This window comes from Bactrocera dorsalis, unplaced genomic scaffold, assembly GCF_023373825.1.
Source record: "Bactrocera dorsalis isolate Fly_Bdor unplaced genomic scaffold, ASM2337382v1 BdCtg028, whole genome shotgun sequence".
Classification (NCBI taxonomy): Eukaryota; Metazoa; Arthropoda; class Insecta; order Diptera; family Tephritidae; genus Bactrocera; species Bactrocera dorsalis.
In genome coordinates, this window is record NW_026038079.1 from 23,905 (window position 1) to 95,993 (window position 72,089).

At 36.7% G+C, this 72,089-nt stretch overlaps 1 long non-coding RNA gene across 1 annotated transcript; it reads right to left on the reverse strand.

Annotated features, from left to right (window-relative positions):
• Positions 1-16,969: 16,969 nt before the first annotated feature.
• LOC125779989 (uncharacterized) lies at positions 16,970-50,346 on the reverse strand. Its single transcript, XR_007423491.1, has 2 exons — positions 49,505-50,346; positions 16,970-17,168 (listed from the first exon to the last, which is right to left on the reverse strand). It is a non-coding gene; the product is annotated as an uncharacterized LOC125779989 (long non-coding RNA).
• Positions 50,347-72,089: the final 21,743 nt, after the last annotated feature.

Consider the following 72,089-nt stretch of genomic DNA (forward strand, 5'->3'; position numbering starts at 1 on the left):
CAAATTTTTCAGTAATAAATTAAATTAAAAGATCTTTAAAAATTTAATTGTGACATACTTAAATATTTAAACCAAAAAGCTTATAAATATTCAAACATATTAAACGCGCTGTGCTAACGAGCTTGTTGCTAATTGCCAAGAATTACAGAACGACAACAACAGCAAAAATAATCAACCATAGAAAGAAAAGTTCAATGTGACACGAAGGTAGTGCGATGAATTCTAAGCAAAACAAATGGCAGACGCCGCCACAAAATGCAAATCACATGAACAAAAAAAGTTAAGCTTTAAGGAGCAAAAAAGCCGTGTGGCACTGGCGGTGGATTTGGCCGTAAAATCTGCGACGAATGTCAATAATGGCCGCATTGAATTCGAGTGTCAGCAGAGTAGAAACAACAACAATAATGGCGGCGGCATTAGAGCTCATCGAAATACATTAACAAATGGAACATAGACAATCACACACACACAGACACACATTTATTGAATACTTTTGAGAAAATCACGATCAACTCGAGCAAAGGACCAGCGAATGTCACAATGCCGAGTTGAAGGCGAGCATTTTGTTAAAGCAGACGAGCAGTTGGATTTAAGGTTTGTACAAGAGCACGGCAAGGATGCGCTGCGACAACATTGAAGCGCATTGGTTTGTATGTATGTATCTGTAATGATGAATGTGTGGCACAATATAATGAGAATATTGACAATGACACTGACAATGACCATCGCAAATTATTACTGAATTCAAATATAGACACATATGTGCATCTGTATGTGTGTAGAAATATACTTTGTATAAAGAAGTGAACAAAGCGCCAAGATGTATGCTAAGATTGTGCGCTGCAGTCGCACGGAAGAAGAAGAAGATGAAAAAGCGCCGCCTTTCACTCAAACTCAACTATTGTAGCATTGTCGCTGACGTTAATGACTATATGCATGCGGATGCACATGGGCGGCAACAACAACAACAATGCCATGTGCATATGCAAACAGGCGACAGTTGACGTGGCTTATGTGTTGGCGACTGCAGACGTTCTAGATAAACGCATTGCTGCTGCCGCTGCTGTGGCTGTGGCTGACGCAGGGCATTCATGTTGACAGCGCAAACTGCTGCTGATGCAGAGTCACTCAGACGTGCATTTCATCATATCCACTTATAAATGTAATCAAGAGCTCACTGAGTTCACTGAATGCGCATCGAGTTATATGTTGTATGTATGTATAATATCCGCTAGTGAAATATTTCATAAGAAGTATTGTGTAAGTTTAAGTCAACTCCTTGCAAGTCTCAGATTTGCATTTTCATTTTTTTCGTCTACATGCATTCGAATTTTTGTGTTGACTTGTAGGAATTGCAATTTCATTATTTAAAATGTCTTAAGAACTGAAAAATATTTGTTTGTTGTTTGAAATTGAAAGTGAAAATTTAACGAAAAGTACTTAAAAAGTTAAAAGTTTCCAAGAAAATATTTTTTGCGACTGTTAAAACAGAAGGTTTATGCATGTAAATCTAAACAACTATGCCCAAGAGACTATGGGTCTAAAACCGATTTCGAGCCAGCGAATTTTAATGCGAAGTTTAAAAAATCTGAATAATCAGTTGTATGAGAGATATGTGATATATTTGTCTGATGTGGCCAATTCCGACAAATGATCAATAGAATATCAAAAAGCACCTACATATTAAATTTCATTTGGATATCTCAAAAACTGACGAAAAAATTTTTATGCTCCTTAAAAAAATTCTCCTTAAAAATCGCTGGCTCGAAACCGGCTTTAGACCCATAGTCTCTGAGGCAAAGTTGCTCCGAATGATGCGTAGAACATTTCTCGCATATGTGTTGTATCCGTTTTATTTGCCCACTGCAAATTAACCCGCTCTAATGTATACATATTCATATATAAATATGTATGTACATAACTTTTCATAATTTTTTTTCGAAACTTAAAATTCTCTGTAAAATTATTTTCAGCGTAATTTACACCCATGCTTCGTAATTTAAATTCTCTTGAAACTGTGAATTTCCAATAACAAGCGCTCTCCCTTTCACTGTAAGAGTGCAACCCATGGCGTATACGTAACCTGCACATATCACCATAAATGGGTGTGTTTGTCTATTGTCACATTTATGAAGAACGCATTTCCCGTTTGCTGCTTATCGAAATTGACAAATATCACATGAAAGGATATTACGAATTTCACTGACACAGCTGTCACTTGTACTTCACCGTAAGCGTACCCATTGGTTGTACTCCCTTATTGTTATTGACATTTGCTATGGATGCAAACCATCTGCAGCTGCTGCTGTTATGCAGTCCCTTCATGCATTGCTGCCACTTTGCTGCAGTATATCGCATTGTTTTCGAATTATATAATTCAAGAAAATTACAGACATCATAAATTCTCATTTCGGTCTGCTTCTTCAGCGGCGAAATGCGTCTGCAATGCATAGCAAGCTGTTGCTCGCAAGTATGTCTTTTTCGACGTAATTTTTTTGCCAAATTTCTATATTTTTCTTTAAAATAGAATACTATGAATATGCATATGAAATTGGACAGACTTTTCAAATGTGCGTTACAGAGAAATAGATTTTTGAGTATTAGTATTGATTTCAATTCAAAGAGATATCAGAAATTCTGTTGAAAAATGCAAAATCCACTTTGAATATTCATATTTTTCAAGCTTTATTATGTTTGGCATCAAATTTTTAAGAAACCCTCTTTCGGAAATCAATATACCCAGTTTTGTCAGTATACCTGTAGTCAGCAGGATGTCAGTAAGTACACATTCCATATCTCTAAAAATATTCGACCAATTTGAGCAGAATTATTCTCCGATCGCTCCTTGGTGCAGCCGAAAAGTTAGCGAACTTGGAACACCACCATCTCAATATTACAGGTACATATAAAAATATTTTTATATCCCATCAGTTTCAAGTAACTAATTTTAGCTGTATCTTTAAATTTTTATTGAAATAGGCTGTTTTTAAGGAATTAAATAATTTTAGTCAATAAAAATGGGTAAGCGCAAATTTTGTGATGAGGTCTCAAGGGCTGTTATCGTACAGATGTACAATGATTAGAAACCGTACGGAGACATTGCAAAGACCATAAATATCTCTAAACGTATGGCTTTTCATACAGTTAGGTATTTCAAGAAGAATAAAATGACAAAATAAGTTCCAAGAAAGAAGAAAGGTAGGACATCAACTCTTCGGGAGGACGAGTTAATTATACGCGAGACAAAAAAACAATCCTCACAGGTCGCCGAATATAATTCGAGTTTCGATTTTTGGAGTGAATCCAAATGCATCATTTGTAGATACCGAAAAAAGACGATTATGCGAAGCAGGATTCTTTGAATGAGTTTTAAGGAAGGAGCCATTATTCTCTGAAGACAATTGGACGACTCGTTTAGAGTTTGCAATGAAATAGCCCCATTGGACAGCAAAAGAGCGGAAAAGAGTATTATTTCCCTATTAAGCAAGATAAATAGGGTTTCTTTAGATGGAAAAACTTATGTCCGCAGACCTCTATGTAAATAGTTGGACCCCACTAGACCAACTTTAAAATATGGGGGCGGCTGTATAATGATTTAAGGTGCCATGTCGTGGCGAGGTGTTGCGACTATTTTTAAAATCGGAGGGCGTAGGAACCGATTCAAATACGACGAACTGAAACACACTGCGCGTGGTACAAAGCAAAGCTCGGAATTAAACCCAATCGAAAGTCTTTGGACACATTTAAAGAAGAGTTCGTTCCCATAAAGTGGGAAATTTACAGGAACTATACGAAAAGATTAAACAAGAATATAATCATATTCCAAAGAACATCTGCAAAAATGTAGTGGAGTCAATGCCTCGTAGAAGAAAATTGTGGAGGCAGCATTCACCACTAAAGCAAGGAGAAGGTCGTGATCAAGATGGATTGATCGAGCTTGGCATAAGCAGACCAAAGCTCAAAAGGAGCTGGAGCGTCAAAAGATGATAGTGTTTGGAGATATCTCAGTAAATTGACGAAAATATTTCTTTTCATATCTTATATGCTTTGTAAGCTCGACATGATTAAAATACACATTCACGCCCAAAAACAAACTGTAACACACAAAAAGAGCATTTCGGTGGCATTCTAGATTATACACATACATATGAATAGGAAGTAAAAAGACACTGCAATTAATGGAGTAAAGCAAAACTAAGAGAAAGTGAAGCTGATATTTTTATTTTCAGTTAAAAAAATACATTTTCGGGCAAAATAACACATTCTGAACACTAACCAAAAAACTTCTGGTTCAAGAGATAAGACTTTATGGCTGTATGTTATGCCACTACAACACACTTAAGCACTTAGTTAAATAACCAGAGCTAGCAACTAAAGTAAGTAAGTAATAATTTTTTGCACAAAATATTTTTCAATTAAAAGCAGACGCTCGAGGCGACGCAAATGAAATTTATATGCATGAATATACTTTCACTCGTGAACATAAAAGGCGACCATCTGCACTTTTGCCAACAAAGTGGGTCAAGCTGCATGAAACTAAATATGCAAAACGATTCACTTATGTGCACCTACATACAAACATGCAGCCACACTTACCCAATTACATATATACGCACGTACATACATACACATATTTCCATGCACACATACATATATAAATATTTATAAGGCGAATGGGTGCAATTCAGCAAAGTATGCGCGTGTTAGTGTGTTAACAGCAGAGATATTTTCAGTGTACGCAATTGTTGTAGCATTTGCATACTTTAAGGCGCACTACCTCAATTACCACGCCCATAATAGATTTAAAGCACAAAATAAATTGTATTCCGGCTGATTCAATGAAAACTGACAACACGCAGCGTTTGAGCGCCTGTGTGCATGCTTTTGTAGTGGTGTGTGTGTGTTATAACAACAATGGCGACAATAAAAGCAACAATGGTTGGGGCATATCGAGAGTTTTTCAAAACATTTGACACTTACAAGGGCGCTTCACCTCAGCTCGCCGCAGCGTACGCTCTGCTCCCCTTCCAGCGCTTTGGCGCTTGCCACCCGGCGGCGGCGCTTGAAAGTGGAGCACAGAAACGCTCGGTAGACGGCGCTTTTATGTGTTTTATTGCTCCATTCTTTGTTGTTTTGTTGTGTTGGTTTTTTGTCGTGTCACGGCGCTGTTGTTGTTGGTTTTTATTGTTGTCGTTCAAGTTGTCGTTTGTGCGTTGTGTGTTTGTTATTCTCGCCATCGGCATTTTACTTGCTTTACTTTGGACGAGTTTGCGATGGCGCGATACAAATTACGGTGAAAAACATTAAACGCAATTTGCAGCCGACAGTTTGGAAGGGAAAACATGAAACATTGAAAGTCTTGTTTCACTGCGTAATTCGGCAAAAAGGTAAGTGGAAAAGTTGTGAATGCGAAAAGCGGTCGTGTGTGTGTATGTGAAGTGGATTTTTTGCTCGGCAAGGATGCTGACAGCAAAATCCACTCTTTTTCAAATCAGTGATGAAATGCTCAAACAAATATTAAAATGCGGAAAGATTTTTCTTGAATATTTTGCTGAAAGATAGTGAGGGCCGTGTGGCTCGGATAAATTGGATTGGGATTTGAAGTTGAACGAGAGAGGCTTTTCAAATGTTTTGATTACAGTTTTTTCAACTATATTGTAAAAAATCATTTAAAAAGAAAGTTTTATTATAAAGTTGGAAATTTGGTTTTTTTTTAATACGGAGGGGAGAAAGAAAACTAAATTCGTAAACAGTGAGAAAAGGATGGCTAATTGTATGATTAATGTATTCATTCTATAAAAACAGTTGTTAAAACAAGTTTTATAGTCATTAGACAGGCAATATTGCATAAAATTAGTTTGAAACATGTTACAGTGTCGGGAAGTTCCCAAATATTTGTCGTACTATATATATCATATACAGTAATAATGCAGTTATCGCAACAGAATTCAAGTAATGGTGGAATACGAGGTGACTGCGATAAAAATAAATAGTTACAACATATTCTTTAACCAACTAATGAAGAAGTTCATCCAACGAAATTTTACGAGAAAGTCCCATACGAATCACCTATTGGATCCAGCTGTTAGAATCGAAAGCGTTTATTAACTACGGAATGTCGGACTATTCTACGGAGTTGCCAAGTTTTTTACAAGATTTTTTCATATAAACCGCGAAATATTTTAATTTAAGATATTATTATCATCAATTTCGCTAAAAGACTGTACAGAATTTGGACATATATTAATAAAAAAGTAGAGCAAAAGGAACAGCACAAAATAGCGAGTGTTTTTAATTGTTAATGAACTGAACATATAGTTACATTGTGACAAAAAGGTAATTGTAAAGAAATCGCAAAATATTTAGTTATTCATCAACATTTATAATATTGTGTCGCCTTCAAAGTAGTCGCCACCAAATATGCCAACGATTTCTTCACTCCTCGAAACACTTCTAATAAACACTTTTTGAAAGGCCTTTAGCTCCTTCAGCGAATTTTGTTGTATCTCTTCGATCCACTGAGCGGCAGTTTCAGTTTGGGGAACAAGAAAAAAATACAGGGAGCTAAATCTAGTGAATACGGTGGTTGATCGATGGTACTCATTGCATTATGGCTTTGAATTCGGTCTTATCGAGGCGAGTCGAGAAAGACCGCGTTTCATACCAAAAATATTCACCAAAATCACGCACGGACTGGCGAGAGATGTCGAGCTCTATTGCCATCTCTACAACACTTACCTGACAATTTTCAAGCACCATATACATCACTTTTTTAATATTTTCATTAGTTGAAGAGGTCGGTTTCTAGATGAAATTGATTTTTTTCTAGAAACCAAAGGTTTCAATTCTGTAGAACGCGGTAAAGTTGTGTTTTTCAGTTTTAATACTTTTCTTTACTAATTTATGCTGTTGTTGTGTTCCCAACTGTCTAGGAAGGAACTATTTTTTATTTGTTTAATAGATTTAGATTAGAGCCAAGTGGTCTGTAAACTACAGTTAATGGAGCGCCCTTGACAGAACACTTTATCTCCAACCTTCTTCCGCACCACAACGTTATAAGTTTTTCGTTTTTAAACTACATTTAATTATGTGCATACGGTTTTCAGAACAAGACAGTTAACTTCGACATCACTTAAAATTATTCGGTTTTTGGAACAGGCAAATTAGATTTTCAAACCAAATCACTTCATTTTTATGTAAATGAAATTCAAAACAAAGCTGAATATTTTTCGAACTTTTGAAAGCCGACAAAGCCCGCTAAGAAATATGTATCTTTGAAGCCTGAAAACTGTTGATAAGCTAACGCATTTACATTCTCAAATCAACCCACTGTGCGTTGCATCATAGAACAGTAAACGAAAAAATACAAAAAAAAGTGCGAGCTATCAAAGGATAAGCGCAAAAAGAAGTCAGAATATTGCTGATTATGCAATAATTTTTTCGCCTTTGTGGGTACAACGGGTTAAAAATGTTGCAAAGTGAATTAATTTTTGTGTAATATTTTAAAAATGTTGTTTGACAATGTTGCGAACATTGAGACTCTCAATTGCTGTGCGGTAATCCTCATTTAAGTTCAAACACCTCATTTTATATTCTTATCTATGTGCAGCTAAAAACAGTAATTACCTAGCCAAACATTAAAATTGCAATTTCAACATTAATTTGAATTAATTTTATCTGCTAACTCATCTCAAACGCTACCGTTCACTTCATTTCGTGGGCGGCGCAAAGGCTGTGCGGAATTGCATTTTCATACATTATATAATAATCGCATTAGTTAAAATGCAAATTTATTATTCATGAGTTTGCTTGCGCCCTTTATATGATTGAATTTGTAAATTGTGGTTATCCACATTAATTTCAATATAAAATGTGAGCGAATTAAATATGCCAACAGGAAAGCATATGGACAACTTATATACTTATGTGTAAGTGAAAGTATATATCGTCACCTAAAATGCAAAATAACGTAACATCACTTTTCATAAGTTTACAGACGGTGGGAAAAACGATATAAGAGAAACCACTCATATTGAAACAAAATTTGAGTTTTGGTTATAAAGTGGTTATTTATTGGTTACGTAGTGGTTATACATGGGTTATATATTGGTTATATATGAAAGCGGAAGCTACATAAACATATGTAATATGCGGCAGTAATGAAAAACTCAATTTCGATGCTTTTGATGATAAGTGGTTTTGCATTTTAGGTGACGATATACAGTTTGGTGTATTTGTAGCGGTATTCACAAGCCATAATTCAGTGTTGCATAGAAGCAATATTATTTATGTAAAATAATGCGTTTACGCTTATTAGCATAAATTACTTTTTTATGTATTCTGGTTCCTGTGGGTATGTAACTGATATGCGAACATGTAAAATTGACAGTTCGAGGCCATAAGTCTGACATTTGTTAATTTTGAACGTTAGTTAATCCCTGATAAAAGAAATTTGTCACAATCATAACCACAAAAATTTAATATTTTTAAAATAAAAAGAAGATGAGTTATTAAATAAGTTATATTTCCGGGTTTTTGGGGGAAATGTACTCACATATGCATAAGTAAATATAAAGAGCTGTAATGTAACATGTGAAAAATGGATAAAAAAATTGGTACCGTTAGATAACATTTTTCACGTAACTACATAAAGTATTATTACTTCCTTAAAACCAAACCAAATCAAATCAACTACTCTACAAGCCAACACACCCACCCTAGTACGCTCACGTAATTATTATGTATTTGCGTATTATCGTGGAAGTTATCGTTGCGACCGCATTTTTATTAAAAATGCAAGAGGCCAACAATTGAAATGGAATTTGTGTGTGCGCTGTGTGTCATGCCTGCATATTTGAATAAAATCGATATGTCGATGTCGGCAGTCGACCCACAATAGCTGGTGAAATGGGACAAAGGGGAGGATAAGCGAGGGGAAATTGTACAAAGGATGCATGGATACGCAAACGAATACTTATGCAATGGTAAAAGTGTGCTTGTGTGTGTGTGTTTTTGCTTTCATTCAATGGTTCGTGGCTTGGAACTTCTTTGCCACACGCACATGTACCCTGCACACCCAGTGTGCGGCATAAACACGCGCTCACACAAACACATGCATGCATTATTTTATTTCTTTATAAATGCATGTAAAAAGGGTTTATGTGCTTTGCAGTGTTTACCAGTTTCTCTCCGGCACTTTTGAGGTCAATTTGCGCATATTAAAGTGCCCCGCTACCGAGCGCACGCTGACACACAGAAGCGCTGTGAAGGCGCACCAGCATTTCGGTAAGGCAACATATGTATTTGTATGTGTGTGTGTGGGCTCCGCTGTGTGGCGTTAGAAGCAACAGGCTGTCTGTTACGCGGCAGACAAGACATTGCTAATGCGGCGAGCGCTTTGGCTTGCATGACAACCACGGCTGGTGTTGTTGTTGATTAATGTGCGAATATTTTGGGTCGCCCCTTTTCATGTTGACCCACATCCACGCTGCAGCTATTCGCCTCTGATCTGATTCTGCCGTCGCCATTTCTGCTTTCCTTCACTTTGTTATTGTTGTTATTGCGTGCAAAGTGGTTTATAAAACATGCAAATGACATATTTATTCTCTAAGAAATACCTGAGTCACTTTAGCATTGTTAATAATGCTGCATATTTAAATACAACAACAATTCCCATGTATATTATTTTTCCCTAAAAAGTTGCGATTGAGCCCACTGTTGGTTGTAGCTCGCGATAACGGCGTTGAAATGCGGAGGAAGCACGAAAAAGAGCGAATTTCTTAGTCGCCTGCAGATAAACTTTTCTGAGAAAAATACTTATGTAGATTCAAAATTCTTATGAGTCGCTAACGATTTATAAACTGTTGAAATATATTTCTTTTTGTACAGATAAAATATCAATTTAGCGGAATAAATTGGAGTTGTGCAATATAATTCCACCATGAGTGCCGCTAAAATGAAGTTAAACACATTTAGTATATATTTTTGGATTGTACCGTAGATGCTTTTAATTGGTGTGAAACAAATCATTTAAGTTGGAAGATTGCCACCTGTTTGAAAATTTAAATTCCATTAAATGTATATATTATATTAACACTATAAACTAGAGTCGTTTAACAAAGTATAAAATTTAAAGTATTTTTTGAGTAGAGTTGTCACCCCGTTAAAGTTTTAAATCAGAAAAATTGAAATAAATACTTTCATATTTTGAAAAAAAAAATGATTTTTTGATTAGAGTTGCCACATAGTTGAAATTTTAAATCAGCGAAATGAAAAATTATATCAAATTAACAGTGATAACTCGAAAACTAATGATCCGAATATAATGGAATTTGTTTCGTCTCTTCTATCTGATCTGATCAAAAGTAGAATTATGGCAAGCCAAAGCGAGTAAAAATTCGGATAAAATTCAACTGATTTGTTTTTTAACCGCTATTTTATCAATTGTTGATTTTGTTTTATCGTAAGTCATTGTACGGAAAAAATAGTCTTATATAAAATTCAAATATTTATTTTTTTTCATGCAAATCACTGCAGCAATAGAGGACCCGTTTTAGAGCCGTCGGAAATCTCGTATAACTCAAAAAATATTTAATTTTTTAGTTCCAAAAACTTCATTGTGTATTCTTGAAACATGTTTGAATATACGCTGAAAATTTTTGATAGAATCGATACAGATTTTTTTTAATTGCCAAAAGTCGATGTGTGTTTAGGCTGTCTCACTAAATGGGTTCCACTAAGGCAGTTAAAGAAGGCTTACAGTATAACATATTTTTCTGAAACACAGATTTTTTTAATGGTTCTGCAGTTTAAACTGGTATGTACATAAGGTTTTTTTTTAACTATTAATTTTTTTTCAATCCAGTCATGAAATTTCCTTGGAAATACCCAAATAGAAATTTCCTGCAAATTTGAACCCTAATATTAACATTAAGAACTGGAAAAGACATGTAAAAATTTTCCGCTGAAAATACACGACAATCGTGATTTTTTATCTTTAAATTTCTATAGCTCAGATCCACTTTATGGTATTGCTTTGACGTTAGACACCTATTCTTCAGAATTGAACATTCTACAAAAGTGCTCTAAACCTGATTTTTTCACGAATTTCGTATTTTTTGTATAATGTATATGTATCTCGTAAATGACAAGAGCAGTAGAAAAAATGTAAATGATATTTTTTAATACATACCATCTATACAAATTCCATAAAGCCTTACTTAAAAAGCCGAATATCTTGAAAAGTTTTAGTGATAGCGATTTTGACCTCGGACCGTTTTTAAGCAAATACAATTTCCTACTAGTTTGTTTATTGTCTATATTTGCTTAAGGTCTTACAACAATTAGTCTTGCACTGCGAAATTCACATATTCACACAAAATACATACAAACTGAATATGTGCGAAGCCACGGCGTATGAGTGATCCCAAACGCCTAAATACGCAATTTCCTCAAGCGAGCAGCACTAAATGCGCATTTGAGCGCCGCAAGTTGTTTGGGAATTTAGTCAATGAGATTTAATACAATGACTATGAATGATGAGCGGAAGAAAGCTGCAATAATAACTCTAGAAATCGGCAGGCAGACGACTTAGTTCCTACATTTTCGCTTACCAAAACAATGGCATGAACGAGCTGCCTTAATTTCTGCACATACACACTAAGAAGCATGCATGTGTTATATAATTGAAGGATAATAATCAATTACTGTTACTGCAGTTAAACGATTTCAGGGATTTGTGAAGCTGGCCCGAAATAAATGTTTGTTAATTGAATACTTAAACAAAGCAGAACGATTAACCTATATTCCTAATATTGATTTCTCGTCCATTGTCTCTTTAATGCGACTTGAACTACAAAGGCAGGCAATTAATCAGTTTACTGTCAACGCATCAACCGATTGTTCTTCACTATATTTTGTTTGTTTGTACGAGTTGTGTGTGAGAAAACCAGTTTGCTCTCATCCAAAATCACATTTCGCATTTGTGTCCAAATAAACCAAAATTCGGGTTAAAAGGTTACAAAGTGCAAGAGGGATATGCCCACGGATAAATATATCACGATAATGCGCTCCGGGTAGGAAAGTAGGTCATGTAATGTTTTCATTTTTTTTGGTTTTGCGATGGTTTATGCCTCAGCATGGATTACAAAGAGCACGCGAAGAATTTCAGCTGAAGCCATGCAAACACACACCGCCATTTAGATTCTAAAAACGCTCTGTCATTTATTATACTAAATAAATATAAATGCCACAAGTGCGTTTGCGGCTTCGAACGTGTTTGAATGTGCGTGTATATGTGTGAATGAAGTGGAACGCGGGTACGAAGAAAGATAGGGCGTTGATAAAATACTGGAAACGTGAGTGTGTTCCGTACAAATAAAGGCGACGCCGCCGCTTGTGGTCGGCTGTGGTGCAGAGGCTTAGAAGATGATGATATGAATTTCTATAAATTTGCGTTAACAAGGAAGTGTAACCGGAGAGTTTATGAATAGGATAGGCCACGTCATGGCGGAAAATATAAATGGATAAAGAGTGATAAAGTTACTTGTATTCGGAAGAGCTACTTAAACGGAATAATTAATCATTATAAAGTATAAAAATAGAACTTAAAGCATTATTGGTAAACTGAGGCGGGAGAGTTTATTGGAGATGAAAATGTGCACTGTGCTGTCAAAATATGTTATTTAGGACACTTCTTCGGCTAAAATGTGCTTCACTACTTGGTGCCGATTTTTCTAACGATACTTGAGTTATTATTTTGAATTTGCGTTGCTCCGGATAATATCTGCGACTAGCAGCAGAGGAAAGTATTGCCAGAAGCAAGATACTTCATTTCTACTGGCTGCCAGGTCACAAAGAGATCGACAAGACTAAGAATGGTAAACGGCTAATATCCGAAAACGTGATCAACATTGGGAAATCCATGCATTGTCTATGCGACGATCTGGATAGAAGAATGGTAAAGGAAATGGAAAAACCTGACGGAACGGACTACGTGAGTGCAAATCTGCAAAAGTCATGTACAAAACGGTAGATCAGATGTAACAAAATTACTATTGGTTCTCGATAACAGATATTGTAGCATCTTGAACGATACTCAATGGTCATTGTCTGATGGCGACACACTCCCGCAGAATGGGGCTGAGAGATCGAGAAGACTGCGGGAAATGTCTAGAGCAAGGTACCACGGAAAAATTGAGCACATCTTGTCTACTTGTCCCGCATCAGTAAGACTACGCTGTAAGCATCTGGGGTCCCTATGGTATGATACACTGGAGAAGGTATCAATAGAGAGTCCTCAGAGTCAATTAAATTATGCGTGAAGCACAGGCGTCATATAAAATTACTACTCCTCCTGGACCTAGAAACTGAACTCTATCTGGTATCGTAAAGGACTAAAACAGGCCCATGCCTATCTTATTGGCATCCGTTCGAGAAGACAAGTTCCACAATTTGGCGCTGAGATAAAAGAGCGCCAGCCTATTGCCTTTCGCCGCTATTAAATTGTGCTTCGTGTGCGGAAATGAGTTACTTGGCCTCCAGCAAAGGTTATTTGCTTACTTCGTCAAGAAAGCTGAGCTGTCACTCACTAAATGGACATACTAACACATATAATTTTGAGTTTGGTCGGTCACTGAACTCCGGGGAGCTGCTTCGACACTTTTCACCGCCACAAACACTCCGCAGTGTCTATTGTGTCCATAAACTTTGTCGACTAAGCATACTAACTGTTTCTATTTAGTGTTCACATGTAAAATAACGGAAATGATTGGCTGCATAGTTTCGTTTGTTTACAATTCAGCCACTAAGGTCGTTCGTTGCCTTCGCGGCGCGATAATCCCCAACAAATACAACACAACAAGCGCGAATATAATCAATTGTTATTGTCTGTTTACCTTTTCAATTTGATCGGCTACAATCAAAGATAATTTAAATTTTCTGCTCTGGTTGGCAAGTCTTAATTTTATTTAACGCAGTTTTCGTCAAAACTGTTTAAAGATTCTTTAAATTTCGCGTTGCGAAGAGTCTTTCGCCGGTCATCCGTTGAAGTTGTTTGTGTTTGCTCTCTTAATTTTATGCAAATTTTCGTTGCGGTTACACGCAATTAACGCTTGATTACTTACTCATTTCGCCCACGTCACAGCGACATAAATAAACATTTGCCCCTCACACCTCTCCTACTCGCTCCCTCTACTAGCATTTAATTACTTTTTAATTAATGTTTACAGTCGTAGCCAACAGCAGCGGCGTGCGTCACCCTGTAATTCTGGCTAGAAGTCCACTTGAGTTGGGCCACTCAGCCGAATTGTTGTTGCCGGTCAAAAGTTTGTCTAGCGAAACTTTGCCTCTTTTCCTCTTCGGACTTTAATTTGTTATTGTGGTAAGTAGTTGTTGGTCATTATTTCCTAATTTGACTTGTTTATAACTTTTTTCTCGTTGAAGTTTTGCAAATTTCTCGTTGTTGAGCTTTAATTGAAAACCTGTGAGGTGAGGTTAATTATGTCGGAAGCAAATAGCGGATTTTTTGTATTACGAAGGTGTTAATTTAAAGTAAAATTTAGATAGTCGGTTAAAAAAAGTGGCCTCAAGCAACAAAATGAAGAAATGTATTTATTTTCGACCCAGGCAATATATTCTCTCTATAGTAAGGGCGCAGAAAAAATTTTGGAAATTATAATTGGATTAATCTTTACTTAGAAGGGTTGCTGGAAGCGAAAGAATTGTCCTTGAAATTCTACACTGAATCACCTTTGACACAAAGTACTACCCTAGACCCTTTTCTGATGCATAAAGTCAAACTTTATACGAAAAATAACGGTAATTAAAAACGAAAAAATTTCGGGTTTCGAGAGATCAATTGTTAATTTTTTTTATTATGTTGACATGCATTCCCCTGAAGTGCGATACAATTTCTGCTGCATTCATTGCTTACTTTCCCTGTAGCAAACGCTAAACTCAGTTAGTTGCACTTTCGTTTGTTAAAAGAAATGGATCAAAGGATTTGTTCGAGTATTCTTGGGTAAAAACAACACTGTAACGATACCCCAGCCTACATATTTGCCACACGCGGCTCCGTGACGTTAAAAGCGCATTACTGGTAGAGCTAAAGGCTATCCAAAATTCGAGTTTGGGAAGTATTGGACTATTTGGTAAGCGACACTATTAGTGTAGGCCAATGAATAATCACTTTTTTTTCAAAAAACGAAGATTGTTAATATTTTCTATCACACCAAACAAGACTCTAATCATGTCCAAGTTTTAGCATATGGCACGGAGACGTGAAAAATGACAGTATCCCATCAACTGGCTTTTGGGGCGTGTATATGTGTATGGTTGGAGCTTCGCATATTGAAAAATACAAATCACGAATAAGATGAGTTGAAGAGATTAGCTAGAGAACATAGCTTCCCGAACTTCCAGTACTTGATGCCATACCCGATAAAACAGAAATGTGATGATAAGAGAGGAGCAATAAATAGGAGCATTGTAATTGCCGATGAGACATGGGTTTATGAGTTTGTCATACAAGCAATGCAACAATCATTGGAATGGAACAAACTTCGCTGTAAGAGCTGAAGAATATCATAAAAACGGCTTATGCAAAGTGTTTCGAGGACTGGAAAAATGTGTGCTGAGGATTACTTTAAAGACGACAAAATAAATATTGATCTAAGTTTTTAAGTAAACTTCCTAAGTATACTTGAGAGTTCGGGTAGCTTGGTCAGTTTTCTAAATCAATAAAAAATAATGTATTGCGATGGCTTTTCTATTTCTTTCATCCCCGAGAACCATTGCCTTGAAAGTAAAAACAATTCTGAAAATTTTTTTGACTCTTAGTTGACTAAAAATATGACAGCACTAAAAGCAGAAAGAAGTTGTTTATATTAACATTCGGTATATTTGATTAAATTAACCCTCATATTCTATTAAGTACCCTCACAAGGTTTTGCTTTGAATAAGATGAAAAACGGCGACTGGCCACTCAACTGGCTATGATTGCCATACACAATGTATATTTTGGTATACGGTTGCCTAGTGGCTACTATACTCGCAATGGTAGCTACACAGTGTGGTATACAAAATAGCATTATGAATAAATACTACACTTTATTTGATTTTTTTTAAGGAAATACAAATTTATCGATGCTGTTGCATTGACATTGAGTGAGTGAAGTAAACGTGCATAACCAGAGGCAATAACTTTAGTGTTGTACGACATTGCTGCAAACTTGGCACTTTCATTTAGTTTCACTGCTGCAAAACTAACAACACGAACGAGCATCCACAGGAAAAAATGACAGTCCAAAGTTTTTTACGCCAAAGAATGAAAGACGTCATCATAAAAGCGACGGCAGCAATAACTCTGAGGAAATTTGAGTGGTTTGCGGCGATAAGGCAGCTGTGTGCGTGTGTATCTATGAGTGCGGTATTAGCGACAAGTGAAACGTCAAACTATGAAAGAGACATTTGACAGTCACGGCGAGTGGCTTTGTGGTAAACCAAAAGAATCAACATTCTTATAGAAAATTATGGAAGCGTGGTGAGTAAATAGAAAATAGCAAAGCACGCGCCAAGCACAATATATAAAGCATAACAAAGTGAAACTATCTATTATCTACTGACTTCGCACTTACCTCAGACATTTTTCGATTCTTGCGCATCCAGCTTGGCGTATGAGGAACTCGTTTAATGTGTGTGTGTGCGTGTTAGATTCTTGAAGTGTGAAAATCTCAACAAGCCACGCGTTCCGACTGCTGGTTAGCTCACTTGTCCGTTATGCGCCGCAATTGAGTGTTGATTGGCGTGTGCCCCAATGGAGCACACGGCGTATGATGAATTTTATGCCGCCGCTATTCGTCACGCACACCAACACACACAAATACAAAATGAAATCTTAAGTTTATGTGCACGTTTGGCGTTTGTTTATTAAATTTTTACACTACTTTTTAATATTTTAATTTTTTCTCCAAATGAGTTTTGGTATTTTTTAAAGCCATATAAAGATTACTGCGATTTTTAGTTTCAGTTTGGTTTTAGTAGCTCTTAGTTCGTTGCAATAAAGATTTTATGCTGAATATTTCACAGAATGTGGTAAACATGATTAACACTTTTCGTTTGTTTGTTGATTCGATTAAGAAACTATAGCAGCAGAGAGCGGCTTTATTTTCCTGAAAGAAAAAAGATGAAAGAAGATGATTAGCAATTTGAAGTCAGCGGGATTTTAGCAAAAGATTGATAAACTATGAAATGTTGAAAAGAAAAATTGACAATATTATTTATATAAAAAGAACACTTAAGATTTACGGCATTAAGTTGCTTACTAATATCTACTGGCTGCAAAGAGTCAGTTCATCAAAATTCGATTTAGTCTTATCACACCAGAAATCATTTAGTAGAACAAATATTTTCCCGCCGACAAAAGATGACCAAAATATTTCAGCTTTGCCGAAAAGTCAACAGTTTATCCATATTTCTTTGCATGAAAGTGGCTAAAGTATTTATCATCGCAATTTATATTATTGACAGCGCAAAGCTTCCATTCATTAAAAGCTGCCGAATCATAATATTTTTGTTTGCCGCCAAATATAAATACGAAAATATTCCGCGACACAACAGCAGAAGTTAACGCGCGGCGAAGAAGAAGGGAAGTAATAACTTTTGCACACAAACACACATATACTCAAAGCACATGTTAGACACAAATAAATTCGGCAATCGATCAGAAGACACATGTGACTTGAAAGTCACGCTTAATTAGCAGTCGGAATGTGACAAAGCGGAAGATTCGACTGTTTATTTGCACGAGAAGACACAAATAAATTTTCCAAATAAAGAATTCGATTGTTTACACTCTTCGTTCGATACAATTAAGTTTTCTTTAGGAAAGTTATGCAGAATATAATATAAATACCAGCAAAAAGAAGAAGAAGAAGAAAAAGAGAGAATTTGACAAGCTGTTACTCTCGAAGGAAATACTTTATCATAACTTTCTGTTAAATTTGAATGTTTATTTGATATTAAAATAAAATTTTATTTACAGAATATTATATTGGAGTAAGGTGGGGTAATTTATGAGTCAATATATACTAAATTTTAGATATTTGCTGGCAGTTAAGTAAACGAAATATTTATAAATATAAATGTATGTAGCAACTGATGCTTGACTTCTGGTAAACCAAGTTTAGTCAATTAAAATTTTTAGGAGCAACCTGGCTGTCTCCAGATCGAGAAGCTACCTACCAAGTCGGTTATGTTGTTGTGCGCACGCTTCGAGGTCCTAGCATTGACTCGAACTACTCAGCGAAGATATGCACCAGCCTCTGTGCAGCGAAAAACGCACGTCAAAAAGATAAAGGAAGTGTCGACGTCAAGAAGTGTGTGGCTTTAGGCCTGGATAATCAACAACTAACCAGATATTCACCTAGCGCCAAATCTTAGAAAACTATCAAAAACCTCTCGATTTCAAATTCAAACAACTTATAAATACCACATCTCTCTGTAATCAATATTGATATGCCCGTACTTGTTACACTCAGAACGCCATTCTAATTTGGTCTCCATAGTGCCACCAAGAGATGTTGTAGTAACAGCGAATAAACGCAAACACTTTTGTTACTATAGTTCATCTTCATTTCGACGCAAACAAATACTCGCTCAAGTAACGTATATGTATGTACATAACTGTGTGTAAGCGTGCGCGCTTGAATCTAATCAGATACAATTCGTTTGCGGCATAGCTCATGTGGAGTTGTAATATTGTGGCGCCATGATGGCAATGTCAAATATTATGAACCACAATTTATCACTCATGTAACGACATATGTATGTGTGACGGTATGTATGTATAGAAAGCATTAAAACAAGGCTCATCTTTGGCAAAAACACTTAGCGCGTGGCAGCCTAAATACGCAATTATGTCACACGTTTGACTCATAGAAGCTTTTTTACATCGCTTTTTTTACAACAATTAAGTTTAAAATGTGTTTATATGTGTACGCGCTGTAATATTGAATCATTTTTTGTATTTTTTACACACTTTACAGAATACGGAAATAATAATCTCATTTTACTTAAATCCTTTTATTGGGAAGTGTGATATTTATGCTCATTACTGCATATTTTTTATGTTCGTTATAGAGTTAAAGAAAAAATTCTACACATTATTGTGTCGAATTACATATTTAGGTTAAGTTGGGTTTGACCTTTCCCGAAAACCTCATGTAATCTCATTTGGACAGCTTGGGACGCTGCCTCTTTGTTATGCCAATCGGCCATAAATTTTTGTCTGCTAATAGTTTACAGCCAATTCGCCGGGTTGGTAGGTAGGCGGTAGTATTACAACCGAGACGAAGGTTGACCCGTCTGGCGAAAGCTAGACAGTGAAAAAATAAGGGTAGAGATGTTTACCCTTGAGGTCTTGAGTTGAGATACAATTTTTAAAAGACTTGAACTATTTTGATAAACAAAAGTAAAGCGTCGCGAAATTTTCACCGAAATTTTAATTTTTTAGTGAAAATGTCTGCTAAAAATCCAATTCTCAGTTTTTTCCTTTGTCCAAGTTCTTAGTTATGGTTTTAACTAAAACACATATTTTCTCACTTTAGATGATGCTGTAAGGAGTTTCCTGTCAATGCGGGCGCATTTGTTTTTTCGAGGGATTCACCAGAAATGGCGTCGCAATGGCCGAGTTAAAAATATTTTTTCCCAAAAATTTCAGAATTTCTTTGATAACACCGGTCAACATGATTTTTGGGTCTGCCATCTACATGTTAAATTTTAGTTTCTCCTATGACAAAAATAAGGGAAAATTTTTTTTTCCGGTTAAAGTTTGCTTTCGTAGAAATTAGAGCAATTTTTCGATTTTTAAGCATGAAATGACTGATTTTTATATAATATTTTTTCTACAATTTCACCATAGATTATAATTAGAAAACTTTTTTTTAGATATAAGAGTCGTTTTTATTCAAGATGTGTGATAAACAATAATATATATGTAAAATAACAAGAAATTATTGTCTAAAAGTGAATATTTTTTGTATTTCTTTTATGCTCATATGAGTATTTTCTTAATATACTTATCGATGTAGATCAGCCCAAAGCAAACTTTAAGAGCTAAAAATTAATATTTAAGTGTTTTTCAATGTCTAGAATCAGAATCCAAGCATGAGAACAGAAACCCATAAAAAAAAATTTGTTTTTGTTGACCGGTGTAATAATTTGTGTTTGTAAGAATAAAAAATTCAAGTAAACTTAAATGATGAAAGTAAAATCCATGTAACACCTTAAATGATACCTAACATTAGTTAAGGTCTTTAACTTTCTTTTTACAACTAAATTTCATAAAACGTAAAACTAAAAAAAAACCTTATTAGAAGTCTGGTCTGGTTTTCATTGCTTATATTAAATTTCTAATTTTATATTTTAAAATTTTTCATAACTTAATTGAATTGTCATTTTAATAGACTTAAATGAAATTGCGACCAAACTAAAGCATTGAATCAAAATCTGTCTAAGCTCGTTATATTCCACTCAATTAATTAACGGCCATCGCGAGCAAACTGTCAAATGAGATTGTCAAAATGCCCGTTTAGAATTTCTATGGCAATTTTGAATAAGTATTTGTTGGTAAAAATGAGCAATGGCCATTTTCATAATTAGTTGCTTTATAATTCTTCGTAAAGAGTGGAAGCTTTAATAGGCTACGTGTTATTTGTCGTCGGAATTGATTTTTAGTTTTTGGAAATATTTAAAAATAAATGAGTAAATGACCAACTTTATGTACGTACTTCTATCAATCAAATGCATCAATTCTTATTTTAAAATGAATTTTATAGTAAAAAAGAGAATTCTAAAAATACATTAAGTAGCGAAAAGGTTTTAACATTAAGCTACTGAATGTAAATTATTGTTAGCAGGAATTAATGGTTCGTTGATAAACTAAAGCAGTGGATGAAATTTTTATAATTTTAATAAACTCTGATCCGAATCTGTCACAGGAGCAGAAAAAATAATTTAATCAGGGGTTTCATATAGTCTCATAAAGCTACATATGTAATAACGAACCGAAGTTGCATAACTAATTTTGGTATGTTATTTAACAACACTTTTATTTTAAACAAGTGTAAACATTTATGACTTTATGACTTTACGACGCGTTGTGGCAACTTGTGCGCACTCTAAATATAAAACATAAATACAAATTAATTTACAGTAAATTTTGCTCTGAGCATCACATCACGCAGTCCAAAATATTAAAAACAAAACCGAAAAAAAATCTCCACATAAAAGAATTTGTTAGCAAATAGACGGGAACAAAAGCGATTAAACCTTGTTCAACACAGAAAAGGCAAGCCAATGGGACAAATAACAAATGTCTGAAACATTGCACCAATCAAGCGGCGAACACAGCGGAGAGCTGCAGACACAGCCAAAAAAACGAAAAACTAAATGATATAAAATAAATTGTCAACGACATGCACACATACATACACAGACACGAGTACACGTACTCCTAAAAAAACTGTAAAAACTAACACATGTAGCGAACATGTAAAACAAGCTGGTAAAATGAACTAAGCAACAACAAACACCAAAAAAATATGTATATGTACATAAAAATAGGCAAAAAAACGAAAAATTTCAGGCAAAAAGTGCAAATGCAGAAATGTCTGTGTTTCAATGTAAAAACATAGAATATTGTCAATGACAGCGAAAAATTGCAGTTCGACGCGCTAAACAAATGAACAATGCACACAGCATAGACCTTTTGTATATAAATATGTATAATTTGTTATGTATATAATATTTATTTTGTATTTTGTAGGTGCATTCCAAAGAGGTAGATTTTGCTTTAAACTTTAAAGTTTTAAAGAATTTCTCACAATATACCTTACCTTCATGAGCTTTTTGGTTTATGGTGAAACACTTTCCATCGCCAATGGATCGCTATATAGATTTTATAGTGTTTTCGATAGAAAGTAATCGCATTTACAAGTATGTTTATGAAACAGTTGACTGTATTTTCTATTTACACTTTCATAGCTTTAATATATATAGTATATCTGGCAACGCTGTAACTTTTAACAGCGCTGACAAATCGGCTAATGTCATACCGTGTTAGAAGCGTCATTCGAAGACAATTTATACCATGGAACAGTACACTCCAAAAGAACGCGCTGAAATTGTTCAGCTTTATATTCAAAATAACTTTTCAATTGTGTTAACTCAACGTGCGTTTCGCAAAAAAAATAAAGTGAAAAGTGCTCCAGTTAAGAACACAATTAAGTCTTTATACGCAAAATTTGTGAACACCGGTAATCTCAGTAATGCCAGTCATGCATCCAGACAACGCACAAGACGTTCTGATGAAAATATCGAAGCTGTACGAGCCAGTATTGAGGAGACTCCATCGACATCGAGTTATCGCCGCTCTCAGGAATTAGACATCTCTCGCACCACTCTCCGACGCATAATTCATAACGATTTGAAGATGTTTCAATGTAAAATTCAAATGGCACAAAAACTAAACCCAGCTGATTATCCGCGACGCCTTAATTTTGGCAAATGGGCCATCGAAATGGCTGAAAACGAACTTGACTTTTGGCGAAAACTCATCATGTCAGACGAGGCACATTTCTCGTTGAATGGAGGCGTAAACAAGCAAAATTGCCGATTTTATGCCACCGAAAATCCTCAATTAATTGAAGAACAGCCTCTTTACGACCAAAAAGTAACAGTTTGGTGCGGTGTTTGCGCGAATATGATCATCGGACCGTATTTTTTCGAAGACGATGATGGAGCCACGACAACAGTCAATGGTGAGCGTTATCGAGCCATGATAACGGATTTTGTGATACCCATTATTCGCGAAAATGTCATGGATAACTTCTGGTTTCAACAGGACGGGGCTACATGCCATACAGCTCGACCAACAATCAATTTATTGCGACCATTTTTCCCCGGGCGATTGATATTGAAAAATGGTGATGTTGACTGGCCACCGAGATCACCAGATTTGACGCCACCAGACTTTTATTTGTGGGGTTATTTGAAATCCAAGGTATACGCTAATAAGCCAAAGACCTTAGCTCAACTGAAAGCCAACATCCCACTGAAACAGCCGCCATATCATCCGAAACATTGGCCAAAGTCATGGAAAATGTCGAAAAAAGAGTGCATTTAGCTGTCAAAGCTAAAGGTGCCCATTTACGCGATCTAATTTTTAAATATTAGCTGAAACAAATCCCCTTGGACCAAAATAAATTATTTTTGAAATGAACAAAAAACATTGTTTTCTATTGTTCTTTTTTTTAGAAACAAATGGGTCAACTTTAAATGGCCTACCCTGTATGTATCTCAAATGTTCCTTCACTGTGGAATGTACCATCAACGCCTCTCTTTTTACTCGAAATTCAAACGCGGAGGCATATGATATTTTTGCCTTGCTTTGACAGTGCCGTTCTGCTGAGATTTTGCCTCCAATTTCATGTATTAATTCTGCGAAATGAGTGCCAGTCTAAGTAAATGGCAGAAGAAAAAAAGTGCAAGAACAATAGCAATTTGTGTGATTACATTTGCTAATTCGCCGTGTTAACATTTGATTGGAGTTTTTGTGATTTTTTTGCAAAAAAGTGCTGCGTCAGTATTAAATTCGGTTAAAGAATGCTGGGTATTCTTCTGTACTGAAACTGGAAAGGCAAAAGGGCAGTCAGAAAAGTATTGCGTATATATTATGTATTATTGTTTTAAGCATATTTTGTTTTTGTAAAGAATATTTGTGCGATTCTTTTATTAAAATACAAAATATTTCTTTTTCTTTTTTACACTGCTCGACAAGTAATTAAGTTTATCACCTTGGAGAATAAACTTCTGTTCTCTTAAGGTCTACATCTAGTGCAATTTAATAAAAATTAAAATAAACTGAGTGTTTTTCAATTTTTTTTTATTTATTTTTTTTTACTATTTATATTTCGAATTAAATTTAATTTATTTTTGGGTTGCAGACTCCTCTTGGACCTAACAACTAAACTTCATCTGGTATCGTAAAGAAGCAAAGGTGGTGTATGCGTGGCTTATTGGCCTATCAGATTCACCTAACCTAACCTAAATTGTTTTCCAAACATTAAGCAGTCTGTTTTATGATATGATCAAAAATCGAATTTTGGCAGACCAAAGACGACCAATACTTTGAATAAAATTTAACTTTTTTCAACCGTAGGCCATTGTGCGGACAACGTTTTCTAGAGAATGTGTTTTCCAGAAATCTATCGAGGAACAGGATGGAACCTTCGCATTGGCGGAGGTGCATATTTTTAACACAAGCCGACGGAGTTTGCATGTAACTCAAGAAATGTTTAATTTTCTTAAAATATAACAAAAAATTTTTACAAATATACCTTTAAGGTTTTAAAATGATTTTGTATTTTTGTATTTGGGCTGTCACACTGTCAGTGTTGATGTAGTAAGACTTCGACTTTTCCAGTACAGAAACCATAATAAGAATATTAGAATATAATAGAATTGTTTCGGGTAACCTGAGCGGTTCGTTGATAATGTTTTCTGTCCAGCTATTAAGATTTTTACAGACATTTTTATAGCAAAATTCTTCAAAAAAATGCAAAGAGAAATATAAACAGTAAAATTAAGATTCTGGGGCAGAAATATTAATTAATAAACTATAAAAATGTTAGAGCAAGCCCAAATTGGTTATTTCAGATGGCCAGCCATACTTAGCTTTAGCTTTTCCATCTGAAAGCGCATAATACAAATTTAAAAGAAACATTTATTGTGAAGGTTATGGCGTCTGTATTTTGGAATGCACATTGAATAATTTTAATTGACTACCTTGAAAAAGGAAGGACCATCAACAGTGATTACTACATGGCGTTACTGAATCTGATCTACTGTTTGTTGAAGGAAATTGCTGAAAAATGGCGGCATTTAAAAAAAAAGAATGTACCGTGTGACAAGTCAGGCAAAAATTCACGAACAGATTCGTGATCTATGATAAATTTTCGATCTGGCCTCCAGCTACCATTTTCTGTTCTCAGATCTCAAAAGAATGTTCGCTGTGAAGATTTTTCGACGAATGAATAGGAGATCACTTGAACTGACGCCCATTTTGAAGAGATAGACAAATTGTTTGCTGGAGTTTCGCTATAATCAGTGTATCACCCTAGAAGGAACTATGTAGAATAGAAACACACGAATTTTGCAAAAAATGTGTGTTTGCTATGGTAGGCCGGGGACTTTTCAACTGACGGTAATTTGAAAATATTTTATTTCGAAAAAATAATACCGAAATGTATAGCTGCTTTGAGAACACTGTTTCTTATGCATTTCAATTGTATCATATTGTTGAACTGTTGGGTATTTGGCAAGCATTTCCTCCAAAAAAATGCCTTCCGTATTGTAAATTGCCATAAAACCACTGACGTAAACAACTCTTTGAATATTTATATGTACATAACTACTAATGCATAAGAAATATTACAAAAACAACAGGAAGTTCAAGAGACCAACTTCTTTTCTTCAGCTTCTAGTTTCTGCAGATAAAATTCGGAGAGAAGCTGTGACTGCACTGCTTCCGCCGGCTGTTGAAGATGACAGCGTTGGCACTGCATACCCGTGTAACTGTGAAACAGAAGCTCCAGACAACAATAGCAACAGCGATTATAGAGGTTAAGGCAACAACAAAAACGAAGCGAAGCAATCAAAGTGCCAAGTTCATGTAAACTGAGCCGGCGATTGCGACACACAAACAAGCGCACGTATATAAATAACTACAGTTACCTATATGTATGTAGGTATGTATGTATGTGCATAAAAGCATATGTTAACGACATAACGCAACAGTAATAACAAAGGCGAGACAAAAGCATTGAAACGCTGAAGCTCGTCGTCGTCAGCTCGCTTTGCGGCGATTGCGTTGGCGGCGAAGCGATGACAAACGCACAGGTACAGCAGTGCGAGTGTGTGTGCCCGAGTGCTGGTTATGTGATACATATAGGTATGTGACAATGTAGGGATGTGGGCATGCGCACGCAACAGCGAGCGGGTTCTGACGTCAACAGCTGATGCGCTAAGCCAGTTGTTATGCGCTTTGAGTTAAGCAACTCCGCTTCATTCTTGCTTAAATATCGCTTTCGTGCGATTGGCAGTCACAGGTTGAGTGCGCATGCAGTGAAATACGAGTGCAGCCGCGGAGAAGAGGAACGGGAGAGGTGGATGCAAAAGAAGCGTAACACAAGTGTCACAGAGTGCGACTGCAAGCAATTTGGTGACAGATTTCAGCATCAATTTGCACCTCCAAAACGCACGAAGGCAAGCGCAGTCGCAACCGAAGGTGTCGGCTAAACAGTGAAGTGATAATGCGGAAGAAAAAATCATCGTGCTGGCAGACAGCTGGCCACGAACATATGCGATCAGCCGCACTCTTGTCTCTCGAGTGTGTGTGAAGCGCTAAAGAAATGGACACATATTAATTCAGGTTCACTGAGAGTTCATAACTAATTTTTTTTATTCGAAAAGCTGAAAAGAGCTAAGGGTCAAAAACCGGCTACCCTAAAAATGTCTACGAAAAAGTTGTTTCATGACATTTTTTTATGGAATGAAAGGTTAACCCACATGTCTCTCCATTGGTCGGTTATTTTTAGTGCGGTGACTTTTTTTGGTGTTTTTGTGCTTTTTACCGTTTGTGCTTCCCACTTGCGGTGGATTTTAGTGCCGTTTTCCGTATTAAATTTCAATCGGTCTGCTTGCAACTACATATATTTATGGCAACTGCATTCATGATGCTTAAAAAAAAAGTAGTGTTTTTTTTGTGTGTTCTCTCGTGGTTATAATAAAGGCAGGCGATGTGATAAATTGAACAATCTGTCAATTCAAACTTTCGTAATGAGTTTGTTTTATTTTTAGGCACATAACGCCCACTGTTTAAGTACTTTAAGGTATTTTTTGAGATTAATACTCAGTGAAATCAATAAAATAAAGCAATGAAACTAATGTTTGTAAAGGGTGATTTTTTAAGAGCTTGATAACTTTTTTTTAAAAAAAAACGCATAAAAATTTGCAAAATCTCATCGGTTCTTTATTTGAAACGTTAGATTGGTTCATGACATTTACTTTTTGAAGATAATTTCACTTAAATGTTGACCGCGGCTGCGTCTTAGGTGGTCCATTCGGAAAGTCCAATTTTTGGCAACTTTTTCGAGCATTTCGGCCGGAATAGCCCGAATTTCTTCGGAAATGTTGTCTTCCAAAGCTGGAATAGTTGCTGGCTTATTTCTGTAGACTTTAGACTTGACGTAGCCCCACAAAAAATAGTCTAAAGGCGTTAAATCGCATGATCTTGGTGGCCAACTTACGGGTCCATTTCTTGAGATGAATTGTTGTCCGAAGTTTTCCCTCAAAATGGCCATAGAATCGCGAGCTGTGTGGCATGTAGCGCCATCTTGTTGAAACCACATGTCAACCAAGTTCAGTTCTTCCATTTTTGGCAACAAAAAGTTTGTTAGCATCGAACGATAGCGATCGCCATTCACCGTAACGTTGCGTCCAACAGCATCTTTGAAAAAATACGGTCCAATGATTCCACCAGCGTACAAACCACACCAAACAGTGCATTTTTCGGGATGCATGGGCAGTTCTTGAACGGCTTCTGGTTGCTCTTCACCCCAAATGCGGCAATTTTGCTTATTTACGTAGCCATTCAACCAGAAATGAGCCTCATCGCTGAACAAAATTAAAGCGCGAAAAACATTTCGAACCGAACACTGATTTTGGTAATAAAATTCAATGATTTGCAAGCGTTGCTCGTTAGTAAGTCTATTCATGATGAAATGTCAAAGCATACTGAGCATCTTTCTCTTTGACACCATGTCTGAAATCCCACGTGATCTGTCAAATACTAATGCATGAAAATCCTAACCTCAAAAAAATCACCCGTTATAATTCGACGAGAAACCAGAAAAGTTTTACGCTGATGGAATAATGTCTCTAGCGGGAAAATGGCAAAAATGATTCATTAAAGTTCATTATAAATATAAAAAAAAGTTGAAGTTTGATTAGAAATACGAAAAGACTTTTTCGACTACCCTATATATACCCGGTTCATGCAAGAAAATGTTGCCTACATTTCGGCGATATCAATTCAAAGGTATCAATAGATTCCATAGTCCATAACAAGAAATTTCCCCCCACAAATATCTTTGTTATTTACATCGGTTGTGTTTATGTATTTCAAATACTTGGTGCAGTAATCCTAAATAACGACCACTCACAGTAATCGATTCAATATTCAGCTTTCCCATAAATTTTAGCGCTTTGAATAAACTACTTTGAAGAAATAAACACAAATGGATGAGTTAGCACAGGTGGCAGAAGTGTTTAACTGCAAAATACACACAATAAATTTGCCAACTTTTCCTAACAATCTGGAATTATCTGTGTTTATCTGAAAACATTAAACAAGAGATTAGGTGCGCTCGTGAAGCTAACTGAAGCGAAGCGAGTCATAAGCAAAACGGTAAACACTTGTAAATTCAACTTTTGTCAGTATTTAGGTATGTATGGTAAACAAACGCACATACACACTCATCAGCGAGCAGGAAAAATAGCATTTTAAACAACTGCAATAACAATAACAACAAAAGAACAAAACATTTCCATTTGAGCGTGTGTATGACATGTGTACCTATGAATTATTACCCAGCTAACATTGAAGGAAGGCACACACACATACTTATACACTCTTACATGCTAACTTACTTTCGTAAATGTGGCGCTAGCGTTAAAGGCGAAATTCGTCTGAGCTGAACGCAATCAGTCAAATGAAAATGCAAATATTTACGCGCAGCCTTTGAAAGTTTTTCAGTTTTGAGCGCTTTGCTGAAATAAGCACTGCGAAAACAGCAAACAAAAGCAACAAAAAGTTTAGAATTTTCTATTTCACTCCTCCGCCGCACTAGAACAAGGTTCCAGCCCCTCGGCGGCCTCAATAGTTCGCTTGATTTTTGCATTTTCGGCGCCGAAAATGCGTACGCATTGTGCCGTTAGCTGCCTGTTGGCGCATAAATCAAAGGGTTGCGGCGGATTAGCGAGTGGCAGCGCAGCGCAGCGAGGCGAAGGGCACGTGACTGCAGAAAAAAATTCAATTCACATTTTAATGCAAAAGCATTCGCATGTGTGTGTGTGCAAATGCTCTATAATGGGGATTCTGCTAATAAAAGTTTGCGAATTTATATTTCTTCTGTGTGTGTGTGTGTACATAATAAAAACGGTGCAATTTCGAAAATAAACAAAATTTATTTTCAATGAAAATATGCTCACATTAGTTTTCGATGGCAAACGCATGTTATACATTTTGGCGAAGCATGTAAAGGGTGGTCCATATGGCGTTATGTGGATGTAAAAGCCTTCATGCTTGAACAATTTTGTTCTGAATTAATTTTAGACATTTTGCTTGAAATTATTGTTTCTGCCAAAAGCTTATATAGATTTTGGTGGATATATTAATAAGCCGAACGGTTGCACCTGATAATCTAAAATTCTGCAGCTGATGATCAAGAAGCTTATACAACTTACAAAGGTGATAGCTTGGAGGAAATAATTGGACTTGTTTTTTTTTCTTTTATTTCGGTGAGTAGAGCACACAGCAGCGCCTGATAAACTAAATTTCGTGACTACAGAATTTCGCATAAATTTTGCTAAGCCGTTCATGTCACTATAGTTTTCTCATCCTTCAAGTTTCGTAATCAAAATATCGCCAATCAGCGGCTCTTGTTGATAATTTCCAAGCATTTTTGAGAGCTGTTATCTAAGAATGTTAATACAGGGTCTACAAGTAAGAAGGGCGTGATGTTAAAATACAATACATTGTGACAAAAAAGTGTCCTGAAGGCCATCCCATAAAGTGTTTATGAAAACTGTTTCGAGCACTGGAAATATAGTAGGCATAAGTATAAGTTGGTTATTTTTGGTTTTTTTATGCAGAGAATTTTATAAGATTTGAACAAAATGTCAGCCAAATGGCCACCATGGCTCCGTTTGCTTATCTCCGCCCGTTTGCACCAATTTTCGATGCCTTGCTGCAGCATTTAGGCTGGAATTTCGGTTACAGTGCGCTGTACGTTCTCTTCGAGCTCCTATAGTGCTGCAGGTTGGTTTTTCTTAATTATATGTAGTACATAAATAACACCATAATTAGTCCAAAATTCAGTTGCATGCAATAATTGCCCTGCCTGCCCCTCTCCGTACCCAATCTATATGCGAAAGAACGCCTCTATAAACTAGTCTCGCTCCCAGCACCAATAAAGAATCTTCTATTTCGTGGCCATTGAATTCTCCGCTGGGCTACTCGATTCGCTGAATCACCTATGGCATGTTTTTGAAAGCGAGCGCAAATATTTCCATTCGTTTAACCTTTGCCTACACCTCTGCTGTTTATTTACAACGGTGCCAGGGGTGAGCGAACGAACGAACGAACGAACCGAGTTAAATGCGTTTACAATAAATAAATATTCACTTATGCAAATACTTTGTATCGCCATTAATGACAAGTACACATGTGCATTGTGTGTAAATATGTAAGACATTTTCAATACAAATACTTGAAATGCATGCGTTCGAAGTGTGGTGGGCACTAAAGAACACTTTCCAGCACACAAAAAGCATGCCACAACCGCAGAGTGTGGAATTTAAAACAAATTTTGAGTTTAGCTAAGCGATTTTCGCAAACCCCTTAGCAGCTTTCGAACTAAACATTTTCGAAAATGCCATAAAATCAATATTTCACAATTACAACGGGCAAGTGTTGCCATCTGCTGCAAACGGTGTTTGGTCGCGTGGAAAGTTACGCAAATAAATCGCAATGGAATGATCATTTCAACACCGTGCTCACTGCAATTGATGGGCATCTCATGAAACTCTATTTGTTTATACAAAAATTTATGTAAATTCTCACACCCGGAATCCATTTAGCTCGTAATTTCAACAACATTTATTGATGTTAAGTGCTTTTACACTGCACTTAATTGTGGATTGTATAAAGTTCAAGTGCAAGCCATGTAAGCGAGTGTGTGAGCGTAAACATTGCCGTTAATTGAAATGAAATTTCGCTGAGCAAACAAATAAAATTTAGAAATTACCCACGAGAATTAGATGAATTGAATGCCAGCAATAAATTAAATTCGCAGCCTCCGAAATCAATAAACGCGCTGAGGGGTTCTGTGTGAAATATGTTCGCATGTTTCTGAACATGCTTATTACATGTAAATATGTGTATATAAGAAAAAAATATTAAATAAGTATACTCAGTACTTTTGGCTGGTCTCATGAACTCAATTCTGAACACCCTTAAAGTTTTATGAATTTTCACTGACTGACACACAGCTGTAGCCGCTGAGTGCGTCAAAAACCCATTTGCCACCGAATGAAAATTTTAGATTTATTTTTCCAAAAGTCAAAAGTATATTTATGATTTGTATAACTGTAAACGATTGTAAGCGTTTGCTGAAAGCAGCTGCTTTCTTTAAATATATTACAAATATGGAAAAGGAAATGAATTTTGAACATTGAAAAATATACAGAATGTAAAATAATGGCTTTCAAACGTGTTTCCCGTTTCACTAAAAATAAACTGAAAGTTGATTGAAAAATACACAATGGCAGAAGTTATTAAAATTTTATTACAAAAAGCAATTAAAATGAGAAATTGTAGTTGCGAAGTGGACATGATTGCCTATTGAAGGTAAGTGGCACTGTGACAGCGTATTTTAGTCACTGATATGTAACTGTTTTTACTTTACTATAGTATGAGAAAGTCAGATTAATAGTTTTTCAGATACTATTTGCTGTAAGCTATGTGTCGATGGTAAATGCTTCACAAGTAGTTTGCTTTAAGAATTGATAACGTAATTTGCTGCCAAGATAGCTAGAAATGTTATTTATCATGAAGTTACGTACATAGCTCACCTTAATCACTTAAGTAACCTTAATTCGACCTGATTCGATCTCCTCAGGTTGCTGCTCGTCCCAAATGCGACATTTTTGCTTGTTAGTTAAAATTGTTTCTTCTTTAGTACAAAATTTAAAATAAAAAAGGTGGGTATTAATCAGAACAGATAGAATATATACATCATTAATTAATTTCCAAATTTAGTTTAATTCAGTTCTTAATTGAATTCTTTTTTTAGTCATCCTCAACCCTGAAATAAATTTTGTCAGAAATAAATTTCTCATCTAAGACGTATTTAATATCAATATTTCATATTTTATGATACTTTAATTAAAAATTTGTTAATTGATTTCAATTTTGAAATTTGCATAATTAATTTACTTAAATCTTTTTTTAGTAATAACTTATCACTGTAATAGCCACAAAATCTGTTAATTACTTATGCAAGACATTCATTGAACATTTAAATATTCAAAAACACATACGAATATGTATATACCTATGTACATGTGTTTGGCAATACTTATAGCCTAATTTATTTGGTGCGCCAATATCAACAACAACACCAATTAAATGAATAGAAAGCCCGGTGAACCCCCAAACCACAAAATGCCCATATAATTGCCAAGGCACGTGACAAAGCTGAATGCAGACAGTCCGATCAAGTGAATATGTTGTTGTTGTTGACAAAAATCTTGAAATTATGATTTTACTGAATAAAAGAAACAAATTTTGGAATTCTTGTTAATATTTTTTGTCATGTTCTGATATATCTGCGATGTCTTTAATATCCCTGATCACTTTGTCATATGGTAGAAGAAAATTAAATGTCAGCCTATCTAAAAAATCGTTTACTTATAAGTAGAACCATCTTGCCTTCCTCCATACAGCTTTGGCAAACAGCCTCTTATAAAATATTGCACCTCGGGTAAACCTGTTGGACAGTTTCCACTCAGAACACCTATAATCGTGGCAAGATTGGCTTTCTAAAGTGTCGGTAGTTTATATGACTTCTTACTTGGGCCAGTCGCACAAGTTTTGGTTGTTGACCAGCGCTTGCTGAGGCTTAGAGATCTAAAGCCAGAAAGCAGGAAGAGATCGGACAGCCGACTTAATTCCAATCGGATAAAAGCTCTTACTTGTCAGATCGTCGGCTTTGCAGTTTCCACCGACTGAGGTGTGACCCGCCACCCATACGAGTCTAATATGGAGGAGGCTTCAAATTATTACTAATGAGATCATGCACTCCTTGACTAGTTTTGAGAACACGGTCAGTGAGCAGTCGATTTCTAAGTACATATCTTTGAAGAAAGCTGCAATCGGAGCAGTAAATCTGCTATTTCCTAGATAGCTGCCAAAACGCTACAGTGATCTGGTAGTCTGAAACTAGAGTTAATGGAGAGCTACCGCTTCCATCCATCCGCGAAAAAGTTCCCTTCACCCCTTCTATAACCGCTTTCATCGTAGGGGTGAGTGATCTAAGTTGAAAGGAATGCAATCAAACAGTTGAATGTCAGTGTGTTTCTGCCTGATAGTAGTTCAAAGAACACCATGAGTAAATTTTACAAACATAAATTTATGTTTATGTCATTAAAATACTATCATTGTTGCTTTTATCTCTTAACGTTTGCTGTATCTCTTTGTCTATTGCCATCAATACCAGTTGTCATCGTAAATGTCATTGTCACAGTTGACAGAAATGTACTTGTTGCTTGCTTGTTTCTTTTAATTATATCAAGTGCCGAACAAGCAAGTCAGACATTCCTCATTTGTCCAATTATTCACTCGGTATTCGGTACAATTTTCGTAAGTTTATTGATGTTGTTGGTATTTCCATGTTAATGGCTTTGACAGCTGGCAGTGCTTCATTACTGCCATTGACATTTTATCGTGACAGATGCATGTGTATGTGAGACACAATAACGTCGACACTTTATGTGTTGAGATTATAATTATGTATTGTTAAACATTGGTATGTTTATAAACATCAACATTGTAATGCTAATTTGGTGCAAATTCTTCACGAATTACTTTTCAAAGTTTTTGCTTTTGCTTTTGCTCTGCAGAAACACGCTTCGTAAGGTTATACTTATTAGAGTAATCGAGTGCTAATGGTTTGGATTTGTGCTGCCACAAATAGTTAGAAGGTTTTCTTCTCAATGCACTAACAGTCTAAAGGTGTGAAATCTCTTCTTATTTAGAGCTATGATAAGTAGTAATTAAATCTGATGGACATGACTTTGAAGGAGATTGCGTGCAGAACAACAGTAATTATTAAAGTTAGTTAAATACTCTTTCCATATTAATTAAATAAATATATTTTTTTATGATTAGTAGAATTATTTCTGTAGAATTGCACCTAGAATTGCAGATTTTTGAAAGCTTTTTAGTATATTGATAATGGGATTGACAGTGGTAATTATAATTATGGTAGGCTTAATGTTAAAATCGTTCTTAGGGGTAACTCGGCCGTATCTCCAGAAAAGATTTGGCAAAGACTACTATAATTGTAATTGTAATGGCAACGGTACTGGTACTGGTAATTAAAGAAAGAAATTAAAAGAGTGATATAAGTAATTTAAGCTATAATTATGAAAATAATTATAGCGGTAATTATAATGACACTGGTGGAATTACTCTTGGTGCTATTGGTGATAATGGTAATGATAATTATTATAAGGATATAAAATAAATTATATGTAATGAAAGTAAAGAAATGAAGTACTGGTGGTACTGGTATTGGTAATGATAATTATAAAAGTAGTTGTAATGGTAATGAAAATAATATTAAAGCATTTAAAATTAATTGTACACATCAATAGGTAACATGGCATTTTGGTGGTATTTGTATTGGTAGTGATAGTCGTAATAGTAACTGCTATGGTAATGGAAGTAATAATGATCAATTTAAAATAAATTAAAGATATCGGTAGCTAATTTTATTGTACTGGTGGTACTGGTATTGGTAATGGTAATCATAAAAGTAATTGTAATGGTAAAGAAAATAATAATCCTATATTCAAAATAAATTAAAGATATCGATAAATAATTTTAATAGTTCGGGTTGCTTTAGTAATAGCAAAGCTATGAAAAATAATAAGAATATATCTAAAAAAAATTAAGTATATCGGTAGTTAATATTGCATTTTAGTGACATTTGTACTGGTAATGATAATACTAATAGTAATTGCAGGGTAATGGAAATATTAATGATAAGTTTTTATTAAATTAAAGATATCAGTAGATAATTGTATAGTAATGATGCTATTAGTATTGGTAATGGTAATCATAAAAGTAATTGTAATGGAAATGAAAACAGTAATGCCAATTTCAAAATAAATTATATAAGCATTTACAACAGTAGTGATGAAAATAATGGTAGAATAGTTATAGTACTGGTTTCACAAGTTATAGTAATGATTATAGTCAGAAAATACATTTGCAGGCATCTGCAGAATGGCGACAAAAGATCTTAAAAAGTTTGAAAAATCAGCACACGCTTATTCCAGATTTATTAACTCGATTAAGTGTAAGTAAACAACAATAACAAGCGACGGGAGCGAGCTGACCGCAGTAATTGCCTTAAACAAGTGGCAAAATATGGGCGCGCATCAAATGCTTTGCCATTAAAGTGGCGTCCGAATCGCCAGTTGACTTCTGGTTTGAGTTGCGCGGAGGAATGCCGTTGAGCGCTAATAAAAGAGCCGATAAAACAAATGTGTCAAAATTAAATAACATTTTTTTAACGCTTTTGTGTCGATTTTGATGTGCTTGTTGTTGGCTTGTTGTATCAATATTCAATTAAAATCAATTCGATTGATTGCCAAGCCAGCGCGGTAATCATTTATGCCGAAGACGATACGACAAGCAACAAAAAAATACAATAATAAACATACAAAAAATAAAAAACAAAAATGAACAAAGTTAAAATTAAAAAAAAAGCAATGAGAACGTAAAGAATAAAACTAAAAATGGCAAATGAAAAATGAGTTGAATGGTGGCAATATAAAGAGGCAATTGAAAAACGCGCGACTGCAAAAGTTATTGAAAGCCAATTTGAAAAAGAACAATTAAAGCTGTGTAGAATGCCAAAAGCAGCAAAGAAAAAACAAAGTTACACAAAAAAACCATAAAAACATGCAAAAAGCAGTAGAAAAATCAACGGTAAAAATAATAAAATGAAACAGAGCCAGTTGTCCACGCACACACATATACATTAACCCACAAGCAAAGCGGTTCTAGTTTTGTTTGTTTGTATATATGTATGTGTGTAGCATAGTTGTGCATGTATGTATGTGTGTTTGTGTGCGAACGCCGCCCAACATTTGTAGTCTACGCTCGCCGCCATCGCAAAGCCGCAAACAGCAACAAAAGTAGCGCAGCACGCCTCTGAAAGCAGCAGATCTATAGCGGCAGCGGCGGCTTGTGAGCTTTTTTTGATTTTTCATTTTGCCAATATTTTTTATGCTTTTCTGTACACACTTTCGGTATGTGCATACACAGTGATGTTGGTTTCTGTTTATTTGTTTATTTCTATCTATAAATGTATGTGTGTGTGTTTGCTTGTGTTGGCCAAGTGCGCGTATCTATTTCAGTAGAACGAAATTGAAATGGATAGCGAAAAGTAGCCGCAACCACAGCCACAACCGCAGCACACACACACATGCAAACAAATAGTGCACAAAACATAAATATACAAAGAATAGCAATAACAACAAAAAAGCTTGGCAAGCAAGTTCACAGATGATCGTGGCTTAGCGTTACGTCACCTTGAGTCAAAGGCGCTGAAGCGGTGAAAGATGGCAGGCGGCGCGTTGCTCCGGTGCTCTTGTTCTCATCGTCTCTTTGCACAATTAAAACAAATATTTGTTTGGCTAACTTTTTTCTACTTTTGGCTTGAGTTATAAAAATATACTCCATAATATAAATAAAAGTTTCTGTGACTTGGTTGCTGTGGGAATTTTCAGCGCAAATTAACCACGAAAATGTGTCTATGTAGCTATTTTTCATGGCATCAGAAAGCAGAGATTTCAGAAACCATAAGACCCACTTTTTAGAAAAAAGACTGGAAATTTTTGGATTGAATATTTAGTTTTTTTCGATACTGCGTCAATGTAAGGAAAAAAGTAAAAAATTAAAAAAAAAAACATTGTGTTTGAAACATAAGAAGGTAACTTTCTTCGAAATTTTATGAAAGAAAATAATTTTGTAGAAGATAAAAATAGAAATCTGAAAAATGGGTTATTTAAATTCTTCACATAAATTTTGAGGTTATGAGAAAAAGTCTTAGTTTTTCACAAAAATTATGTTATGTAAAAAAGTCCGTATCAGAAGTTATAGATATTTTCTTTACCTACAACTTTGCCATATAACGTTTTTCGATGGGACCCGTAGTTTTACCGATAATCCAGATAAGCCGTTTTTAACCCTTGAAACTTCAACCACGCCACTCCTGGTTCCTTTTCCCGATTTCAGATTGTGCGTAAAGAACTTTTCTCTTATTGTTTGTGGTTTAATCTTTCGTTTCTGATGGTATTTTTGTTTGGTTTTCCAAATTATCTACCCTGGGCACACTCCAGTCAAGTGACGTGTCAGACTCAAAGTAGTTTTTAAGCTTAGAAATAAATTTCTTTGGATGTATTGTCAAACAAATATTACTTCTGTTGGCATTAGTACAAAAATCCAGGAAGAAGATGCAATTTTTAAAACACTTCGCTTAGAAGTATTGAAGAAAATATCAAGAGACTTAACCGCTTATGGTATATTCAAGGCTTACCGAGGAAAGTTATATGCTTTAATGCTCTTAAAAATAAGCGCTCAAACGCCTTTATGAAAGCATCTCCGACCTCTGAGCTCTTAATTGCAACGGGAAGGTCTTGTACCTAACAGTTTTATATTTCTTATTTTTAAATAAAAAATATCAGATCTCGTTTCCAAGTACTTGAAAAAACATCTAGTTTCATAGATTTTTTAACAACCTGATTGCTCTACAATATGCTATAAGTATTTACGTTAAAGTCTATTTTTAAAACGAAAGGAATAAGTTTATTAAAATCTCGTGGCAAAAAAACAGTAAAATTTAAATAATTCTCGTTTGGTTCACGAAAAAGTTAAGCTAAAGTATGATTCGAGTGAGTTATATCGGAAAATGAGTGTCACCATATAAAGGTCTTTCGACAACAGAAGCCTAATTATCGAATACAGCTACTCATAAACACTTTTTTGCTTGAACGAATTCAGTTCTTGAACTTTGCCTTTTCTACCTGTTCTACCTAAGCTGCAGTCACCGCACTGCTTGCTGCGCCACTATGTGCCCAGCCTAAGTGCGATCGTTGTCGCCGCGAAACACATACAAACGCGCATCTAATTACTCATATGTCAGCCATGACTTTTACCTTATCAAAGTGTCAGCTGCCTTTCGATGAACTGCGTTGGGAATTTATTGCTAAAATATGATAAATGAAAGGAAACAATGACAGCAGCGCACATCGATCAGCGGCGAAAATTAATTCCAAATTAGTGTCAATAATTAATGAGGCATTAAAACACCGTAAAAACGAAAAAAGTTATTTTCGGAAACATTTTTTGCTTTTGCTATTGTATGTGTGTATGTGGGAGGGCAAGGCGAGCGGCTTGTCGGTGGACTGTTCAGGGTGGCCGTTCGGTGGGTTGTTGAAATGATGTCATTGCTAATTTGCAAATTAAAAACGAAAACAAAATGTAAATAATTTAGTTTTGGAAAATAACCATTTAAAAGCACATTTTTGGCGGAAGGGAATGAAAATAGTTCAATTTCATATTTTTAGCCTCTCATCGTTGCCGTTAGTTCTGGTGTGTGCGGAATTTCAAGCGCAACGCGCCAGACATCAAAGCGTCTCGCCTGTTTCCACAAGCCGGCAAGTGCCAGTACATAAAGGCCAAATTGCCCGACAATAAAAATCCAAATAATTTCGCTGCAAATGAAAATACACCAGCGGCCGCAGCAACAACAACAACAGCGAGGTATTGAAATTGAAATTGAAATTTGTGCGGTGTAATTCTGATGAGTTGTTTTGCCAAAATCAACACCTTCCCCGCCAAATAAGGCAGGCCGAGTGTGAGGTAATGAGCTCCAGCGCCGCTAATGGACTTCATTTCTGCACCACACACACGCATATACGTACTTATACACATGCAAAACCACCAAACGTCAAGCACTCTCACACACACATCACAAGTAATGGATTTAAGTTAATTTCAGCGTTTTTTGTTTATTTACTTTTTCATTTTTCATTTTTGGTTTTTAATGTTTTTATTGGTGTTCTGTGGCGTAATTGGAGAAAAATAATTCGAATAATTTTGTAGTGAGTCAGTTTTCGGTATTATGTTTTTTTTTGGGAAATAAGAATCGATAATTATGATTCAGTCAAAATAATCCACAAATGGCAGAGGAGAATGCAAAATTAATTGTTGCATCTCAAGTTGTGTTGACAAACTTTTATTACAGCAACAACATCTTTAATATCAGTGGAGGGATTTTCAAATCACCAGGAAGTCATTATTTCGAAATCTTACTCCTTTGTTAAAAAAGCTTACTTATTTTGCAAATATATATTGGTAAATTCCTGTATACTGCCAGGAGCTATTGAAGAGGTGTGATCCCTATTTGGAAACATTGATCCAAGGGGCTTTATCCTGCGCCTTCAGACTGCTATGTAGTCAATTAGCAGGTGCTTTGGAGTTTCAGGCTTCATGTCGCATGTTATGTAAGAGATAAGCTTACAATGGCCTGTGTAGAAGGCAACAAGTAGTCTGATTTTATCCCTTGTTAGGTTGATTACATATTTAATTCGCTAAAGGTTGCAACCAGCATTAGCAACTTAGCCCATGCCTTGAAGTCGTTGCCAATACCTCTCCCTACCCTCTCCTTTATCCTCCCGGAACAGCTGTTTTATGGTATGGGGACCAACTGTAATGAAAGGTTTCGGTTCAACCATATTGGTGGATGCCGCAGAGTGGGCGAGCTCATTAGTCAGTTCATTTCCGGCTATATCTTTGTGACCGGGCACTCAAATAAGGTTCACTTGCTTACGATCTGACTGAACAGTCTGTCTTTCTATACACTCCCGCACATTACTCTCGTAAGTAGAGATCGCTTTGAAGGCCGCTTGACTATGGTTGAGTAAGTTATACTCATACATTAATGGCGATAGTTGCGTTGGAGGTTTGTTTCTACACGCCGATTTATAACGGGTGATTTTTTTGAGGTTAGGATTTTCATGCATTAGTATTTGACAGATCACGTGGGATTTCAGACATGGTGTCAAAGAGAAAGATGCTCAGTATGCTTTGACATTTCATCATGAATAGACTTACTAACGAGCAACGCTTGCAAATCATTGAATTTTATTACCAAAATCAGTGTTCGGTTCGAAATGTGTTTCGCGCTTTACGTCCGACAAATTTTGTTCAGCGATGAGGCTCATTTCTGGTTGAATGGCTACGTAAATAAGCAAAATTGCCGCATTTGGGGTGAAGAGCAACCAGAAGCCGTTCAAGAACTGCCCATGCATCCCGAAAAATGCACTGTTTGGTGTGGTTTGTACGCTGGTGGAATCATTGGACCGTATTTTTTCAAAGATGCTGTTGGACGCAACGTTACGGTGAATGGCGATCGCTATCGTTCGATGCTAACAAACTTTTTGTTGCCAAAAATGGAAGAACTGAACTTGGTTGACATGTGGTTTCAACAAGATGGCGCTACATGCCACACAGCTCGCGATTCTATGGCCATTTTGAGGGAAAACTTCGGACAACAATTCATCTCAAGAAATGGACCCGTAAGTTGGCCACCAAGATCATGCGATTTAACGCCTTTAGACTATTTTTTGTGGGGCTACGTCAAGTCTAAAGTCTACAGAAATAAGCCAGCAACTATTCCAGCTTTGGAAGACAACATTTCCGAAGAAATTCGGGCTATTCCGGCCGAAATGCTCGAAAAAGTTGCCCAAAATTGGACTTTCCGAATGGACCACCTAAGACGCAGCCGCGGTCAACATTTAAATGAAATTATCTTCAAAAAGTAAATGTCATGAACCAATCTAACGTTTCAAATAAAGAACCGATGAGATTTTGCAAATTTTATGCGTTTTTTTTTTTTTAAAAGTTATCAAGCTCTTAAAAAATCACCCTTTAGCAAAGACCTATGCTTGGAATATGCTCGAAAAATGACCCATAGATATGGAGAGTTTGATGCGTGGTCCTGCGACTTCTGTGTTAATTCCCTCGGACGTTTTCGAGCGATAGGTGTACCCCTTGATTATACTATTCCTAAAAAGTAGCTAGAGAGTGGAATCGTTCAATTCAGCCTTACTGTTGAGGGTAACCTTAAACCTCCTGACTTGAGTCCTTTATGTGCTAAGAAGAGATTACCTTGCTTCTGCCAAACCCTTCTGCTGTCATTTGGAGCAGTGTCTGTTTGCCAACCTAACCGATTACTAGGCGAAGTGGTGTGAGATCCAGAATGCCTACAAGTGCCGCCGTCGAACATGTGCGCATGGTATGACACGCAGATGCAAGTAAGTCGTTGCATCTTCGATAGTTGAAGTTGTATCGAAGTCTGCGATGCTTTAGAGGCCCAAGCTACCGTTCCATATGTGATTACGGGTGGCATTATTATGGTGTACAACTGCTTGATAAACCTTGGATTACAGCCACACGATCTACCGCTAGTTGATTGCTCAACATAAATGCTTTCGTAGCTTTGACCACGGTTAGAGCAACACGCTGCTTTCACTGTAGAGTGCAATCCACCGTGAGACCAAGATATTTGATCATATTTGTCATCTCTATCTCTCTGCCTCCAAGGGTTAGGTTCCTGGCTAGGCAGAGACCCTTAACAGGGGGATTTTCATACCAGAAATAAGTATAAAAATATCGTTATCTTAATTTCGATTATTTATATGGCAGCTAGTATGTGTTATGGTTCGATATTGGCGGTTCCGACAAATGTGTCACTCATTTGGAGAGAAAAGGACGTATGCAAAAATTTATGGTCGATATCTCATAAACTGAGTGGCTAGTGCGCATACGAGTATATACAAACGGACATGGCTAAACCGATCCGTTACGCCAATCAATTATATCATACATAAACTTTTTAGGGCCTACGGCTTGTCTTTTTGGGTGTTACAAACTTCGTGGAAAACTAAATCGTATACCCTGTTTAGGATATAAAAATGGTAGGCAGATGACTCAAAGGATCTGCATTTAGTTCCTTGTATAAAAAATGAAAACTTACGTATTTCAATTAAGTGTATGTATGTCTGTATGCGAGTAGTAATTACATAACAGTTTTTCATACCTTTTAGATTAATAGAGTGTACTGTCAGCATTTACACAATGTCTAACAAGAAATTTGTGTGAGCAAATGTTTAGAAGCGAAGAAGCACAGTATAAAACGAGAATTTTTGCGCTAATATTTATGTGCATACTCGTATGTGTGTGCAGAAGTACAAAACCCCAACTGCGGCCTTTTCAATGTTTGAGGAATTCCTTTATTCGGCAACCAAATACAGTAGGACATGAAAGGGATTTTAGTAATTGGGTGGCTCTGCAGGGAAAGCAGCCTGAAGGACACGTAAAAGGAAGTTTGTAATGTTTTGGAAAGGTACACTTTTAAGTTGAGCTGATAAAACTTTTTGGCTACATATGTATGTATGTACATATGTTATAAAATAAATGAGTTCTCATATCGTTTCTGAAAAAAAATTAATTTCAGTAAGTTTAGGTTCTAAGAAAGTTTCCTTAATTAATAAAATGTTAATTTTCAGATTTGTAGTAATTAAATAAGTGAATAATTTTCATCTAGGATAAGCCAACTTGTCGTTTGGTGGTAGTGTTATAAATGTGCATATGTTATGTTAACGGTAATAATATATACACTTCTAAGTGCAGACAGACCCCCATGCTACGTGTGAGTGGTACCAACGTTGCTCACGGCAACAACACACGCGGGCTGTGCGTAGCAACTAACAGAACACACGCCCAATGGCGCAAAGAAAGTGTGGGTATTTACCCACCATCTAAGGCTACACATGCATATCTGGCGAAGTAGCAACATTTTACCAACGAAATGTACTCTTTCAAGAACTAACGCAAAAGCTAAATGTAAAACACGCTACAACAAGGCACCCGAGCACTTATGAACCCAGTTGCATGCTTACATACTTGTAAGCAATGGTCGGCGAAACTAAAGCCTTACAACAAAAGCCCGGAAGAGTTTCAAAGGGCCCGGGAGTTGAGAGGGATGCGCTATTCATGCAAACAAGGAGAGAGAGAAAGGGAGTGAGTTATGGTCGCATATCCCCTTTATTACATAAGTAATGGATAACAAATGTTATGTGTGCTTAAGTATGAGTAAGGAAGGGAATTACTTACGTACATCGGAATGTTTTAGCATAGCTTCGGAGTAATATTTTTACTTTGTTGGCGATGTTGTAACATAAGAAATACCATTGATATACAAAAAAAGTTTGTACAAAGAAAGCAGATAGTTTAGACTTGTTTGCTCCTGAGCACTTTGCTGATTCTTTATTCTACATAAAATTATTGTATCATTAGATCTTGATTGTGATGTTGAATCTCGTGATAAAATGGCACTATCAAAACATACTCCTGTATTTCCTTTAATTAGACTTAACCTCTAAGTGACATGATTAGGGGAAGCTTCAGCGGATCCACTGCGACATATTCGGTTCAAGGGTTCGCTGAAGTTTATTTGCAACGTCTGTTCACCAGTGATGAGCGACTCACTACATATGTAAATGTATGTATATAAAGCTTTATACTACTCGCCTAGCGGGGTTGTAGGCTGAGTTTGGAACGGAGACGAATCAGCAACTGAAACTATAAGAAAACTGTGGGTCGGTATTTTAAAGTCCTTACGTACAGTTGAAAACGAAGCTACTGGCTTTCGGAAAATGCAAAAGAACAGCTGGTACGATGAGGAGTGCCGTGGCGTAGTGGAGAGAAAACGGACTAACTGCCTCGCAACGTTACGACCGAACACAACACGGGATAGATATCGAAAGTTGAAAAGCAAAACGAGACGCATATGCAGAGAGAAGAGGTGAGAATTTGGCCGACAGGGGGAAAGCTCGATAAGATGCGGCGGCTAACGGAAAGCTGCAACATCGGAGCATACTCGTGTTCCATTGCCCGACTATGATGAGGTTCGAACAGCAAATGTCCGCCTGAAAAAAAGCGGAAAACTGATAAAGAGCGTTCATCAGGTTCTTTTCAAGACATAGTAGGATCAAAACATGCCCGACGATTGAGATAGCGTGCTCTGTCTAATCCACAAAAGGACCTGGAAATTTACTATTGGCCAGATTTTTACCAAGCGCAAAATCTGCATAAAGATCTGTGAAAGGAAAATCAACTCCAACCATCTCTTCGTCGATTTCAAAGCATCTTTCCTATCGCCTGATTTCTTCACGACTGGCGCGCTGTTGTTACCTCGGCTAAAACCGTGTAAGCGGTGTGACACGATTAAAAATTTGACTGTTCACGGTCCCTTAGTGGTTGAGGAATCGATCTGAGATTTTGCACACGTCCGTTTCCCACCAAGAAGCTGCTCATTTCGGGGAACCGCCGGTATCGAACCACTATAGCATATAGCTATCATACAAATTCAACGATCAGATCAAGTGTTATTATGAAAACATAATTTCCCAAGGCATCGCTACAATCTCCAAAAAATTGTGCAGATCCGACTAATATATAGTAACAAAGAATGTAATACAACTGGCTGCTCAAACTCAGGTCTTTGTATGAAAAATCTCTATTTTTCAAGGTATCATCATGAAATTAGGCATAAGAAAATAATTACTCAAGGCATTGCTTTAATTTCCGATTTCCACAGTGTTCAGAATCGGACCAGTATTATTATTGAATAGCATTTTTTAAGCTTTAAGCCACTTCTGATTACTGCGTATATCAATTTATTGTTTATTTAATTCTTATTAAGACCCGCAATTTAATCAATTAATTCCTTACTTTTCTATATAATTTATCTGTTTCCATTTTACAATCATTCAGTGAATTTTGCATCCAAAATGCAACATCTACACATACATTCAGACACACAAGCGAATCCGTATGTGAGTCCGCTGGTGGCTGACGGTGGAATTCACTCAACAATGCGACTGCAATGGAAAAGTGAAAAAGACACAAACATATGTACAGGTATATATGTATATGTATATAAATCGCCATGTACGAGTGTTATACAACTGTTGAACGAATGTTATGGCATAAAATGCATAATTAATGAAATTGTTGGAATGCTTTATAGAGCTCGCGGCCAGCACTGCATTCATTCGCGCGCACATACATACATACGTGTGTAGTCGAATGAAAACATATGTGCATATATGTATATGTTTGTGTGCTGTGTGTTGACATATTTGCTGGAGCAACAACAAGTGGCGGGAAATTGTCAAGAAAACGCGTTGTTTCATTTCAGTACACTCGCGTGCATTTTATTTTGCTTTAGTTTTTGTCATTTCGTTTTGCTTTGTTTCAATTGAGTGCAGTTTACGTTTCTCGTTGCTTGCTGTTTTTTTGTTTTCCCGACTTTTTTGTTTGTTGCTTTTGTGATACAAAGTCACAGTCGTGCCATGTAATTGCAGCAAAATACACAATAAAGGCAACAAAAAAAGCGTCATACCTGCTATACATAACCGCCACATACATACATGTGTATATGTGTATGTAGGTGCTTGCTAGTTACTTATATCGGCCTACAAATTGACATTACAACTTCGATTGCTGAAGCAAAGGCAACAACGCGCTCGCTCATTAATATTTAATGCACTAACGGGAAGTGGTGATATGGATAATATGTAAAAGTTAAGCTTTGGAGAGAAGCAGGCAGTTGGAACTTTAATTCAAGCTATAATGCATATTTCAATGTTGTTGCAATGCACCAATGTTACCAATGTAATGGTAACGTTGAAAACAATATAACCAACTGAAATTAAAATGGTGAGAGAATATTGTGATAACGGCAAGCAAAAATAAGACAAAATGTTAACATCGACTGCACCGAAGCTATCCTTAATACTCTTTGCAGATGCTTTTCTTATAGAAAAGCGGCAGAATCCGAACTGACAATAAAGCCTCCTTAATATCGTACATAAGGTTCTATCGAGTAGATTGTGTGAAAGATTAAAGCCCACCGTCAGCAAACTGATTGGACCTTATCGGCGTGGCTTTAGACCCAGAAAATATACTATCGACCAGATGTTCACTATGCGCCAAATATTGGAAGAGACCCGAGAAAGGAAGATCGACACACACCATCTTTTGCTGCCAAAAGCTACGTCAAGAAGGAAGGGAAGCGCTTCTCCGAGCCGTTCGGTACTAAGCGAGTTTTCGAACCAGGTGACTCCTTATCGTGCAACTTCTTCAAACTATTGCTTGAAAAAATAAGATGAACTGCCGAACTAAATACAGAAGGTACCATCTTCTACAAGCGTGTGCAGCTACTGGTGTACGCTGATGATATTGATATCATTAGACTCAACAACCACGCCGTTAGTTCATTTTCCTCCAGATTGGATAAGGAAGCGATGCGTAAGGGTCTGGTTGTGAACGAGGGCAAGACGAAATATCTCTCGCGACTAGAAACCTACGTCACCATTGACAGTCACAACTTTGAAGCCGTATACAAGTATAATTTTGTCTATTTAGGAACCAGCATTAAGACCAACAACAACGTCAGCCGCAAAATCCAATACAGAATAACTCTTGCCAACAGGTGCTACTTCGGACTGTGTAGGCAATTGAGAAGTAAAGTCTTCTATCTACAAACGAAGGCCCAACTCTACAAATTCTTCATCATCCCTATCTTACTAATGACATTATCTGATGAGCTCTTACTATAGTTTTAAAATATTATTTCGCTATTCATCCGGCTGACATTGAATTTTTTCTTCAACTCTCTGTGTTCTTATTATCAATGAGGTTTATTTTACATATTTTCCGAAAAAAGATTAAAATGTATTATTTTTCATTGCCCTTCAAAATCTAAATAAGAACTTTACAACAAAAAAACGAGGCGTGTACTGTGCGTCATAACCTCAAATCATAAAACATCAGAAGATGAAGAAAAAAACCTTTTACAAGTATTATTTGTACAAGAAAATCTCCCTGGCTAACCTCGAAGCTTAGATGAGTGCATCAAAACGGTAAAACCATCATAAAACTTCAACAAAACATAACATTCATAAACTTATGTACCGTTGTTTGGCAACCGCAATTCTGCCTTGACCGAGCAACGCAAAGTGGTTGCATGCAACATGTGCAACATTTAGTAAGAAAAAGAAAAAGTGTGAAAACTTTGTGAAGATGGCACCAGGAAATATTTTGGGTTATGTTTAAAGGAGAGTGCATTTAAGAAGTAACTGGTTTGTACTTCGTTCCATTAATTTTTCAAGTGTTCTTTTAACATAACATCTAAAGCTTTGAAATAATACTTTGGAATGCAATTTATATGGTTAACAAATTTGTATTACTTGAGAAACAAATTGTATTGAACCAGTTCTGGGACTCTAACCATAACATTTTCTTATGGATAGTGCGAAGTAAACATGATTTCGGGTTTCTCATCGTCATATTTTCAATTTTTCTTCGACCATTTCGGACCTTACAATTATTTGTAATATTCTATCTTGCCAAATCTTCTAACCGCTGATTTCCATATGGCTTTCAAATTTCCATTGAAGTTTCAAAAACAAAAAGTCAATGTAGCGAACATTTCGCTAACCTCAAATCATCTAATCGAAAAATTTGCCAATCTGAGAGTGAAATCGATAATTCACTGATCCTCCTCCGACGAACAAAGAGCAAACTCTACATGTCCCTCATTATTTCCGTTGTGCCATATGGTGCGGAGGCATGGACGATGACAACATCTGATGAGTCGATCTTAAAAGTGTTTTAGAGAAAAGCAAGCTTCGCGGAAGATTTATGGTCCTTTGCGCTTTGGCAACGGCAAGTACCGCAGTCAATGGAAGAATGAGCTGTAGGAGATATACGACGGCATTGACAGAGTTCAGTGAATTAAGAGACAGCGGCTGTGCTTGCTAGGTCATGTTGTGAGGATTGAAGAGAACACGTCAGCTTTGAAAGTTTTCGATTCGGTACCTGCCGGTGGAAGCAGAGGAAAGGAATACCTGCACATGTTTCAAGAATTTTTGAGAAAAAAATTTTAGTCGTTTTTTAAGTTATACGCGATCTCACAACTTTATTAACGATAAAAAAATACTTTTTTTTCAAAATTTCACACCAGGCGTGTCTTAACAACAGATCATGCGTTATTTAAAAATCATCTCTAAATTAAGATTGTAGAAATCGTGTATTGAAAAAATTAAAAATCGAAGTATATTTAAAATTTCCAGATAATGTCATCTCAGTGCAAGAAATGTCATTTGTTAAAAACAAAATTTTCTGCGAGGTTCCTGTTGAGATGTGGTTTCAGACTCACGCGAGCGATTTAGACGCAGATTTCTAAAGCGTTACTACAAATTTCCAACTGATTACTGATATGAATGTCTAAATACACAAACACAACACTGCAGCGAGCCCCACCTCCCGCTAATCGCTGTTTTTTCAACGGCTCGCGATTTAAAGATGCAACAACTGCGGCACACTCTGGGAATGGAACACGAAAAGTGATAAAGCCAGTGGGCGAACAAACAACCGCTACATTTACAGATAGTTGGACTGGCAGTCAAGTAAACTGCATGAGATAATCAAAAACAACAACAGCAAACACAAACAGATGAACAAAACAAAATGCAACGAAAAGTGAAAAAACAACAACTGTCAGCCAAAAGTCGACAAAAAGCAGCGACAGCGCTGCAGAAAAGTGAATTTTATAAGCGCGCTGAATGCAACACACACACACAAGCACACATTGTGATGAAGAGATGCACACAGCTGCGTATATAAATTACAGAAATCCATTTGTGCTTGCGAAATGCATTAACTTTAGCTGCCACAGGGGAATACCCCTGAAAAGAAGTCAACAAAAAAGTGCATACTAAAGCACAAGAAAGCATAAGTGCAGCGACTTTTTATAGCTTCGCTGAAAGGCGAAGATCAAAGCAAAGAGTACAGCGAAATTCGCCAGCAGCGCGAGGGCAACGTGCGGCGGTAAGAAGCCGAGAGAGAGAGGGCAGCGAAATAAAAAGCAACAAACTTGCTGCAGTGCATGTGCTCACGCCCTTTGTTGTTGTTGTGCTTACATTTTTTGTGGCATTTTATTGCCCTGACGCAGTGCTGCGGACGCGCTGAGTGCAAGCGTGCGAAATTGTATCTCACAGATACTCGCACTTTTGGCGAACGCGCAGCAGCAGCGGCGGACAAACAGACAGACAGCACAAGCAGACGATTTAGTGCAGCAGAAGCTGAAAACTACACAAAAAACCGCTTCCACTGAGATTTAGTCACTCACACACACACGCACACGAGCATTCGCTGGCGGCTTGGCCACTCACTTACTTAGTAAAAACAGTTGATGCTGGTCGCTGCTTAAAGTTGAAATTTCACGATAGTTTTGTTGTTGTTGTATATTTTTTGTATTTCACACACAAATTAATATTGAGACGCCAGTTAAGCGCATAAATTAATTAGATTCACAGGTAATTTTACTATTTCCGATTTCTACGCTCACATTCACATATATGTACATATGTATGTATTTTTGTACAATGTTTCCACTTAAATATTATTTGTAGTTCAATTATTAATTTTATTTACAACAACACCGCCACTGATTGCGTCGAAAACTCTGTTTACATTGGGACTCCAAACTAATTCGCGTCTGTTTGTGTGCACAAGCTTGTGGAAGCGCGGCCGGCGTGTATCGTGGTCCACATTGTTGCTCACTGTTAGCAAAAATCGATTGTCAAGCACTACTTTACTCTAAAAACCCCGTCAACTTCTTAGCGCATTCGCTGCAGTTCCACTATTTTGCCTCAAAGCTTCAAATTCACTCACACACACGTTGCCACTTTGTTGCTATTGTACATTAATTATTTAAATTCAAATATTTGTTTGCTTATTTTCTTTTTTCTTCGTCTACAAGCAATTCACGTTTCATTCTGGCTTGCGTGTCAGCGGCGAGTCAAGCCAAGTCGAGTAGAGTCGCGTCGATGCGCCTTTGGAGAAACGAGAAAACCGTCACACGCGCCGCACAAAACACAACTGAGCAGCCGAATCGCTTTTGTTCGCCGCACTGCTGTCGCCAGCGCTGCGCCGCAGGTCAGCCACATGCGTGTGACGGCGTTCGAGCGCGTGTGTGTGTGGGGCTGCGCGTGGCCGTTGTGTTGGCTCGCAACGAAAACTCGAAATTCACAGGTTGTTCGTGCTGTTGTGGTTGGTCGCCGCCCCCCGCCTGGCCGGTTGGATGCGTGTTGGACGTGGCAACATGTTCGCCATCGAACAAAACACAACATCGGAAAGAACAAATATGCCGAGAAGCGCATTACTTGCTATGCTGTATGTGTGAGTGCGCTTACAACCATGCATAGATATATGTATGTGTGCGAATCTATGTTTATGAGTAATATTTCACTGAAAACAGGTTCTCTCAACATTCTCTGTAAGTGCAAAGCAATGTTGAGATACTTTTCATGTGATTCCCTGCAGTCCATGCAAGAAATTTCGGAGAATGACTTTACGAAGTAAACTCTTTGATTTCATTTTTTACGTATATTGCCTTTTAAATTTTAGCTTCAAAGTTTCGAGTTATATTCTACATATTTAATAGATAAAATTTTTGGCAGTTGGCGGAAAACATAGAAATTAATATTTAGAAGCCAGTTTATATAATTAACCTCACAATTTCATTTTCAGAGATCGATCTCAGAAGAACTGCGTGATTAGTTTCAAATAGTCGTATATTCCTACGTATTTTACTTTATATTGGGCTAATGAACCCAAATGAGAGTTACGAGTGCGCTCGCACCATACTATGCGAATATCTCAAGCTACCTTGGAATCCTTTTTCAACAAGCTCAAATAAACTCCAATGACCATATTTTTTGATGCATAAAATCATTAAAAATTAATTTTGATCAATCTTACAAGTCGGTTTTAAGAAATCATGGAATATAAAAGAACTTTCAGACGAATGTACGAAAAGTTGCTCATTCTCCACCATAAAATCAGCGGTCAGTTCACGCCAAGTAACCTTAATTGATCTAATTTTAGTTAAGTAATCGGAGCAGGAAAGATTTCTTATAAGAACCGTATGGGTTATTGAAATGTAAAGCTTCTTCCTGTTAACCGGGGCTAGGATCCAAAAGTATCTCAATATGCCTTGCAGTTGAAACGATTGAAAAAGCATAGTTTTAGAGAATGGACTTATAGTATTCCACTACTATCGGACAGCTGAGAGTACCAGGACTTTGTGATGGTACCAATATTTCATTTGGGACCAACCGGACCTTCGACAAAGCGTCTTGAGTCAGTCACCAATTTGTTGAGGTGCTTTCACTTTTTTTAGGCCCAAATGATCTTTCAAAATAGTTTTCACTGATCCTTCGGACATACCAACGATGCCTGTAAGATCTCTGACAGTTAATCGTCCATTCTCAAGCACCAATTCATTTATTTTATTGACGTATTGATCATCAAATGATGTTGATGGCCGTCCTGGACGTCGTTCGTCGTCAACGTGCCTTCGACCCTCTTTGAATAATTTGTACCAATCAAAAACACTTATTCGCGACTAACAATTATCACTGAAGACCTTTTCAAAAATTCTGAATGTTTTGGCAACAGAAATTTGATTCCGTGCACAAAATTTAATGGGACTTTGTTGAATGTTGAATAACTTCACTTATCATAAAAAACACCAAATGCACTTTATGTACTTTCGAAAGACAAACTTATACTAAACATTAATGATTATTTTGAAAAAAGAAGAGAAGGTTGTATATTTTTAGCTTTTTAACAAGTACTAAGTACCTAAGATAATCAGACCAGCTGTGGTTCATTTTCAGCATACCACACTTCTGAAAAAACTATTTCCAAATCTTAAAAAATGTTCGAAAGTTTTGTAATTTTCGAGCCAATTAATCAGTGCTTTCCGCTCATTCACCAAATAATTGTTCCCAACACTAGCGCACTGCCGCTTCCAAGTTAGCGCCCTAAAAGCACTTCGACGCCCACTGGGACCGCCTTTTGTGTTGCCTGTCAGTTTAGTTCTGTCGCCTACAAATGCCTAAAATATAATCACACTTATGTACATGCACTCCCATACCTGCTGCTTGTACAAAGCTCCCTGACACGCGTGTAACTGCGCCACAGCTGAGCATTCAACACACGGCATATGCACGAATGCCTACACGAATTCCCTGCGTCGTACAAGCGCATTATTGATTAATTATGTACATACATATACATGTATTCCCCAGCAGCGGATATTCTTTCCATATTTCGGTCGCAATAGGATTACTTCTAATAACGCAATTCCATGGCTACTTAATTATTTAAATGCTAACAAAGAATTGTACGGCAATGTTTGTATTAATGTGAGGTTAGGTGAGTGGCAAACGAAATCAATAACAAGTTGCATTAGAGAGACTAAGTTAACTTATATATGTAAATAATATTTCAATAAACTTAAATGCGAGTGTAGTTGTTGGTACTTTAATGGCCTGACTTTGTATATCATTTATTTCAAGTAAAGACATCCAAGTGAAGAAGAAAGCACATACACGCTACTACTTAAAATATAAAAGAAACATACGTCTCATACATCTCTTGTCTCTTGTTCACTATATTTTCATTTTGACTGCCTGTAGTTGGATAATGAGAGTCATTATATAAAAATTCCTCTCGATTCAGTTATTCTGACGAATATATTGTTCATTGTCACAGGTGTTTTTAAGTGACAATTAGATTGCCTAAACGCAGGTGTAACATTTATAATGATGTCCTTCCGACAATGCGGACATTTCCTTCTTATCACAATTCGAAAGCAGCTGTAGTTTCGAAACTGGCTACAAGTGCCAATTAACTTTTGTGGAAAATTAAATTTCCGGTAATTTAGGAAAATAATTTTATTTTCCAGAAAATTTTTTTTAATTTTATGTGCAAGTAATACTGATTGACTGCAGCTAAGCTATAAGACCCTTTACAGGTGCATTTCATTACAGCATTAACGGGTGTAAAAGGATTCTTAGGAAGAAAAGGATTGGTGCAAAATTTTGATATCTCAAAAAGCGATTGGCAACTACAAAAGAAAAGAGAGATAGGCGTACAGACAAACGGATAAACTCAGCATTCACATTGTTATTTTATATATACTAAAGCGTGATCCATTTCGAGGCTCCTTACTTTTTTAAAGAAAAAACACAGAAACTTCAAATTTAATAATTTCTTAACGAAAGAACATTTTTTTGGCATTAATATTTTGAAGATTATGTCTTTCAAATGTTGACCGCGGCTACGTCTCAGATGACCTGCTCACAGAAGTGTTCTCTCAATAAATCCATTGATTGAGGTGATGTGTGAAAAGTGGTGCCGTCTTGTTGAAACCAAATATCGTCGAGATCACGAGCTTCAATAGCCGGTTATCCGGGGCCGATAACAGTCGCCATTGACGGTTACGTTCTCACCAGCATCATTTTTGAAGAAACATGGACCGATAATTCCAATGGTCCACAAAACAATGGGCTTCACCGCTGCACAAAATTTGGCTCGAAAACGAGGGATCTTCTTCGAACTTTCCAAGGGCTCATAGAGCAAAGTGGAGTTGCTTGGAAAGGTCGAGCGGCTTCAGTTCTCGCACAAGCTGTATTTTGTACGCTTTAAATTTAAGATCTCGACGTAAAATGCGCCAAGTCGTTCCATACGTTGGTCCGAGTTGCCACGATCCGCGCCGAATGGACTCTCCACGGTCTTCGTGTACACTCTTATCTACGTCTACGTACCGGACGTGATCTGTTCGGTCGAATATTATCCAATAATGAATGCTGGGTCTCAAGATGGGTGATGTTGTTGCGAATAGTATGCTCAGAAGGCCAATTATGTTGACTATAAGATGATTAAAGTGCCCGAATGACATTCTATGCGGAACGTGAATTTTCGTAATAAAGTTGAACGATTTGAAAACGTTGTTCAGGCGTAAGTCTTTTCAAGATAAAACGCCAAACAAGAGTGAACATAAATAACCTGACAGATTGAGACGACTCACGTGTGATCTGTCAAAAAAAACTATTGAATGCTTATTGAGTGTCCCTACTTGGATCACCCGAAATCGCATGTAGCTGTGTAGTATCACCTACTATATTCGCCATAAATTCGTTTTGGAAGGCCAAAATAACAATAACAAAAATTCAGGTGACGTTTTGCCCAACTCGCCATGGAAGACAAATTTCCTACCCCTAAATCAATTAAGGGAGTATTTCAGTCTAGCGGTACGAATAACGAGCCTTTTTTGGCAATTGAAAAAAATAAAATTCGATTTTTTTACCATCCATTTGTTATCATTTGTTTATATTTTAAGAGTACACAAAATAAATGATCAGTAACCCAGTTGCCATGATTTCTATCCCAGTCATCATTCTAAAACAAACCAGTAGTAATGCGTTGTGGATTAGTACAAATGGCGCTAACTCAAGAAGAACAAAACTAAAATAAATGGCGGCTACTCAAAAATAATGGGCGATTTTTGACTAATGTTTTAACCTTGTCCATTTGTTTTTTTTTTATTAATTTTTTTGCAGACATTTATGGAATATGCCATATGCCACATTTCAAGTAAATTCCGATGACCAGAACTTCTGATATTATACCAACCTCATCAAAGAGTAGTTTAGAGAAAAAGCGTTTTGAATATCAACCACAGCTCAAACTAGTCCATTGCCACAACACTAAAACGACAATAACTTCGGAAATAATTTGAGTTTTGAAAAATACTTTTAGGGATATATTTTTGAATATCTAAACAATCTAATTATGAAAAAAAGTAGATTAATGTGGAACATTTTTTAAATAATGTAGTGAATTATTCTAAGAGTTTTGGAATTTATTATTGCCGAAATACCAAAATTGTAGATAATATCATACGCAGTCATAAAACTCGAATAATCTGCTTTATTATTCAAAAGCAAACACTCGCGCAGAGAAAATGGAAGAAGCTGAAACTAAATCGATTACTTAGAAACAAATCTCTCATTAAGTAGCAAATCTAATAATGATGAGCAGTGAATAAAAGCAGCTTGCTAATATCATTGGCCATATTTTCCGCACGACACACACACATACACAGCCATAAAATATGTTCGAATGCAAACGTTTCACCATTTATGTAGCTAAGCGGGGCGAGCGCTCTCAAACTGTCGCATTAAGCGCACAACACGCGATTGGCGTTAAGCCTTTTTGTAACAACTGTCGAAAATCAGTGAAATTATAATTACAATTTTAATGGCAGACACAGCCGCACATCCGCTCGCGCGATGGACACTTCAGTTCCACGCCCCGCGCTCCACGCTCAAACTCTCGGCGGCTTAATGCTGTCACTTTACACAGTTGTTATAGTTGTAATTGTGCTTAATGTACTCCTACTTGTGTTCTTGCTGGTTTAGTTGCCGTTATTGGCCAGCCCTGCAGATGGCTGTATAAGGCAGTGGTTTTGGCGCACGGGTGCGCGGAAAGAGTGTGTAGAGTTTAATTTCCACAGTTAATGAGCGTAAATTTATGACATTACCGCGGATATAATTTCCACTCCGCGGCGTCAACTCATGCGCGGCACGGCGCAACAGCCTTTTTGAGGTGCACAAACAAGCATAACGGTTTACATGGTGGCTTAGCGCAAGAATTAGTGCGAATGTGTGTCCTACTCGCATCGGTGGGAGAGGAGAGTGTGGTGAAATAAACTGGGAGATAAAGAAAGATGCATAATTACGTATTTTTTTGGTAACGTGGCAACCCTACCATCACAGCGCTGCGCTGTTAAAGCGCTTCGCTCAGCGCGGAAATGAGGTTTGAGTGCATGAATCGCATTTTAATTACTCGCTTGCTTTAGTAAAGTGCGGATTATGTGTTGCCGTTTACCTGTTGCCCTAATTACTAGCGGTGCTGGGGAGTAATATCTACTTAAATAAAATGTTTTACACTTTTTATGATTTTTTGTCGGGTATATTTTTTCAAAAAGCAAATTTTAATTTTTGTCTATTTTTGATATGTTAACAAATTTATTAGATAGTTTTTAAGCGATGTTTGTAAGTATTATAATCTTGAATTTATACCATCACGTCCTAAGACAGCGGGGCGTATACGTAACCTGAAATGTCGAACTTCGTAAGATTATATCGTCACTTGGAATCTATCATAAAAAATCGAAATTGAGGTTTTATTGCTTACGGTTCAATACATCATATTATATATGTATGTTATATCGTAAAATACCAAGTTTTCGCTCTCAGATATAACCGATAGATAACCAATATATAACCACTTTATAACCAAAACCCAAATATTGTTTTCAATATGAGTGGTTTCTATTATATAGGTTTACCTTCGCCTGTAAACGTATGGAAAGTGATGTTACGTTATTTTGAATTTTAAGTGTCGATATGTACATATGTGGAGTACATTCAGTGTTAGCTTGGCACTAAGGCAAAAGAAGCGCTCACAACACCTTAAATATTTTCTTTTATTAAATTATATGACCACTCGGCTTTTATCTTCTTTCTAATAGCAAATATAAGAAAGCTGTGAATCGTGAGTGTGAATAATGGCGTCAAACGCATTTATAGAAAACGGTTTAGTCATCTTCGCCATTTGCAAATGCAAAGTTTGCAACGAACTTAAATTAAATCTCATTGTGTAAGCTCGCGTAAAGAAGTTCACATCAACACTGTGAACCTTCAGCTGCCGCGACCGGACGCAGCCGCAGGCCAGACGTTTAATAGTTGAGGGCCGCCGTGTGCCGGTGATTGCTTGTCTTCGCTTTGTTTGCGGTAATTGCATTTGTTTGGAATCACTAAATTGCAGCTAAAGCGAAAATGGTTATGATAAATTGTCCAAGCAGTCAAATGTTAATGGATTTTATATTATTCTTAACTTTGCGCGGTGTCAAGGCCGTAAAGTAAAAGTTTTGGAAAATACTTGCTTAAAAATAACTGTTTTTTTACTTCTTATAATAATCATTATTTGTGTATTTTAGGGCAGAAGACAAAACCATGTAAGTTTAACTTTAAGCTCAATGCATAAAAATTAAAAAATATATCGGGTGGCAACCCCAAAATTTAAAATGTTTATAAACAAGTTTGTTTGAGTGTTTCCTTGCTGATTTGACGATGAAGTTTATAACGGTTTGATGACTACTATGCCGCTCTCTTTCGACCAATTCAGCGATTTTACCGCAATTTTCGACGACAGGCCTTTTGGAGCGTGGCGCATCTTCGACCACCTCTACACCAGAACGAAAACGTTGAAACCATCGTTGTGCGGTGGAAATGGAAACTGTATCGGATCCATAAACTGCACAAATTTTATTGGCGGCTTGAGATGCATTTTTGCCTTTATCGTAGTAGTACTGTAAAATATGCCATATTTTCTCTTTATTTTGCTCCATGTTTGCGACGCTATAACTCACGAACGACTTAAAAGGAACGACAATCAATCAAACACGTCTTAGCGCGTGAAATGAGCTTTCCAAAAAGGTATAGCATGACCCGATGCGACAAATAAAACTAGAACTACGCGCTTTCAGCACCAACCCAACCCAATATAATTTCAATGCCGTTCTATTAACCACTTGTTAAAAAAGTATCTTTCGCGGAAAATTATAAAAATCTTAATTATTCCATCAAATTGTCAAAAGTCATAAATAATTCAGGTGGCAACGCCGTTTTATCAACTTCTTAAAAAAAAAAAGAAAAAATTAAAAAAAAAAGTAAAAATCATAAATTCTAAGCCTCGAATTATTCCACAGCAAACATAGCCGCCGCAAACAGTACACCATGGCGTATGAGCGACCTTAAACCTCCGTGAAAGTTTGTTTTTCTTCAGTAAATCGCACTAATTATTATTCAAGCGAACGCTTCCACTCAATTACACGACATATAATCGAAAAAAAAAATAAATAAACTGAACCTGTGAACTCAATGCGCTGCTTGCAACTGCCAAAGGCACTACCTTCAACTTAAACTTTTTCGAAAATTCGCACAAAGGTACCGTTGACATTAAATGAATTCTCTTGTAACGCACCCCACCCTCCGCCACACACACGGCTTCAACCAGCAAGTAATCAGCTGCACCCAAGGGCACCAAGCGTTTACCACCTTCACCCTACAAACAATCACGTGACTTCACTAATGCAGGCACCGTGGCTGCTGCCTGCCGGTGTTGTTGCTGTTAAAGAGCATTTGACACGAATCGCCGTAACTGGGTCAATGTGAAACTGCAATGAGCCGAAAATAAACAGGAGTGCACAGCACAGCGCCAAGCAACACAAAGCAATCAGCCAGTCAACAAACCACGGTTCGATGCCTACATGTCGGCAGTGGCAGCGGCAGCTTGGCGGTGACTGTGGCTCCATTGCTGGCTAGCACAACACTCGCTCTTTGAAAGCAACAACAGCGATGCCGGCAATGACACTTCGACATCTGCAGCTGAGTGAAACGCGCATTATGCACCACAAAGTACCTCAAGCCAAGCAGGCACCCTTTACACGCCGCATCATACACACTGTACACCGCACCTGCACAACAAGTACAACAATTACACTTTGCGGCCAGAGCAGCATTTGTCCGTTTATTTGTGCATTGAACTCAAATGGCGCGACATGGCCCTCTCACACACACGACACACACACTCAAGTACTTGGACCACACATAGAAAATATTTGCGGGCTTTTTCATTCTTGCTGTGTTGCTGTGGCTCAATGTCATTACCGTCGCCCTTCGCGGTTCTGTGCTCCGCTGCTCATTTAGCGCAGTTTGTGTGTTCTTGTTGCTGTTGTTGTGTGCTGCTGGTGTTGCTGACGATGCTGCGGTTCGCCGTTTATTCAACAAATCAACCGCAAATTATGTTCATAAAAATCAAGCGTAAAAAATGCTGCGCCGTTAAATTTATTCATGCCACATTTTGTTGCAGCGCGTGTGGCGTTTTAATTGCCTTCTATGTAACGGCGTTGACGCTGTGTCTGTGGGGAATTTGTCGGCAGGAGCACATAACATATTAATGTAAAAAGACAATGTGTGGTTGATTATTGAAATTTATTTTGCTTTCGCTGCTTAATTAAATTATTTTTTATAATTAAATAATTTATTTGCAATACATAAAACAATAAAATAATATTGTAAAACTTTTTGCCATCCCCTTGATTTTACTTGAAAGCAAAGTGAATGTGGATATTGTAGCTTATATTTTTAGAATCTGATTTATTTTAGTCTAGAAAATAGAAAGAAGCTAATTAATTTTGCTTTCAGAAAAAAAAATATGCAGATGAACTGATGTGATATCTTCTTTGCTTAAAGTTGCAATATCAATACCCTGATAATAGCTGATCTGATGAGATAATACTAGAGGAATGAAAATATTATTGGTATGAATTGCGCTTGCCCAATATACCTCAATTATCTATGTTGTCTTTATATTTCGGGTTTTGACAACCCAAGTGCTGCAAACTGGCAACTCAGAACTTTATCGTAAGTTTAATAATTTTGATGTTATAAATACTCAGATTGTTTGACATACAAGTGCATTTTGTGTTAGTTACAGTAACTTAAAATAATCGTATCGACTAAAAAATGGAATTTTTCGTCCGATTATTTATTACAACTTTCGGCGTGGAGTAACTCAGCAACAGTGCTTCGATGAAACTAATTCAACAATGCCGATGAAGCTCCAACAAGGGCCAGTGTTTATCGATGGCATGGTGATTTTAATCGAGGTCGTAGATCACTCCAAGACTAAGTATATTAATGCTATGCGCAAATTTATATTGCAAGATAATCATGTGATCAATTGTGAGTTTAATTATTTAATAATTAATGGGACCAGAATACATTCTATACTCTATGGGCATTAGATCGTAGACAATTTTTTTGTATCCCACACAGTTCATCAGTCGCTCACGATGATGAAAAGTTAATTTAAGCGCATGGGCCCGTAAGTAAAAAGTAAAAAAATGAAAATAAGCCGATACTAACAAAAGTTGTTACCGCACGAAGCACTTCCAATCAAATGGAATAAAAAAAAAACAGAATATGTCGTCACAAAACCACTAGAATCACGTATAGTACAAAAATTAATTGTCAGTTGTCTTTCAAGAAATCAGGAAAATTAACTACCGAACCATTGCGGTTAGTCTCCACACCATTAAGGAACTGCTCCGCAATGATGAAGCAGTGGATAGGGAGAGGCATTGGCAACAACTCCCAGGCATGCGCCATGCCAAGTTGCTAATGGATAGTTACAACCTCAATAGGTTTAAATATGTAATCAATTTCTCTTCTACCCTGGCCATTGTAAGCTCATGAAGCACTTATTTAACATGGGCTTAGCTTCTTGTGCAAAGTGCCGGTTCTGCGACATAGAGTCTGAAACTCCAGAAGACCTGCTAATTGACTACACAGCAGTCTGTAGGCGCAGGATAAAGGAGCTTGGATCCATGTTTACAAATAGGGCTCATATCGTCTTAGTAGCACCTAGCAGTGTACTGGAATTTATCAATTTGCTGGGGCTAGGTGAGGGCACAGTAGATAGTTCGCAATGCAGTCCTGACTTACTTATCTAATCTATCTTCGATGAATTATATTTGTCTTTGTTCTCCAATCCCGAAATAAATAAAGCAAACTACGTACCTTATTTTTTCTGGTAAATTTAAATATCTACCAATTTGTGTATAATTTGACATAAATTACCAACGAAAATTTCCATGAAAACCTGTCTCCACTAAAACCGCCTGTTAATTAGTCTCCTCAATTTCCTGCTCTTGACATTTTTAACGCTTAAAATGTCATACTTAAATTACATATTTGGAGTGAGTTGTTATTTAATTTTATGTTTGCCTTCGCTGCTTGCCTTGCTAATTCAATTAAGATCGCTTTTCTAAAATATTTCGCTTTGCAAATACCATTTTTCTCACCGACTCCCAGAGCTTTAGAGTTTAAACAACTTGAGATAACTACAAGCCTAAATTTATACCACATAGCAACAACAACATAAAATATACCACAGTTTGCCCATGTATGGCGTTTAAATTTTGCCAATGCAGCAACAAAATCCATATGCCTGCAACAAATAATTGGCAGCAGGTGTTAAAGTCACTCAGAACGAGTGGGTAGAGTTCCCATAAATAAACATTTCATTACTCAATTTAACAGAACGCCGGCTTTTTATGGTTATTAAGAGCATATTTAATTAATTTCAATTTAATTGCAACAAAAATGAAACTGTGCGTGAAAAAGTATTAATAATAAATGCAACGCGGCCGTTGCAACATGTTTGTGGTGACAAATTTTAGAGTGTTTTTTTTTCTGTTTTTGTGCTTGTGATATGTTTGCGCTTTTATGGACTCTAACTATAAAAACTAATAATAAACTCAATCACAAATTAATGGAAAAATTGAAGTCGTAAACTACAAATAAAGTGAATTTGGCATTTTTGGTGTGTGGGAAATGTTTGTGCAAACATTCGCCTGCATTTATTGGAGGCTTAAATCAGTGAGTTACTAAAGCCATTAATTAAATCAAAGTTTAAACATTTAATTTATATTTTCGATTTTGTGTTGTCTCAGCTTCTTGTGCAAAATGTCAAAAATTAAGCTTTGCGCATCTTTTAAGAAATAACATCTGCCATCAATACTCAGTTCAATCAGTTTGAAGAGAGCTGAATACAGGTGTATTCCTAGGTGTAGAACCATGATCCGGAATCCGTATATCCGAATGGGTGTTGTATAATACGGGACTTGCAATATATAATCCCGAGTTAAGAAAAGCTTCTGCAAAAAATTGAGGGCTTTCAATTATCCTCTAGGTTCAGGCGTATTCTCGCCAAGAACCCCGTCTCCCCGGGTTATCTTAAAGACGTAAGTGGGAAGTGGACCCAAAGCAGTGAAGATACACTTCGGATGCTCCTTGATGCTCACTTTCCAAGCGATACATTCTTTCTGTTTTCGTGCGTTCAATCCTTTCAAGTCCACGGGATCTGATGGCATAATACCATCGCAGCTGTAGCAGGCTGTTAGGGTGTCATTCTACTGGTTGGCCCTTATCTAAGCGAACTGCAACTGAGTTACATCCCGGAGGCCTGGATACGAATCAGAGTTACATCCCAAAGGCTGGTGGGGCTCCCACGTTACGGCCAAGATCTTTAGGACCATCACCTCTCGTTCATCTTACTAAAAACTCTGGAGAGACTGATGGATTGAAACAAAAGGAGGCGCATTCCGAGAGACAATTTATAAAGAGCGAAACATGCTAATTATAAAGGCAAACTGCATATTATCGTGTCATGGATTGAGGAGGCTATTAGGGTTAAAGAATTCGCTGTTGGGACCTTCCTTGATATTGAGGGAACTTTCAATAACGTCCTGCCGGAAGCAGTCGCAACTGCTCTGGACAGTCTTGGGGTTTCACCAAACCTTAAACACCTCATTTCCACTCTTCTGTGCGACATAGTGATTGAAATGGAATGGGAACGCACGTGCTCGGCAAAATGTGAGTTCTCTTCCCACTTCTATGGATCCGGCCGTTAAGAACCTGCCGAAAAAAACTTCAGAATCGTGGCTGCCGGGTTATTGTCTAAGCAGACGATGTAGTACTTATGGTCAAAGGAAAGTTAATGAGTATCGCGTAAGTGAGGCAGGGACATAACACAAATTGGGAAGTCGCCATCAACCAAAATAAAATTGAAATGGTTTAATGTACTAGGAGATATAAGATTCCGGTGATACCGCTGCCGTAAATGAGAGACATCCGGCCGCAATCGGCGGATACAGTGAAATCGCTGGAAAATATGAAGCTGATTGCCTAGCAAGGAAAGGTACACTAGAACCGCTATAGGTGGGAGCGAGTCGGTGCTTCTGTATATTCTTGTGTTCTGATATTAGATAGCTGGTCTTCGCGGAAGCTTAGCCAGCGCTTGGGCACCATCAGTACATGCGCTGTCGCAAAAGCCTTTTAGTCCAAGACCGATCGCAAGAAATCTAGTGAACTCTTTGCCCTCGGTAAGGCTAGCCTCTCGCTAGTTGTGGGGTTTTTAATAGGCCATTGCCTTACAAAGTGCGGCTACGAGCCACACAGAACGTGCAATATCCGATTCATTGCCATAAAAGTTTGGTGATTCGATTATTTCCACAAATTTTAACATTAAATGGCCGCCAAAAAGGTGTCGTGGGCGTGGCAGTGATGCGATTACGTCCTCCTCTTTGCATACTTTCTCCGAGTATAGGGTACTAAAATATTCTAACACTGTGTGTTTTTTATGTTGATAAGACTATAAGTAATAGAACATGTGTTATGAACATTATTTGATGAATCAAGAAACCTTAATAGATCCATCAAGTTGAAGTATGATATGCGTAATTATCCAAGTAGAAATTATCAAACAATTTTTTGCACATGTCAGAAGAGACAGAGGAGAGCAAATAATATATGGAACAGAGTCCTTGAAGCCTTCTTATAACATCCAAATGGGAAAGTAGAAAAGAATAGAGTAAAAAACCGATACTTCTGTCTTATTAATACATATTATCGTTCACTCATTATACATAGTGCTTTAATAAATCTATCAAGACTAAAGAAAAGAACAACTAATCTCATCATTTACCTGTGCTTCGCTGCGCATTGACGCCTTCTATTATATCCACGCCAAACGCGAACCCAGACAACGCGCTTGAGTAAACAAATATATATTGCCATCTCCGTCGAATTTACAGGATAAGCGACCATATAAGTTACTTTACTAATTTAACTTCTTTTTAACATTAACACCTTTGACGACAGGAGCTAAAATAACGGCGTATTTATATTCGCTGAAGCAGCGACGACTAATCAATTTTCGCGAGGACAGCAAAGCCACTTTAAGCGCGTTGTCTCGCTTTATTTATTTATAAAACACGCGGCTTGGAGGAATCGATATTAGAAACGCTGAAATAAGATTGAAAATAGAATATCAAAGAAAATGTGGACGATGAAAGAAAATTGCAGACACTATTAAAGTCTGCTATGCGCACTTGGAATGAATCTTCACAGCCACTAACATATTAAATTGATTGCTTTTAAAACGATAGACAATTTTCTAAGAAGCTTCACTTGCTAGGCATTCTTTTTGGATGTGACGTCTTTCATGAAAATTATTCCGCGAACGGAACCAGAGTATTTTTAAAGTCAGCAGAATGGTGCAAATGCCAGTGCTGCACGCTTTGGGTCACCGAGTCGTATGATTAATGTGTGCATTTGGCGCGCCACATCATCCTCTCTCCTCCGTCTCCGCATAAACATTGTGTGCAATGACTCGTTGAATTTTTATGTGTCGCTGATTTTCTTTTCTTACTCTCTTCTGTCATCTTCATGCAGTGCCGTTGTTGTATTTGTGGTTGGCTGTCGTTGTTGTAGTTTTTAATTGCCGCTTGCTTTAGGCATTCATTTTAATGAAAAATTCAAACGTCCAAAGAAAGCAATGACTTTGTCAGGCATTTTATAGTGTTGTCTGCTTAATGACGCAGGTTTGACCACCAGGTTGCCTTTAGTAATTGAAATTATACTATAAATGAAACGCTGGAGAGAGTGCCTCGCATGCAAGTATCTTTAGAACTTTTCAATTTAATGTGGAAAATAATTAACATTGCTGCAAATTGATGAATTGACATTGAGTTCTCAGCTTCTTATCAGATGGAGAATGGGGCTCTGCCTAGAGCTGGGTACCTGGGAAACAATGGAACATCCCTTGTCTACTTGTCCCGCATTGGCAAGCTTACCACAGAGCCTGTTAAAATTCGTGTCAAGCGCAGGCATCCTAAGCGATGACTTTTTTCTCTTGGACTTAGCAAATGAACTCCATCTAATATCGCAAAGGACCAAAGTAGGCTTGTCAGATGGAGAACAGTTAAGGAGGATTGTTAGACTAAGTAGTATTATTAGGTTAGTTTAGGTCAAGTCGATTTTGTAATGAATCGATATTAATTTATGAAAAAAGTCATGTTAAGTTCAGTTTTTTTTTAAGAAGGGGAAGTCTTCATACAAAATAACAATTCTTTGATATGGCCAAGTCAAAATAATTATTATATTATTAATTGCTTGCTTCTATATTCCCGACTTTTGACTTTGCTTAGTAGAACATTTCTTTTCATTAATTTAATTTTTATTTTACTTCTTAACTTGCACATTATTGAATTGTTGAAATACGCGAATATCCATCCATACTTTTGCCAAAGTGAAACTACATAATCACATTATTTGCAGGTTTGAAATTATTTTCTGAATTTTTTATCTCATTCTGCTTGTTTTGGTGACTTTCACATTTTGCGGTCGCTTTAGTTTAACACAATTTTCACCCTTCCTTAACACTTTACACACCTGAAGTGTTTTTTTGCACTATATTGTTGCTATTGTTGCCTTTTTTGTTGCTTTGTTGTTTTTATTGTTGAACGCAGCATTTTTCCCTAAATTGAGTAACTGCTATTTTTTTGGGTAAAAGTACACATATGACACACACAAAATGAAAAAAACAAGAAAAAACGTTAACTTCGGTTGCACCGAAGCTAAATACCCTTCACAGGTGCATTTCTGTTAGTAACAATCTGTTTGTATGGCTATAGCATATAGCTTAGCATATCCGATCTGAAAAATTTTTTCGGAAATTACATTGTTGCCCTACAAAATAATCTGTACCAAATTTGGTGAAGATCATTATCAAATGTGAAAGTTTTCCATACAAGAACTTGATTCCGATTGTTCAGTTTATATGGCAGCTATATGTTATAGTGGTCCGATATCGGCCGTTCCGACAAATGAGCAGCTTCTTGAAGAGAAAATGACGTTTGCAAAATTTAAAAAGGATGTCTTAAAAACTGAGGGACTAGTTCGTATATATACAGACGGACGGACAGACGGACGGACAGACAGACTTATTGTCGGAGACCCTATGCTTCCTTCTGGGCGTTACAAACATCGTGACAAACTTAATATACCCTGATCAGGGTATAAAAAGGTTGAAAATGCAATGTTTAAGGTAGGGTGCCCTCACAGTGACACACATATACGCATAGTTGCCGGGGGAACGGAACGACATAATGTATGAAATTGTAATTGAGTTTTGCGCTTTTTATTTTGCTCGCTTTGTCCTTTTGACTTGTAGTTGAGTTAAGTGTTTTGGCAAAAAAAAACTAAATTGACATAAGTAAAACGATTACACGCTTGCGTTAAGTTAAGTGGGTTAACGAACGGGTGTCACATAAGCAAGAAAAAAGGAAACAATATGTGGGAGGAGCTGGTTTTAATGGTTATCTTACTTTATTGTTGAAGGGAGAGGATATCTTATTTGAGAATATTGAAAAAACTTGACAACAAATGTGATTTGCTTGACACTGGTTATCCATCCTTCTTAGAAGGTGCACACGTGCTTGTCTTGCTATGCTCTCGCGTTGTAATTCTTTTCTAGAAAAGCATTTACACTCAAAAATGTAGAACTGAACTGGAATCAATAAAACATCCAAATGAATAGTACGAGTATATAATAAATTAGGTAAGGTTACACGACTGATCAAAAATTACACGTGGTCTTCTATATGTATTCCATTGTGAAGACATAGAAAAGAAAAACTCCTGTGTGTGAACATATAAATTAGCAAAACGCTTAGTAACCAATATAAATTATTACGTTTAGTTTTCTTTCCTGCCAACTAGGTGGAATGTCTGAAGGTATGCGATTCCAAGTGCTTAATTCTTGACCTCCCAAACGCGGGGCAGTCAAGATGAAAGTGTTGAGTTGTTTCTACTTCATCTTCTCCCATACAGCATCTGCAGAAGGCCTCCGGTAAGATTCCCAACCTTACAGCATGTACGCCAATAGGACAGCCCGTTAAAAGCCCAAAGACTAAGGAGGGCTAGCCGTATTGAGGGCAAAAAGATCACAAGGTCTCTTGCAATCGGTCTTGTGTCAAAAGGCTTTTGCGACAACCCATGTACGGATGGTATTCCGCCGCTGGCCCAGGGAAGGAAGTGTGATGTATTATGGGTGTTCATGGTACTATATAGGAATACCTCTTAAAGCTGTTTGTGTCAAGGAAACGAAACTTTAAATCAAAATTTTCGGTGCCAATAACACTCAAAAGGTAAATTTGCAGCTTAAAATCAACTAAACACCTTTAAAATATAGGAAGAGGAATTAAGTTTTCTCCAAGCAAAAATTTAATCGCCAAACTAAAAATTATCAATAGATAAAATTTATCAAACCATAACCAGCTGTTTTGCAGTTCAAAGTTCAATTTATGCATAATAATTTATTCTCAGAACAATAATTTTTATTAGAGTCAGGTTATTGCAAATTCAGCTGCAATAAAATATGTTTATATTAGTGTTCACACACTTTGCCTTTATGTTGTTCGGTGTGTTATGGCCATCTACAATTTTATATTTACGCTTATATTTTTACAGACTAGATAAACAACAGAATTATTCTGAAATCAATAAAGTAGAAAACCAATATGTAAGTACTATGAGGACGTGTGTAAGTGTCATAAAATCGAAAGCATTTCAAGTGCTTGCCATTTGCTGTTCCTCCCTCCCTCACGTTGTCCAGTTCGTTGCAATCGACCGAGTTATTTTGTTTATTGAAACTTTTACAATTTATCTGCTTAAACTTTTACATTTGATCAAATTAGTTTTCTCTGCTGTATGACATTTTATTACAGTCGTCCTTGTGGTGTCTTCACTGGTGTAATGCATGCGATGCGGGTGGTCGCAAGGGTGCTTATGGTGGGGGCACATTGGCGTGAGAAGTGAAAGTTACTTTGTTTAAAGTAAAACAACTTGTTATTATCGAAATTGCTTTACTGAAATGACATACATATTTCAGTTTAAGAAGAAATAGGGCAAAATAGAAAATATTAAATTGATTTTTGCTTCGACATAATCAGTGTTTCTTTGGAATTATGGGTCTGAAGTGGTGGTGAATATTTATTACAAGTGATAGCAAAGCCAAATCGATTGTATTTACTAAAGAGTATTATTTATGTATCAATTATGCTAAAATTTGGTTCGTAGAGACGTCATTTTGAGAAACCCAGTAAGCTCTTTTTAGTAGGGTGCTGTGTGGTGATCAACATTCCAACCAATATTATGAGAGCCAAGCTAATTATTGTTATTATTAATATGCCACATGGGATTTCTGTTCGATTTCGTCCAAACATACATATATTTAGAGATGTTTTAAGATTGACGTAAATTTTTTTTACCTAACTTGGTAGAGGTTATGTTCCTTTAAGAGAGAAAGTAAATAGGATGGGGTTGGCAAAAGGTGAGAACTGAACTAAGCATTTCCAAATAAATTCTCGTGTTCTTCTTCTATTATGTAAAAAAAGGCCAAAATACTGGATTTAAGTCACTCGAAACGAAAATACCGGGCTCTAATACCGACTTTTAGGTCGGTGGATAGTCAAGCGGAGACTATAAAATATATTTATTATTGTTAAAATACCGGGTTCGTTTCGGTTATCTAATACCGATTGGATATCTTAAAAAACCCTATATTTACCTCGCTTAGTTTTAGGCGATACATACAACCGTCAGGTGAACAATACTTTTATACCCTATAACAACATATGTAAGGAGCATAAAAAGAGACAGAATTGGTTGGCTCCCGCATGCCCGCATAACTCATCCAACTCGAACGGCGTCATTAAAGTTTTAACAACTGCACTTATGAGATAAACATGTTCGTAAAGCTGCAGAGAAGCCAAGCTACGATCGGCGTGTGGTAACAACGTTCGTCGCCATTCGAAAAAACTTTGCTCCTAATAAATGAAAGTTGCAATTAGCTTAGTGAAAGTTAGTTTCATTTATGTGCGTTGTAATGTGGGCACTAAGTGTTGCATTTAGCACTTTGGCTGATGAAAGCTCCATGCGTTCAGCGGATTTATTGATTTCGCCGATAAGTTGCGCGATTAAGCGGAACGAGTCGGTTTAATTTCATCGCAAATCTCCAGTTGAAGGATGCAGGTAAACACAGGTGTGCGTGTGTGCGGTTGGCTCGTAAAAGTTTCATGGCAACCACGCTCGCTGCGCCAACCAACCGTTACTCAATCGCTTAATCCTGTTGAGTACTTATGCGCTTGTCGGGTGAATAATGCAATCGAAATGATAAACAACACCGTAAAGTATTTTAACAGTCACACAATAAAAGTAACTCATATCAACATTTAATTCTCCGCACAGCAACACACATACAGGCACTCGTAGTTCTTTATCTTCTTGTCGCTTAATATAATTTTTACGCATCGAAATTGAATTAGAGTCAATAAAGAAGCAACGTAGCATTAAATAAAAAATAAGAATTCTTTAAAAGTACACTTAACCAACGTTCTGTTTATTTTGTTGCCAAGTCTTTCTCAGATGAGCGCAAAATCCAATCACTTATATATATTTCATTATATTAATTATATTTATCTTTATTTTATTTGCTGGGACTTTTTGCGGGTAAGAGGCTTGAAGAAAGCTCTTAACATACCTTTGTACAGAATTGTCAATGTGGTATAATAATATACAATATAATGTAGTTGCTACGTATGCAACACTTTGGAAAATTTTTTCCAATGCTTTTTTAGGAATCTCTATTTTTAGTCCAAATCGAGCAGAGTATTCTCAACTGCCCCTTCTTTATAATATTTTACAACTCGATAGGCGGTAACTGTATTTCAAAATATGTTTACTATACGGAACACATACTCAACAGTTTGTTCTGCTTTATTTTTTGATGGGGATCAATTCTCTTCCAAAATTTGCATAAATTTGAGTATCGTGAATGTTAACGAAATCTTGTTTAATAAAACGATTTATATTTGGCACAAATTCTGTGATATTTTTATACTCTCGTAGCGGAGCGGATCCATAGTGTGCAGTCCATCCGGTGGACTATCGGATTGTTAGACTTCACAGTGAACTGATGGAGCCATGTTTCATCTATTGGTACTTGTCATTGTCCAAACACTGTTTCGCATCATTAACACATAATTTTCTAGAAAAAAAAAACTAGAGCTCGCGCGGCACGCACTTTGCACAGAGCTTTCTCGAAACCAAATATTTATCACTGATATGATATACATGTTCAGTTGATATCCTTAGAGTGCCCGCTGTCTCGAACAACTTCACTTTACGGTCATCAAAAATTATTTTGTGGACCTTTTTTATGCTTTCGTCGGTAACAAAATCGATGTGCACGCGATGGCGGCCAGTAGGGATGGTATACTCGATTCCGATACTACTCGAGAATCGAGTTTTCTCGTAAAATAATCGATTTTTCGAATGTCAAGAACCGATTCTTAATCCACTACGACTACTGAAAATCGATTTTTAAAAATCGATTATTTAACGAGAAAACTCGATTCTCGAGTAGTATCGGAATCGAGTTTACCATCCCTACTGGCCGCCATCGCGTGCACATTAAAATCTCCGCACAATAACCACCACAAAAAAAAATTATTTTTTTTCCATGTAATTTATATGGGAAATCGAAAATGTCGATGAGGCACCTCTTAATATTAATATAAATAGCTCAGATTTTACCAGGACTTGTTTTTAGTCATGTTGAATGAGATTTTCATGGTAACTACGAAAAATAAAATATAAACTAATTTTTGGCCCACCTTAATATAGCTATCATATAAACTGAACGATCGAAATCATGTATTTACATAGAAAAATTATTCATTTGACGAGATATTTTCACGACATTTAGGACGGTTCTTTACTTACTTCTCTTACTACAGAAAATAGATACTCATACGAAACCAGTGCTTTTCTCAAAGCAGTAAGATTTGGGTTCGTCCACAACTGCGTCGAGCCTCTATATAGTTAACTTTATGTCGGTATTCTGCCTGAGACGATTGTCTCATGTCTCTAATTATCACAATCTTCATTTGGTGACTCTGTTAGTCAGGAGTCTCATTTTGGTATTCTGGGAGTTTAAGTATAGTAGTTTACTGTGAAGTAGGATAATCTATTTGGCCGAATACCAAAATGAGATTCCTGACTAACAGAGTCACTAAATTACTATTGTAGCAATTAGAGACATGAGACAATCGTCTCAAGCAGAATACCGATATTAATATCATTAAGTTTAAAATATTGTCATTTTTGTGAATTGTACACCAGACGCGTCTGTAATCACTCATCAATCATGTCAAATGAAAATGTGTCGCTTGTCAAATCACTCCGTCGCGATTGTTTGCTATTAATCACTTAATTTGTTTGCCGGCGAGACAAGACATTTGATAGGAGCTATTACTCAGTTCCACATCGACGGGTAAACTATTGAAGCGAAATTTGTAAACAAATGGGTAAACCATCAAAAGTTTTGTTAGCTATCATATCAAATTGTATAAAACCAAAAGCAAATTCTCTAATTAAATGTTATGCTTACTATATTAATTTGTAATATATATTATTATAGTAATTTTATTTCTGAGGTACTAAGTATATACATACATAGTGCTAGACTAGTCTTGGATATATTCGGAAGCTTTAGTTTTATTGCTTTTTCTAAGAAAAAAGTTCATTAAGGCTCATTATCTCTTTAGAATATCTCATTTCTTTATTTGGACACAATGAGCAATTGCAATATGAATTGAGACTTCGAATTTGACTCAAAATCGTTGCAATTCCTTATCGTTTGACTATAGATGTTCTCAATATTGACAAAATGTATTTACGGTTTATAAGTGTGGGCTGAGTGAGTGATGAATTGGGTTATTTAAACTAAAATAGTGTTGGTGTTGATTCAGTACTTGGGCTTGCTTACATGGCTACTGTGGTGGAAGTGTCTTTAAAATATATTGTTAAAACTAGAAAACTAATTTCTAGGAGAACACTGTAGCTATTTTGTATGGTCTTCATGCTATGGT